The 58,554-nt window shown below is 35.6% G+C and overlaps 11 protein-coding genes and 2 non-coding genes across 19 annotated transcripts in view; 10 read left to right on the forward strand and 3 right to left on the reverse strand.

Moving 5' to 3' along the window:
- Positions 1–5,762: 5,762 nt before the first annotated feature.
- LOC111015737 (cytochrome P450 81Q32) lies at positions 5,763–9,668 on the forward strand. Its single transcript, XM_022290897.2, has 2 exons — positions 5,763–6,723; positions 8,960–9,668. Exons 1-2 carry the CDS (start codon positions 5,779–5,781, stop codon positions 9,602–9,604), a joined length of 1,590 nt encoding a protein of 529 aa, XP_022146589.2. The 5' UTR covers positions 5,763–5,778; the 3' UTR covers positions 9,605–9,668.
- A 405-nt stretch (positions 9,669–10,073) lies between these two features.
- On the forward strand, positions 10,074–15,627 carry LOC111010681 (aspartic proteinase 36). 3 transcript variants are annotated; one of them, XM_022284188.2, is made up of 12 exons: positions 10,076–10,506; positions 10,603–10,723; positions 11,384–11,811; positions 11,908–12,064; positions 13,043–13,125; positions 13,217–13,313; positions 13,437–13,509; positions 13,736–13,930; positions 14,162–14,286; positions 14,385–14,486; positions 14,587–14,684; positions 15,175–15,627. In XM_022284188.2, the coding sequence occupies exons 1-12, from the start codon at positions 10,232–10,234 to the stop codon at positions 15,347–15,349; spliced, it is 1,929 nt and encodes a 642-aa protein (XP_022139880.2). In that variant the 5' UTR covers positions 10,076–10,231; the 3' UTR covers positions 15,350–15,627. The 3 variants fall into 3 exon arrangements, with proteins under 3 accessions (XP_087975747.1, XP_022139880.2, XP_087975746.1); XM_088119620.1 differs by lacking the exons at positions 10,076–10,506; positions 10,603–10,723 and adding an exon at positions 10,768–10,982; XM_088119621.1 differs by lacking the exons at positions 14,587–14,684; positions 15,175–15,627 and having other exon boundaries at positions 10,074–10,506; positions 14,363–14,486.
- A 1,853-nt stretch (positions 15,628–17,480) lies between these two features.
- LOC111010692 (uncharacterized) lies at positions 17,481–21,242 on the forward strand. Its single transcript, XM_022284199.2, has 3 exons — positions 17,481–18,357; positions 18,600–18,947; positions 19,037–21,242. The coding sequence occupies exons 1-3, from the start codon at positions 17,926–17,928 to the stop codon at positions 19,655–19,657; spliced, it is 1,401 nt and encodes a 466-aa protein (XP_022139891.1). The 5' UTR covers positions 17,481–17,925; the 3' UTR covers positions 19,658–21,242.
- VEP1 (NAD(P)-binding Rossmann-fold superfamily protein) lies at positions 21,109–22,653 on the forward strand. The gene is made up of 2 exons (XM_022304111.2): positions 21,109–21,242; positions 21,344–22,653. The coding sequence occupies exons 1-2, from the start codon at positions 21,204–21,206 to the stop codon at positions 22,481–22,483; spliced, it is 1,179 nt and encodes a 392-aa protein (XP_022159803.1). The 5' UTR covers positions 21,109–21,203; the 3' UTR covers positions 22,484–22,653.
- A 142-nt stretch (positions 22,654–22,795) lies between these two features.
- Positions 22,796–27,243, forward strand: LOC111026129 (glycine-rich protein). 3 transcript variants are annotated; one of them, XM_088119624.1, is made up of 6 exons: positions 23,620–23,779; positions 23,885–23,933; positions 24,040–24,084; positions 25,585–25,617; positions 25,712–25,928; positions 26,069–27,243. In XM_088119624.1, the coding sequence occupies exons 2-5, from the start codon at positions 23,894–23,896 to the stop codon at positions 25,885–25,887; spliced, it is 294 nt and encodes a 97-aa protein (XP_087975750.1). In that variant the 5' UTR covers positions 23,620–23,779; positions 23,885–23,893; the 3' UTR covers positions 25,888–25,928; positions 26,069–27,243. The 3 variants fall into 3 exon arrangements, with proteins under 3 accessions (XP_087975749.1, XP_022159834.1, XP_087975750.1); XM_022304142.2 differs by lacking the exon at positions 26,069–27,243 and having other exon boundaries at positions 23,619–23,779; positions 25,585–25,611; positions 25,712–26,048; XM_088119623.1 differs by lacking the exons at positions 25,585–25,617; positions 25,712–25,928; positions 26,069–27,243 and adding an exon at positions 24,226–24,498 and having other exon boundaries at positions 22,796–23,779.
- A 351-nt stretch (positions 27,244–27,594) lies between these two features.
- LOC111013659 (uncharacterized protein At2g23090) lies at positions 27,595–29,003 on the forward strand. Its single transcript, XM_022288265.2, has 3 exons — positions 27,595–28,253; positions 28,460–28,500; positions 28,739–29,003. Exons 1-3 carry the CDS (start codon positions 28,181–28,183, stop codon positions 28,856–28,858), a joined length of 234 nt encoding a protein of 77 aa, XP_022143957.1. The 5' UTR covers positions 27,595–28,180; the 3' UTR covers positions 28,859–29,003.
- Positions 29,004–34,517: 5,514 nt separating this feature from the next.
- LOC111008726 (small ribosomal subunit protein uS14z/uS14y/uS14x) lies at positions 34,518–35,685 on the forward strand. The gene is made up of 3 exons (XM_022281515.2): positions 34,518–34,727; positions 35,030–35,129; positions 35,451–35,685. Exons 1-3 carry the CDS (start codon positions 34,666–34,668, stop codon positions 35,457–35,459), a joined length of 171 nt encoding a protein of 56 aa, XP_022137207.1. The 5' UTR covers positions 34,518–34,665; the 3' UTR covers positions 35,460–35,685.
- An 890-nt stretch (positions 35,686–36,575) lies between these two features.
- Positions 36,576–36,648, reverse strand: TRNAA-CGC (transfer RNA alanine (anticodon CGC)). Its single transcript has one exon. It is a non-coding gene; the product is annotated as a tRNA-Ala (tRNA).
- A 155-nt stretch (positions 36,649–36,803) lies between these two features.
- On the forward strand, positions 36,804–38,393 carry LOC111023285 (uncharacterized). Its single transcript, XM_022301012.2, has 3 exons — positions 36,804–37,149; positions 37,673–37,746; positions 37,835–38,393. Exons 1-3 carry the CDS (start codon positions 37,050–37,052, stop codon positions 38,036–38,038), a joined length of 378 nt encoding a protein of 125 aa, XP_022156704.1. The 5' UTR covers positions 36,804–37,049; the 3' UTR covers positions 38,039–38,393.
- Positions 38,394–39,104: 711 nt separating this feature from the next.
- Positions 39,105–39,177, reverse strand: TRNAA-CGC (transfer RNA alanine (anticodon CGC)). Its single transcript has one exon. It is a non-coding gene; the product is annotated as a tRNA-Ala (tRNA).
- Positions 39,178–39,303: 126 nt separating this feature from the next.
- LOC111021399 (uncharacterized) lies at positions 39,304–40,968 on the forward strand. 2 transcript variants are annotated; one of them, XM_022299375.2, is made up of 3 exons: positions 39,304–39,695; positions 40,313–40,386; positions 40,551–40,968. In XM_022299375.2, the coding sequence occupies exons 1-3, from the start codon at positions 39,599–39,601 to the stop codon at positions 40,752–40,754; spliced, it is 375 nt and encodes a 124-aa protein (XP_022155067.1). In that variant the 5' UTR covers positions 39,304–39,598; the 3' UTR covers positions 40,755–40,968. The 2 variants fall into 2 exon arrangements, with proteins under 2 accessions (XP_022155067.1, XP_022154397.1); XM_022298705.2 differs by having other exon boundaries at positions 39,307–39,695; positions 40,307–40,386.
- A 7,833-nt stretch (positions 40,969–48,801) lies between these two features.
- LOC111012834 (QWRF motif-containing protein 2) lies at positions 48,802–55,101 on the forward strand. 2 transcript variants are annotated; one of them, XR_015788880.1, is made up of 7 exons: positions 48,802–50,699; positions 50,995–51,114; positions 51,608–51,724; positions 51,840–51,929; positions 54,375–54,482; positions 54,720–54,950; positions 55,023–55,101. XR_015788880.1 is itself a non-coding variant. In XM_022287109.2 (6 exons), the coding sequence occupies exons 1-6, from the start codon at positions 49,272–49,274 to the stop codon at positions 54,777–54,779; spliced, it is 1,923 nt and encodes a 640-aa protein (XP_022142801.1). In that variant the 5' UTR covers positions 48,802–49,271; the 3' UTR covers positions 54,780–55,101. The 2 variants fall into 2 exon arrangements, 1 of the variants encoding a protein (XP_022142801.1); XM_022287109.2 differs by having other exon boundaries at positions 54,720–55,101.
- Positions 55,102–58,417: 3,316 nt separating this feature from the next.
- Positions 58,418–58,554, reverse strand: part of LOC111008919 (LOB domain-containing protein 39) — a 1,136-nt gene continuing 999 nt past the window's right edge. Inside the window, exon 2 of the mRNA XM_022281799.2 lies at positions 58,418–58,554. This exon is cut by the window's right edge and continues 579 nt beyond it. The gene's annotated coding sequence lies outside the window, so the exon portion shown is untranslated.

A 58,554-nucleotide genomic window follows, 5' to 3' on the forward strand; every position in this document is an offset into this window, starting at 1 on the left:
AATTTGTCCATGCCCCAACTCCAGTCCCCAAAGTGGGTTACATCATTTCCCACTAATTACTATTATTGTCTGTTTAATGTTACCAACTCCATTATTCTGTTTAATTTTAATTAAAAACTTATGCCACAATTAAAATAGGAAAATACATGAACAAAAACAAAATATTTTAAAAAATAATGGGTTGTGAAATATTTAACGAAGATAACGAGAAAGTTATCATTTACCAAATATTAAAAAAAAGCAACTATAATGAACTTTTATTTTAGTTTAGTTACCTTGATCAAAGGTTTGGATTATTTCCTTTTGATTAGGACAGCTCTTCTTCTGTTATTTTTCTAACATTCAAACAAATAGTTATATGGGAGACATAGCCCAAATAATAATGATTTCTTATTTTATGAAAGCTATTAACTTTTATATATACTAGTTAGTATCACTTGTATTTACACATATTTTTAATATTTTAATATAATCGCTAACAATTCAATATAATAAGTAATAGCATATACCTATAAACTTGAAATAGTATTAATGATTAGTTTTTCAAATAAAATATATTATTATTTGTTAACATTAGTTTTTTTAAGAATAAAAATGAAAATAAGACAATATGAAAAATATCTGAATATGATATAAATTTTAAATAATTAATGTTATTATTAAAATTATTTTCATAAATTTAAAAGTAATTAAATCTAATAATGTAACTAAAAATTCAAATAGTCAAATAATTTATTAGATAGTCAAAATTATAATTAAATATTAAATAAGAGGCAACAAATAAAATTATACTATTGAAAAATCAAAATTTTAATACTTTTAAAAAATAAAGGTAAATGGCGCCACACAATTTAAATATAAAAATAATTATAAAATACAATATATACACATTACTACAATTATTAACTTTCTTTAAAGACTAAAATACAAATCCAACATAATTATAACGACGAAGCTATTAGAAAATTTAAAATTGAAACATATAGTTAAATTTTAAAGATAACGTTTTGTATTTTGTAGTTAAGAAAAACAATAATATTTTAGTTTTAGAGAAAAGAAAGCAAACAAATAAAAAAATAGCAAAAAAAAAAAAAAAAACAGAAACAAAATAGTGAATGAAAAAAGGAAGTAAATAGAATCTTATCTTATGGCTACGTGGAGTTCTTCACCTTCTCTTCCTATTTTATCCTTAACGTTTTTTAACGTCTCTTTTGTCCTTCTCTGTTGTCCTTTACAGTATATTCATTATCAGTTTTAATAATTATTTTCTAAAAAAACATTTTTAAGGTGAGAACATATTAAAATCCTGAATTAAATTTATCCCACCCATAAGCTTAAGTTTTTGGGTCGAAAGGTGGTTTATTTATCCTTAAGAAACCCTCTCATTTCTTCCCTTCAACTTCTACATACACTACAACAAAAAAAGTCTACAGCAACATATTTAGGGACGAAAATAATTTTCGTCGCTGCAGAAGCGACAAAACTTAAATTCGTCGTTGCAGATACGAGGAAACGTAAATTTGTCGCTGTCGGAGCGATGAAAATTAAATTCGTCGCTGCAGAAGCGACGAAATTTAAATTCGTCGCATAAGTTACGCGGGCGCCAAAACACATTTTGGTGCTATTTTGATATGTGACGAAAACCGTTTCATCGCCCAGCCCCCTTAAACACGGCCCCAACCCCTTTTCTCCTCCATTTTGTTTTAATTTGCCTCTTCAATCCTCTTCCATTTTCGTTATCCACCACTGCTGTCGGCCTCCATGGTTGCTTGCCGCTAGTTTCTTCCAATAATCATCGGGTGTTGGTCGATTTCAATAGCTAGGTAAGTGTATTTGCTTTTTGAGTTTTATTTTTGTTGATTTATACTCTATATGTCCTATTTTGTGTGTAGAATCCTTCACGGTTTGGGGCTTCTTTTCATCGGAGTTCTTTCATCGATCATTCTTGTGCAATGAAGGATTTAACACTATTAGGCACAAATTTTTCTCTTTTGATTTTATTTAAAGTAGGTTTATTGTTTCAAATGATTTACAATCGTGTTATGCCTTGTGTAGGGTGTAAAAATTAAATTTGTCTTAAATATATATGTTTGGAATTTACTTTTAATTTTGTTTAGACTTTGATTGGAAATAAGTTTAAGATCGTCATTGTGCATTGAAAATTTAACACTATTTGATACATTATTTTTCTCTTTTGATTTTGTTACAAGTATGCCTATTGTTGAATTGATTTATGTATTATATTTGAAATTTAGTTTAAATTTTATTTAGAATTCGCTTGAAATTAATTTTAAGAAGGTTCTTACTAAGTTATTTTAAACTTAAATTCTTAATGAAATATGTTGGTTTAGAGTTTCTTTTAAAGTTATTATTTGTAGGTTTTCTTAGTCAAAAAATGTTTGGAATTAATTTTGTTGCTTATGATTTGCTTTGAATGATACTTTTAATATATTTACTTTTGGTAATGTGTTATTGGGGGTCTTTATTATGTGTTTGGTATTGAATATGAATTTTGGTGAAGTTATTGATTTTGAGTATAGTCTGGGGGGGGTTTGGATGCCGAATTTTGTTGGCGTTTAAATTTGAAATATATGAATGTGGCTTATGATTGATAAGGGGGAGCTTTTGAATGCGAAATATGTTGGGGTTTAAACTTTTGGATGTGTTTGATGTTTTATTTTTGAAGTTTTAAACATATCAATGTGACTTATATTTATTGTTGGAACTTGAAATTTATAAATATGAAGTTTGTTACTTGGTTGGAGGGGAGCTTTTGAATGCAAAATATGTTGGAGTTTAAATTTTTGGATGTGTTTGATGTTTTATCGTTGGAGTTTGAAACACATGAATGTGACTTATGTTTATTGTCGACGCTTGAAACTTATGAATATGAAGTTTGTTTTATAGTTGTTAGAATGTTGTTTTCTTTGTTGTTGGAGCTTGAATATAATGTTTTCATGAATGTGTTTATGTAGTTTATTATATTACATATTATCATTTTGATTTCGGATATGTATATCTTTAAGGTAAAAAACATTGATCACATGAAATTATTAAGCCTAATAATCGTGTTGTGTTATGCTCGAAGATTCGGTAAACTTGTCACTATTATATTGTATTAGATCAATATGTAAAAGACTTATATTTAGACACATGACATATGTTAGTCTTTTCAAATTTAGATATATTATGTATTTACACTATGTTTAATTTTAAAATTTAATATGATTTATCATTTCTATTATCACTTATTGTATCGTTTAGAATTGCAGGAAACATAGCCATACTCATATATAGTAGCCGGAAGTCTAAAAATGGAATTTCACATTTTTTAGAAAATGTGCCGGTCGATTCAGCTCACGGTGGGCCTGAATAAAGGAACCAGGCTCGAAGCTGCAGGGAAACAAATCATTTTTGTAGACAAATCAAATGTGCATATTGTATATTCTATAAGAGAAACAAATCTCAAATAAGAGATGAAATAATTAAGTTTCGAGAAATAAACCAAATACTCAATACTACTATGGTTTTCTCTTTTTTTAATGTTGGACAAATCACAAGACTAAAAAAAATAAAATAGGGAATTCGAAAGTAGTTAAATCTAGAGAGAACACCAATCAATAGTCATATTCAAATAAATGCAAAAATTAATTTTATTTCAAATCTCGAGAAAGCACTCAAAATATAATCACACAGTACACCGTTTTAAAAATTCAAGTTAATTAATAAAAAAAATACAAAAATAAGTAAGGGATCCAAAACTACTTAAATATCAATGAAAACAACCATTAAAATAGTCGATTAGGATAAATACGAGTATTAAATATAATTTTATATTTGACCTATTCATCGACTAAAATAAGTTTACAAATTCGTAAATTTTCGTTTTCACATAGTTGAATGTTTATTTAACGAATAATGAAAACTTTGAATTTCCCTTCTTTTTGGAAACTTTGATTCTCTATATGAAATAAAAAATCTTTGTAGATATTTAGAAATTGAAAAAAAAAAAAGCCAACCCCAATTTTATGTATCATGAATAACTTAGTTTCGTTTTCTTTTACAAATAGTTTGTAATCACATCTATACGAGAATGGATGCATCACTTCGTCAAATAGTCATAATGCCTCATCAATTTATTTCTCTTAAGAAAATAATCGGTCTCTTGATTTGAATACAAATAGTCATCGATCTTGATCACACCCACTTTACCACTCGACGGTGACACCTAATGGAAATATGAAAGGGTTATTTTGGTGTAATAAAATCAATTAGGTATGTATATGGGGTGTTTGATAAAGTCGAAGAGGTGTTTAGGAGATGATTAATTTAAAGTGTATTGATGTTGAAAGACGAAGCATCTTAGCTCAAACGATTCTGTGTTCCGTTCATTCGGAAAATGACAAAATTCCGGCGTCCCCACGTTTCCATACAATACTCTGCAGTCCTTTTTTCCTCATTTAATATTTTGTCACTCTCAGTATTACTATTACAAACACAAACTACTCTCTCTCTCTCTCTCTTTTTTTTTTTTTAATATCTGCGACTGCAATAAATAGCATTTTCCCTTTTCTTTATCAGGAAAAAAAAAACATTTTCCCTTTCCCCCAGGACGCTCACTGCACCACGTGAACAATATTTTAAAATTACAACTTGCAACCGCATTCGCTTATAAAAGTTTTTTTTTTCTTTTATAAATAATATATTTTGATTTTTTCTTTTATAAATATTATATTTTGAAAAAAATAAGCACAAAATATAGGTAGTTTTGAAATTAATTTAAAGAAGGGGTAGATAAATCGCGTATATTAGACATGATTTCAGCGTAAATGTCGATTTGAAGAACAGGCAGCCAGCTAATTTAGGCTCAGATTTTTCTAAATAATATATTTAAAGTGAGTAATATATACATGGGACAAAATCAATTTACCTACTTTTTTTTTATTTTTATCCAGCCTATTACAAAAATAATATTCGCGTTTTGTGAATTTATAGAGAAGTCAAATTCGTAAAAATAATATTTGCGCTTTGTGAATTTATAGAGAAGTAAAATTCGACATTAAAAGAAAAAAGTTGAAATTCAAAATTGAAAATTATCGAGAGGACTACCCATATCAAAAAGTTGATTTAGATTTGATTTCAAACCTTCCAAAACCCCGTACCAATTGATTTGAAGATCATAGGATTGAAGAAAAATTATACCACACCATGAATGAAGTTTAGAGGGAGTGATCATAGTTTTTGGCTTTTCAGTGTTAATGAAATTACTCGTAGGGAAAGATAAGGAAGTACGTCTAGAAGATGAGATAAGATTCAAATTAAAAGTTATGGAAGATAAAAATGTTCTCCATTTGTTTTCATCCCTACTTTGGAGGAGAGAAAGGATAGGAGGTTGGTTGATATATATATATATATATATATATATTATTTTGATTTATGGAGATTTGTTCCATATTAATCTTATCATGGAAGGATTGCTACTATTTTATTTTTATCAATAGTTTGTATACATATTTTGATTTTATTATATATATTTTAAAATAAAAGCTACTCTATTTTTTATCACGGAAGAAGTTGGTCATTACCAAGTATTTCTCTTTTCTATTTTTTTGGGCTTATTTATAAATAAGAAAAAATTGGAGCTTATTTTAATTACGGCAACCAATTAATTAACATCACACCCTGACAGTCTGACACGCAATTTTCCATTTATTTATTAATTTCTGATTTCACTGTGACTACAAGCAGAATATTTAAGTAGAACCAAAGATTCAAACGATGCATAGCAAAATATTGGCAGCCATGGGAGCAATCTTTTTATACTTCCCACTGTTCTTAGTGTTGTATATATTAACGGAGCACTTCCTCCACAAGATCAGAAACCTGCCGCCGACCCCTTTCCCCTCGCTCCCACTCATCGGCCATCTCTACCTCTTGAACAAACCCATCTACCGGACTCTCGCCGACATCTCGAACCGGCACGGTCCGGTTGTGTTTCTCCGGTTCGGCTCCCGGCCGGTTCTCGTGGTGTCGTCCCCTTCCGTAGCCGAAGAATGCCTGACCAAGAACGACGTCGTGTTCGCCAACCGCCCCCGTCTCCTCATATCCAAGTGCTTCGGGTACAACAACACGAATCTCGTGTGGTCCTCGTATGGGGACCACTGGCGCAGCCTCCGCCGAATCTCCACCGTTGAAGTCCTGTCCACCCACCGGCTCCAGATTCTCTCCACCGTCCGTCTGGAGGAGGTGAGGTCCTTGATTCGGAAGCTCGCAAAAAGTGAAAACCAGGACAAAATTCTCACCATGAGGCATTCGTTTTTCGATCTGACTTTCAACGTGATGCTGAGGATGATCGCCGGAAAGCGATTCTACGGCGATGACGTGGACGACGCCGACGAGGATGCGAAGATATTCAGGGAGTTGCAGGCGGAATCGACTCGATTGACCGGCATATCAAACATTGGAGATTTTGTGCCGATGATGACGTGGCTGGGATTTGGATGGAGCGTGGAGAAGAAGATGATGGATTGCCACTACAAGAGAGACGCGTTTATGCAGACTTTGATCGAGGAGCAACGGAAAAGATCAACGGCTGAAACTGAAAGTGAAATTGATGATTCGTTTCGCGATGGAAGGAGGAAGACGATGATTGAAGTGCTGCTGGAACTGCAAGAATCGGAACCTGACCACTACACCGACGAATCGATTAAAGCCTTGATGCTTGTAATTCTCTCTCTCTCTCACTCTCATTTACTTCATGTTCATTCTCGCATTATAGGTTTAACTTACCAAGTTGTTTCACAAACTTTCAACTGCTCTCTCAATTTAATTTCTATATTTTAACAATATTTGTTTTGGTATTTATTTTTATGATTTTAAAACTTCAATTCAGTCCAATTTGGTCTCTCCGAGTTAGGTTTAGTTTCAAATTTCACTCCATGATTTCTTTGAAGTCTCATAAGTCTTTCATAATTTCTTTCATTCTTTCTTTTTTTTTTTTTTTTATTACAAAGTCTTTCATAAGATTGTTTTCTATTGATCACGTGAAAAAATCCTTTTTGTTTTTTGCTTGTTACTATTTACTTAGTCAATCCTAATACAATAATTGAGTAGACAAATATAAAAAAAAAAAAATTGCTCATTACTGCATAAACACATGTTTTCAATTTGATATAAGCAAATATGATTGGTGTTGAAGTTTGACTCAACTATGAATGCTAAAACTAAAGGACCAAATTTGTAATTTAGTTAAAAGTTTTGATGTATTCCTGGGCTTTGAGGCACCTTGTATTTTAAACCATTTTTTTAAAATAAGTTTTTATTATTAAACTTATCATCTTTTTTAGTACAAAAAATTTAAGGAGGGTGTGGACAGAACTTTATTGAGCTATACTTATTAAATTAGTTATAATTAACACTTACTTTATGTACTGATATAGATTTAGATTATTTAAGAATTATGTTGTAAGTTGATTTTTTATAAGTTTAACTTTTTTTTTTTGGTGTAAGGGTAAATATCTAGAGATAAAAACATTAATATATACCAATTTCATATTTCTTTTAAATAATAGAGATTAAATACAGACCATCCAAAAAATATAGAGAACTATAGAAAACTTTTTTAACTACATATATAAATAGACACTTTTGAAAGTTTATAATGAAACTTAAAATTTAACCGATATAAAAACAAATATAAATTACAAAAAATCAAATAATACGATATTGTGAAGATGTGATCGGTTATATCATATTAATCTTGTCTCGTAGTGGTGGCTTTGGGTTTAAATTATTATATAAGGACCTTCTGGATCGCTTACATTTGTTAATTTTAATTATTGAATTTTTAAAATATAATATTTAGTTGAGTAAACCACCACTCAACACAAAAGTTTAAGCTAATAGGTTGGTAAATTTAACTCATTTATAAGTATCTCTAACACTATTTATTTTTATCTTATTTATTTCTACCATAATTTTAGTATAATAACACTTCACTTAATAAAATTAATTAAAATGTATCAACCACAAATTTGTATTCAAAAGTTTTTATTGTATATAAAATTTACAAATATGTGACAAAATGAGTACTTATAAGTACAAAAACCAGAAGTAATAATACCATGAATACTTATCAATACAAAAATCAAAAATAAAATTTTAAAAGTAAAAAGACTAAAATTAATAAACATTAAATACGAATCATTTCTGAAACAAAGTCAAAATAGATGAGCAAAATATAATTTGCACCTATTATTTTTATACATAATTATTGATTAGCTGTTGTCTTTCAGAAAGAAGACGGACTCATAAAATATATTTTAGGCAATTGAAGTAATTTAGTGGCATACGAGCAACAAACAGTCTTTCGGATTTTCGTAATAAACAATTTGTATTTTGAATAAATAAATATTATAATATTCCTACATTTTTCAATGAATTAATAATGCGGTTGGAAAAAACATTTTTTTTTGCTCCATATTTAATTGTTTGATTAGAATATGGTCCATTATTTTATTAAAAATATAAACTCACAATCCTTTAGATTTGGCCCCAAATCGACTTAATAATTACTCATCCTTTCAAATGTGAAAGCACCATTTTTTAATTTAAAACTCTCCTATGAAAACCTTTTAGAGGTATAGAAGTTCTTCAGGAGAAAACTTTTTAATTTTAAAACTTTAAATTAAATGATAGACTGAAATATATTTACTGTAAATATATCAAAGTATATTTCAAGTATAAAATAAGAAAAACCTTGTTAGACTGTATTACTTTGTCAAATATCTTTTATTATCCTATAGTTAAATAAAAGAACTATTTAAGTATAAATAAAAATAATTATAGATTTTACATTGATAAAAAAAAAAAAGTTAAAAAATTGAATTCTATAGTCAGATGTTATTGATAAGAAAAAAAAATACACACATATTTAACATTTTATTCTGCATATGGATAGGTTCTATTAACGGCAGGTACGGAGACCTCTGTGAACACCATGGAGTGGGCCCTATCTCTTCTACTGAACCATCCAGAAGTTTTAAAGAAGGCGCAGGTCGAAATTGATAATCAAGTTGGCCAGGACCGTCTGATTGACGAATCAGACATGGCCCACCTTCCTTACTTACGTGGCATAATCAGCGAGACCTTCAGAATGTACCCTCCGGCTCCACTAATGGTACCTCACCAATCATCAGAAGACTGCAGTGTCGGAGGGCACCACATCCCACGTGGGACTATGCTATACGTCAATCTATGGGCCATCCACAACGACCCCAAGATTTGGGCCAACCCGACAAAGTTTGATCCCGACAGGTTTGACAGGCTGGAAAGTGACAAGTACGGGTACGGGTTCAATCTGATGCCGTTCGGGTCGGGTAGAAGGGGGTGTCCAGGAGAGGGACTGGGCCTGCGGATCATTGGGCTGGTGTTGGGCTCACTGATCCAGTGCTTTGAATGGGAGCGTCCTGGTGAGAAGTTGGTTGACATGACAGAAGGCATTGCAGTCTCTATGCCCAAGGCCCAACCATTGCAGGCTAAATGCAGGCCTCGGCCCATAATTGCTAACCTTCCATCTCAAACCAAAACCAACCAGGCCCATTGATGTATGGCCCAGGGTTTAGCTTTTTAACGCAATAATAATAATAATACAATGGCGTTTATTTCCAGCATTGTTTTTTTAGTTTTCCATTTTCCTTCTTTCGACAAATCGACCCACCGTCCTTGCAAGCGTTCTCGCAAAAAGGCAGTACGTTGCAAGATAAATGAAAATTCAAGTTATGTAAAATTGGACTATTATTTATAATTAAAATTGGAGAAAATTGGAAATTACAATTTCCTGTAATCTACCAAAATATCTAAAAGGGAATGAAAATTGTGTTTTCGTTGTCAAATCAAATGGCTAGAGGGAGGACGTTGAATTTGGAACTTGCCGTCGGTTACCGTTGACTGTGTCTGCAGATTATGCCGTGCCTCATCGGTGTATAGTCCCATTTTGTCGTTAACGTGGCTTTATCTCATCAGCCAATTGGTTCGCGCCTTCTTGAAGTCATCCGTCATTATTAATATTAGTATTGTTTTTTTAATCTTCTTGAAAATAAAGAAAATTGCGAAGACTTGCTTTCAGTATCAGTAATTTAGGAGCGGGGAGGGCATTTTACCGGGTCCACCCTGCGTCAATCTCCGCCCTCTCTCTTCCGTCTGCTCAGTCGCGTGCGGCCACCGGCGCACCATGTCTCCGTCTGGCGCCAATTCACCTTCTGCTATTGTCATCTATTGCCTAGTCGGTTTCAATCTGTTGCGCACGGTTTTCTCCTCATCTGTGGACTCGAGAGATTTCGATTATCAGCAGCGCCCCGTGATTCTTCCTCTCTACATCTCGACTACGAATTCCACTCATCACCGCGTCTTGAACCGTGATCATCGTTTCCGGCACCTGCAGAAATTGGACCAGCCCCACTCCTCAACTGCTCGAATGAGGCTGCACGATGACCTCCTTACCAACGGGTTCGTCTTTCAGAGTTTTTCGGCTTTTGGTTCTGTTATTAGATCGTTTACATGTTTATCAACAATTTGAGGGTTCTGGGACGTCGATATTTATAGGTATTACACGACGCGTCTATGGATTGGGACTCCTCCGCAAGAATTCGCTCTTATTGTGGACACCGGAAGTACAGTGACCTACGTTCCATGCTCTAACTGCGAAGAGTGCGGGAACCATCAGGTTTCTTTCGGTTGATTGCTGATCTGCGTTGTTTTTCAGTTCTGCTGTCTATAGCTAAATATCTGCAACTCGTTTTCTGGGTTCGAATTTGGGCATACAGATACTGCTATTGTTATGTCTTGAGTTCTGTAACTACTGAACACGATGTAAGCACGGGATCTTAGAACTGGGCATGGTCGGAATTGCTGATGAAGGAAAACCTAGAAATTAAAGATCATCCATTATGGGATCATGGTTTCCCACGTGTTTTTCTTCGGAAGTAATTCTCTGTATATGGATCCACAAAGATAAAACGTAATTGAATTTTTCCTATGAAAATATTTAATCTCAGGGGTAGGAAGCCTTCATAACATTCCTTCATGTGAGAATTCAAATATCATTCCTTCAAGTAACTTTGCATATATGATATATGTTTAGCATGATAGTAGTTGTTAGGTGCTGCATTGGAAGATCATATCGGATTATTCATAGTGAATATGATGGTGAAGATGACTAAAACTCCTAGCAAAGCTTATGCATGTTCCATTAAATAAGGAGCTTTGGATTAATTGTCAAAGGAAGTTCAGATAGTTTGAACTATTGATTACTCTATTTCTGCTCGATCTAAGTTTTTAAAACAAGTTTTCACTTGATTTATTTTTAGAACCATGCTATTTTTAGGATCCAAAGTTCCAACCAGAGTTGTCAAGCACATATCAACCTGTGAAGTGCAATATCAATTGTAACTGTGATGACAAGGGAGTCCAGTGTACATATGAGAGACGGTATGCAGAAATGAGCACTAGCAGTGGTATGCTTGCTGAGGACATCATGTCATTTGGAAAGGAAAGTGAACTTGTACCCCAGCGTGCTGTATTTGGTTGTGAAACTATGGAAACTGGTGACCTTTATACCCAACGTGCTGATGGGATTATGGGTTTGGGCCGTGGTTCACTCAGTGTGATGGACCAGCTTGCCAACAAGGGTGTTGTGAGCGATTCATTTTCGTTATGTTACGGTGGGATGGATGTTGGTGGGGGTGCAATGGTTCTTGGTGGGATCTCTTCACCCCCTGGTATGGTATTTACCCACTCGGACCCATCTCGAAGGTATGGTAGTTTTGAATCTGCCTTTCTAGATTTTTCTTCACTGGATTATATTTGTGTGCATCTCATAGATACAGTCTAGCTTTGGGATGGAAACAGCCCATATTATAATATTGAGTTGAAGGAAATACATGTTGCTGGGAAGCCATTGAAGTTGAATCCGAACACTTTTGATGGGAAGTATGGTACTGTCTTGGATAGTGGAACTACATATGCTTATTTTCCTGAAAAAGCCTACTATGCATTTAAAGATGCTGTAAGTTCTTCAACCTCTACATCTAATCGCAGGTTTTCTAATTTTAAATGGTCTTGCCTTCATCAAAAGCATATCGACATTGCTCTACTTATATTATTCCATCTGCTTAAATAATAATCTTGTGCCACACATCTCCTATTTCATTCGTTCTGCATTATAAAATGGAATTTACTAATACTCCAAAGCCATTGAAATTGTATAAATTCTTGTTCAGAAAGCTACTATATAGGATATAGAGATCTTCAATGTGCAATTCAGATTGATCGAGTATTTGAAAAATATCCAGTTCCCATATTTAATTCATGTGTTATTTTCTCATCTTTTACCTTTCTGAATTGCTTTGTATTTTCTGTACCTTTATATTTGATATTCCAAAGAAGACTTCTTGAATCAGTTCTTCATAATTGCATTTAGCTGATACAACTGTTTTTTAACTTTTACTTCTCAGTTGGACTCGAACTGCAAAACACATTCTGGAGACCTCTTCTATTTATTATTACCAAATATAATCCTCCTGCTTAGAGTTTCCCCATACCCGATGGTTGTTGTGTTCTAGTAGTTGGTTTAATAGATTTGACTCTTATCTTATGCTATTGACTTTAAGTTTAGGGACTGTTTCATGCAGGAACACATGTTTGGAGTTGGGTGTTGTTTTTGTTATTTGGAATGTAATGTTATAAATTTTTTGGATGACAAAATGTGATGCTATAAACTATGACCAGGGCTACAGGTCTTTTCTGAAATCCATGCTAAAATCTTCACAATCTATTCAGCAAAAAATAGAACTGCCCTTTTCATCAGTGCTCGTTTTATGAGGGGTTATTGTTAACTTCTTCAGTCATGTGAACAACAAGTTTTGGTTTCTTGACTGATACATTTTCATGCTAAATTCCATCTCCTGTTTTCCTCCACCGCTCTATTCTACAGCTTTTTACTATAAAACGTGGTGATTATAGTTAAATGATGTTTAATTTTCAGATAATGAAGAAAATTAATTTCCTGAAGCAAATTAGTGGTCCTGACCCGAATTTTAAGGATATTTGTTTTTCTGGTGCTGGAAGGTATTTCTTTATTTCTTGCTATAAGCACTTATATCTTATGTTTACGTTTACCCCTCTAGCTGAATGTTTAGCATGGTTTTTTTTGTGCCAGGGATGTCAATGAACTTCCAAAAGTTTTTCCAGAGGTTGATTTTGTTTTTGCGAATGGTCAAAAAATTTCACTGTCTCCGGAGAATTACTTGTTCCGGGTATGCTTTTTTCTTTTTGCAATGTATTATTATCGTGATATGTTATTATTTGTAATTTTTTTAAAATTTTACATTAATGGTATATACTTCCGTCATTTTTCTTCTGATCAATCACTTCTGCAGCATACTAAGGTTAGTGGTGCCTATTGTCTGGGAATCTTTAAAAATGGGAATGATCAGACTACACTTTTGGGAGGTATGGTGAAGTTTCACTGGATTGTGGATAATTTTCTCTTGTGCTGTACACATTTTTTTTTTCTGTAGCACTTGTCGTGATTGGATATATATATATATATATATATTACAGTTTTATATTGCATGCTTTAAGAAAACTTAGGTGTTTAATAATCACCTTCCTCAGAGTTCATTAAACAAAATAGTAGTTCGTTAGAATAAAGCTGCATGTTTTCTTTTGTTGGCAGGAATTGTTGTTCGTAATACTCTTGTCACTTATGATCGGAAAAACACCTCAATCGGGTTTTGGAAGACTAATTGTTCTGAACTTTGGAAGAATCTGCATTATCTCGCTCCACCTCCAGCACCTTTACCTTCCTATGGTCAGAATACAAGTAAAGAAACTTCCCCACTTGGTTCTCCAACTGGGCTATTTCTTTCTGGTGAGGTTTAACCGTAAATTTGTATGAATTTTTGTGTTGCTTCTTAGTTTTGAATTATTTGTACAGAAGTTAAAAAACTAATTTACCTTCTTTCTTTAGTAAATGAAATTTCTTCTTGTGTAAAGGTTTCAAGATTATATTACCACATGGACTCTTATTTTATGCAGTATTTCCCAACTTTCTCTGCTATATTTCCTTGTGTTTTTATGTATTTCTGTGTACAATGTATAGGTGAATTTCAGGTTGGACTCATAACATTTAATATGATGCTTCATGTCAATGAATCCTCCGTGAAGCTTAACATCACTGAACTTGCTGAATTTATTGCCAATGAGCTTGAAGTTAATATCTCACAGGTACTTTAAAGTTCAAATTTTCACCATTCATTTTCACTCCTGTGATGATCTCCAGTTAGTATGGGATTGTGAGTAGATCGTTTCTATCTGATCTTTAGGTTCACGTGCTGAACTTTACATCAGAGGGAACTGATTTCTTCATTCGATGGGCCATTTTCCCTGCCGATTCTGCTGATTTTATTTCCAACTCCACAGCAATGGTAAAAGTTCTTAGTCTTACAGCGCCTAGGCTATATATATAAGTAAAATAATTGGAGTATCTTCAACCAACTTTTTGTGACTGTAAATGGTGATTCATAGGGCATAATTTCTCGCTTAAAGGAACATCACATGCAGCTTCCTGAAAAGTTCGGAAGTTATCAGCTGGCTGAATTGAATGTTGAACCTCCGTTAAAGCAGTGAGATATCTTCCTGAATGCTTTACTTCTTACTGCATTTAGAGCACATGGGGTTGCACTACCCTACCATATTGCTTGTTTTTGTTTTTGTCGATTCTACCTTAACTGGATCAGAGGCATTTTTAGTTACTAGTTAAAAAGTTTTTCTGATGAAAGAGCAAGGATTTATATGCATGCTACTTACATTTACTGACCAATTTTCGGCAAAGTACCTTCAAAGCTTAGCATTGACTCCTGAATCGCAGTAACTCCTAATATGTGTACCTGTGTTGTGCCTACCTATATAGTGATTTTCCTTTTGCGCAGAAGGTTAGGTAGCTTTAAAATTACTATTGAGCAGTTGTATTGAGATCTTAGTTGTTTGCATGTATATGTTGTGTCTTGTTTACATTCTTATTCGCAACTTGTTTTTGCTACCACTTGGACTAATTTTCCCTCCCATATCGCTGGATCATGTAACTCTTTTCTCTCCGTGTCTGGATTTATACAGGACGTGGATGAAACAGCACATCTGGTCTATAATGACTATTGGATTAGCAGTTACCTTAGTTGTTGGACTGGCTGGCGCAAGTACATGGTTGATTTGGAGATACAGACGGAGGGAGCTGGGTTCTTATGAGCCTGTTGGCACAATTAGTCCCGAGCAAGAGCTTCAGCCACTTTAGATTTCAATTTTTTTTTTTATGGAATAATGATTCTGTTTATCAGGTGTATAGTTTTGATTAAAGAAAAATACGATTTGGTTAGGGAGAGAAGCTGGAATTTGAACTAGCTTTTAAACTGACTGTATATGGTAGTCACAAATACCATGTAACGTTTAGGACCCATAGGGATGAAATCTTGTACACTTATAAAGAGTTGTAGTAAAACCACAGAAAGGAGGCAAAGAAAACCACACTAAACAAAAACACGTGTTTGAAAAATGAAATTTTTATTTGAATGACTTTCTGTATTTGAGAAATTTATCCGTTGCACTGCAGCCCTTACCTGTACCCAGTGCCTGTTTTAGCAGGTTCTGACAATAAACAAGGTTAAATTATAGGGATCTTTTGTAATGGAATTGATCTGCTGACGTGTCATTTTTAATGGTGCACATTCGCAGTCAAAAGTAAGGATTGCTTACTGTTACAGTTTCCAGGTTACAACATTAAATTCTGTAGTTTTCAGCGATGGGAGGAGGAGAGTACTCAGAAGGCAGAATTTGGATGTGCTGGCTCAGATGGCGGGCCCAATTGTATCCACGGTACGAAATAATAATAATAATGTAGTATTCTCTATTCTATTGGATTGTTGTATTTACATATTTACCCCTACTCTATTAGCCTGTAAATATAGCAGGGTACATCACATGTCACATGAGCCCTCCCCATGGCCTATGCCGCGAATAAGTTGACATTACAGAAGTGGTAAGTCATAACCCAACTTGATTTGAATAAGCTAAATGCATTTTTGTGTGTTTTGCTTTTGCATGGGTAGGGAGAGAGAAGGAAGAATCATAAGAGATGGTATTTTTGGGGAGGGGAAGTTGTGTTGTCTCGTCTCCCTCTCCCTCTCCCTCTCCCTCTCACCCCCAATGATAAAGGTGGATTTCTGAGAGGCTTCATCGTCTTTTGAGCAGCAGATGACGAAATCTGACGGCCAGGATCACATGGGCAAAGGAAAACAAAGCCAAAACCAGTTGCAGGCAGCAGATGGATTCGTTTGCGATCTCCTTGTGTTTTCTTTAAAGAAGAATACAGGTCAGGGAGATTCCACAGCTGCTGTAAAGTGCTCTACTTTGACGAAACTGCCCCTGCCCAGTTCCCAATTCCCATTTCCCACCACCCTCCTCTTTACCTACTGCCTGCCCGGCGAGACTTGCGCTGATTTTGGACTTTTGTCATCTCTCTCTCTCTAAGTAGGCCTTAGGGGCAGAAGAAGGATTGTGCAATCCAGGGATAAGTCAAGCGTTGGGTGGCAGCCAAACACTACTAGTGTGATTCCAAAAGAAAACTCCAACCAGAATTTGACAATTTTGTTGTGGAAATGGTGTGGTTCGAGTGGGTGAGAATAAAACGGCCAAACTGGACCGCAAGCCCTTGTCTTTTCCGTGATTGGCGATTTTCTTTTCGTAAACTACTGCTTCTCTCTAAGCATCATCGCCAAACACCTACTTTTCAACACAGATTTGGAACGGACGCCCCCCAAAAAAACCTTTTAGATTAAAAAACCCATCCACTCTCATTAATATGTCACAATTTGGTTTTTAGTTTAAAGTTTGGTATGATTAAGTCCGTAGCCTAAAATGTCCAATTAAAGATACAAGTATACACTATGTGTAGAAAAGTAATATTGTCAGTTTTTGTTAGGAATTAAATCATCATTTCAATAAAGGTATATGACCATGTATTTTTTAACTGATTTAAATCTCTTTCACACTAGGGTAAAAATCACTCATTATTAAAATTATTATGTGTTTATGTTCAAAAAGAAAATTATTATACGGTTTCTACTTTCTTTCTTCAATTACCCAAAAAAACTATGTTTAATCAATTGAAAATGTTAATATCGTTAATGGAAAATTGCGTTGCGCAAGCGCATGGCACGCTGATGTCCGAGGATGGACCCAGCATTAATCTGCACACTGCCCTATGATCCTTTTTTTTTTAATTTTTACTTTTTCATTTTTCCTTCCAAAATTTGGTGTTGACCAGAGGCGACTTCCCAGTGGCTTTACCGTTGCTTATAGCGCTCCTCCAACCCTATCTACGGTTTTGGGTTTTTGCTCCTCATTTCATTTCCCAAGATTCCGCAGTTAGATTTCGCCGCCCGGAGATCGGTTTAGGGCGTTTTTCTTCCTGCAAGTTTCCGACGGAGCTAGATCCTCCCCCATTGTTTCAGGCCCAAAGGCTACAGCAGGACAGAAAACAGCCGAACTGGCACACAATTGAAGAGAAAAGAGTATGACCCAGATCGTAATTATATAAAATACCCTGAATCTGATTGCAGTTTTGTTTGTATCGCGGCGATATAACCCCCAATTGTTTATCATTATTAACCTTTGAATCCCTTGTTTCCTTTTACGAAACGGCACTCTCTCTCTCTCTGTTTCTCTCTCCCCCAGTGGATTCGTAGCTGTTCCAATAGTGAGCTTTGTACTGCTTTTGTTGAACCGTTATAGTGACTTCCATCATATAGTTCTTCTACTCTCCTTGTTTGTGTTTCGTTCTTGTGTATCGGTAGTTTTGAGGAATAGTTTCGAATGGAGAGGAAACAGGGCTTCTTCTCGGCGCTCAAGGGGGAGATTGTGAGAGGACTTTCACCTGGAAGGTCAAGAGCGAAGAGTCCGGCGAGAAGTGCGTCTCCGATGTCGGGTCTACTCCGGCGGAGAAAGAGCCACCAAATGCCGCCACCGGACTTGCTGATTGAGAGATCCGGGAGCTTGAGGCCGGCGGAGGCATTGTCGCCGTTGAAGGAAGGGCCCGACGGGAACGACGGTCGGGATTCGAAGGAGGGGAAATGGGGAAACTGGATGAGAGGGCAGCTCTGCCGGGCACCTTCCGCCGTTTCGTGCTCTGCACAGAAACGATCTGATCTGAGACTGCTGCTTGGGGTTTTGGGTGCTCCGTTAGCTCCTGTTCATGTTAGCTCCGCCGAGCCTCTGCCTCACCTCGCCATTAAAGACATCCCCATTGTTAGTTCTAATTTTTCACTCTCTGAGCTAATTTATGGCATTGTGAAGTCTGGTCTTTCTTTGCGTTGTGCTGATCTCATAATGTTCCCAATTTTACTCTTTAACTCCGATCTCTGTATTTTCTCATCATTCAAGAAAACCTCGTAGATTACTCTGAGAGAGATCTTTACACGGATGTTTCATATTGTTTATACAAGATGAGATGTATGGCTGTAACTAAATGTAAAGGGATTTCCCTGCAGGAGAATTCATCTGCCCAGTATATATTGCAGCAGTACACAGCAGCCTCGGGAGGGCAGAAGCTTCAAAACTCTGTAAGCAATGCCTATGCCATGGGAAAGGTGAAAATGATAGCCTGTGAGTTTGAAACAGCCAACAAGGTCGTGAGAACCCGAAATTCCTCCAAAGATGCAGAGTCGGGTGGGTTCGTTCTGTGGCAGATGAAGCCAGATATGTGGTATGTTGAGCTAGCTCTAGGGGGTAGCAAGGTTCATGCTGGTTGCAATGGGAAGCTGGTGTGGAGGCACACACCTTGGCTCGGTGCTCACGCTGCCAAAGGGCCTGTTAGACCCCTTCGCCGTGCACTTCAGGTGACACAACTGATCTTTATTTATCTCGTTTTGCATTATCAATTTGCTTTCTCATTGAAGATTTGTTTACCAAGTTCCCTTATTCGCAGGGACTTGATCCAAAAACTACAGCAAGCATGTTTGCTAATGCAAGATGCATTGGAGAGAAGAGTGTTAATGGTGAAGATTGTTTCATCCTCAAGCTCTGTACGGATCCTTCGACATTGAAGGCTAGAAGTGAAGGACCTGCAGAGATAATCAGACACACTATGTTTGGATACTTCAGCCAGAAATCGGGGCTCCTGATACATTTAGAAGATTCACATTTGACCCGCATCCAAAACAATGGAGGTGACGCTGTCTATTGGGAAACCACAATCAATTCGTTTCTCGACGATTACCGACCAGTTGAAGGGATTATGATTGCTCACTCAGGTCGTTCTGTAGTAACCCTTTTCAGATTTGGGGAAACAGCCATGAGCCACACAAAAACCAGGATGGAAGAAGCTTGGACCATTGAGGAAGTAGCATTTAATGTCCCTGGCCTGTCTATGGATTGTTTCATTCCCCCTGCTGAACTTAGATATGCATCCATGAGCGAGGCCTGCGATTTCCCTCGAGGTCATGGCTTTAAGAATGCGATGGCAGCAGCAGCTCATCGGGCGAAAGTCGCAGCACTAGAGAAGAATCACGATAGCAAGGTCAAAGTTATCTGGAAACCAGATATCTGAAGCAGCAGCCAGCCAAACTACTCACACTGCTTTGAAAGGTAAGTGCACTATTAATAACAGTACTAACCATCTAGAAGAGGATCCGAATCCATTGTAGTAGAACTTCTGGTCTATTTTACGCGGCAAATTGTAAATAGATCAATAGTCATTTTCTCACACATTTTGTCCGGTGATCGAGTGGCTCGCTCTCCCGAACCCGGTTTCGTTCAGCCTTATTGTTTTCAAACGCAACAGAAAGATCTTGTTTAAGCATCATTCTTGTTGTTCCTGCAGTGTGATGAGTGTCACTGTTACTGAATGTAATTGGTTTTTTGTGCTCCTAGTTTTTGAAGGAGGAATGTACTGAAAGTACACAGCCTTTACTGAGAAGGAGCATTTGATCTCATTAGCAGCAGCTATGTCTTAAGTTTCAACTTGAAATAGTGGTTCGATCGGGTTGGTTCTTCTCAGAACGGTTTTTTTCCCGTCTTGTTATCCTGGTTTATTTTTGGCATGAAGGATGGTGATGTTTCAAAAGAAATCTCATCATATGAAACGTCACCATCTGATTTATATATAAGTCGATACAATACCAAGTTCAGAAAAATGAACATAAGAAAAACGTAGAAAAGTTATATTTGAAATTATAGACTTGTAAAACATAATAATTACGAACGAATTATAATTATCAGGGATGATTATATAAAAAGACGTGTACCTAATGATAAACGCATTTCTAATTCTAAGACTGGATCATTTCAACCAAAAAAAAAGAAAAGAAAATTCTATGACTGGATATTGGGTGTACACGATATCTCTTATTTCTTTTCTGTCTTCTTTTTATAAGGAAAAATAATTCATATCTCATCTCTCTTCACTGATTTGAAAACTACACAATTATTAACATTTAGGGTCTACATTTATTAATTTAAACGTTCGAAAAACAATAAGATAAGAAATTAATCTTCCAACAGTTTTGTATTGACCGAGGGAATTTGTGTTTTTAAAGATGTTGATGCTTGTTGTGTCTGTCTGTGTGTGATGTGTGATGTCTTATCTTTTATTGAAGAAAAATGTAGAACAGTAGAAATGTTGTTCTTTAGAAACTCTTTGGAAACTTTGCATTTTGTTGGAAAAATCCAATCAATAAAAAGAGAGAAAATTCAGATTAGTTAGGCTACCAAACCAAACGAATGCTTAAATTATGCACAATCAATAAAATATCTTTTTCAGAATTTTCTACATTTTGAATAAAAAACAAATAAATTGATTATTTTTTTTTTTAAATTAGAAATACTTTTCTATTGTTAAAAAACAATTTCGAAAACGTTGTAAAAAGAAAATCCTGGGCGGGCAGTGTGGCGGTTCGGGTTCAATGATTGTGCTTCCACGTTTCACCGCTCGCGTCACGGTTTGCGTTTCGTTTTGCAATCGAAAAGTCTGATCTGTAAAATCCGTTCGGTTATAAGCTTTTGAACCACTGATCGAATTCCTCAATTCAGTATTGGTTTCTTATCTTCTCCCTCTTCCCAAATTTCTCAACCTACTTCCAATTCCCCGACGGAAGATGAGCTGGTGGTGGGCCGGAGCAATTGGCGCTGCTAAGGTAATACTGATGATCCCAATTTTTTGCATCCGCGGCCGTGTTTTTGTCTCCGAAACGTCTTCCTGTTTCTCTAATCGATTTCTTTAATCCCATTTTTGCAGAAGAAATTCGAAGAAGATGAACCTCCGAGGAGCTTTGAGAGCGTCGCTTTGGTGATCGGTGTTACTGGTATCGTCGGGAATAGCCTCGCCGAGATTCTTCCTCTCGCCGACACGCCCGGCGGCCCCTGGAAGGTCTACGGCGTCGCTCGGAGGCCCAGGCCAAACTGGAACGCCGACCATCCCATCGAGTACATCCAATGCGACATCTCCGATCCGCAAGACGCAGAAGCCAAACTCTCGCAGCTCGCTGATGTGACTCATGTCTTCTATGTCACCTGGACCAATCGATCCACCGAGATCGAGAACTGCGAGGCCAACGGAAAAATGCTCCGCAATGTTTTGCGATCAGTGATTCCGAACGCAACGAATCTCCGCCATATCTCCCTTCAAACCGGTGCGAAGCACTACATTGGATCGTTCGAGAGCATCTCCGGTAAATCGACGCAGCAGCACGATCCCCCTTTCACAGAGGATTTGCCTCGATTGGAATCCCCAAATTTCTATTACGCACTAGAAGATATACTGTTCGAAGAGGTAGAGGAGAGGAAGAATCTGACATGGGCGGTGATCCGACCCAACACTATCTTCGGATTTTCCCCTTTCAGCTTGATGAACATCGTCGGAACCCTATGCGTCTACGCCGCCATATGCAAGCACGAGGGACGCCCGTTGAAATTCCCCGGCAACAGAGCGGATTGGGAGGGTTTCAGGGTGGCGTCCGACGCAGATCTGATAGCGGAGCAGCATATATGGACGGCGGTGGATCCGTACGCGAAGAACGAGGCGTTCAACTGCAACAACGGCGACGTTTTCAAGTGGAAGCATTTCTGGAAGGTGCTGGCAGAGCAGTTTAACATCGAGGATTATGGGTTCGAAGAAGAGGATGAGAGATTGTCGTTGGAGAAGACGATGAAGGAGAAAGGTTCAGTGTGGGAAGAAATTGTTAAGGAGAATCAGCTGCAGCAAACCAAAGTGGAGGAGGTGGGTACTTGGTGGTTTGCAGATTTTACTTTGAGCGGCTCAGGCATGATAGATAGTATGAACAAGAGCAAGGAGCATGGGTTCTTGGGATTCAGGAACTCCAAGAATTCATTCATTTCTTGGATTGACAAGTTTAAAGCTTACAAGATCGTGCCATGAACATGATCGGCGACTATTCTTTCTCAGCGTTCAAAATGTGAAATCTTCTTCTTTGATTTAATCCTTCCATCTGTTTGCTCTTCATTGGTGCTTCCCTGTTACTCCAACCTCTTTCGTTGGTTTCTCCATTGCTTTTGCAATAAGATTGAGCATAGAAAATGTTGGTTTAATTACACTTCTACTACTAGAGTAGCTTTAATTTTGTATTTAGTAGCTTTAATTTTACCTGTTTCAGTATTGAACCCACCTCACTCGTGACTCGAGAGGAGCAACAGAAATTTAACACTAACAATTAACAAACTATTTGTGGTTAACAAGCATTACCAATTACATTTTTTTTTCCATCATGAACACTGATGGAGTGATTTTCTAATAAAATAAAATAAATAAAAGGAATAAACAGAGAAAGCAGTGGTTGGGGTGACATTCACAACTCTAACCCGCAGAAGATTAGATTTTTTTTTTTTGTTTTCTGTATTGCTTCTCAATTATAATATTGTTTTAAAATGTAACTCAAATACATATATTTTTTTTGCTTCTGCTCCAGAAGCATTACTAATCGCTAGCTTAGTGGAAGCACATGCCTCTTAATAGAATATATGACAGTACGCTATATATTGGACAAACGCTAACTTAAACGTCAAAATACTAACACTATTTTACATGTCTATTTTTCGCTCGTTAGCTAATCGATTCCAACTTTTGCAACTTCGATCGTTTTCCAAATCAAACATAAAAGTTCAAAAAAGACTACTCGTACTACATTTTTGAGTCTTCACCATGTTAATACAATTAGATATGATTAGTGATATCTTACACCACTACTTCTCCTATTAGGCTTACATAAGTAGTGAAGGAGCGAGTGGTTTTATTTTATCGTTATTTGGTGACCTACGAGATAAACCTTCCAATGTCCTCTCTTTTGAAACAAAATTCTGGAATTTTGGATCATCGATTTGATTTTCGATTCATAATCATATTTTCTGATAAAATTTCGATTCCCAATCATATTTAAATTTTAAGATAATGATTGTAGTACTTATCAAAATTTAAGATGTAATAGGATGAAATTTAAAGTTTACGGTAATATTAGTTACCAAGTTTAGGGTAATAATTGATGTGTTTTCCAACTTTCTTTTCAACTATTTGTAAGAAACAAGTGGGCCAAAAGCCTTCGTCTAACAAAAGCCCTTCCTGCTGCCGCCGAATTCAGACTAAACTCGACTCCGTTCGCAAACCAACACAAATTGATTCATCTTCAAGTAACTCGATTCTTAATCTCTCTTTCCGCTCGGGGTAATTTTTGTTCTCTCTTATACCTTGGCTATGAATTTTCGCATCCTTTATTCTGTTCATTCTTGATCTCACTCGTTATCTGTTTCTACATTTCTGGCGCCTCAGCTGCGAGCAATGGTACTCACGAACTTCAATGGAGCTGGTGTCGGATTTGGTACCATAGATTCACTAATTTTGATTTCGTTATAGGATATTTTGTATATTCTTATTTGTTCTTGGTCTTTTTAACTGATTCTTGCTGTTATTTTCTTCCTATGGAGGTTTTGGTGTCGGTTGTGGGTTCGGCGTCGGATGGGGCTTCGGAGGTATGTAACATCGGACCACAGTTATTATTGATCGTTTCTCTCGGGCTTAGTTTAATTAATTTTTCCTGTTTTACATTGTGAGCTTGTTCCTGAATTTCCAAGATGATTTCAAACATTTTCTTCATTTGTTTTTCTAATTAGGTTGGATTTAATATATTAGCTGGTGAAGTCAGCCGAAAGAATTTGCGGGAATACTATGAAATCCATACCACGGGATGTATTGCTAGTGTTCTTTTGAAACACCAAGTATTTCGAGTTATGAATTGAAAAGAGATTTTTGTTAGGAACACAAATAGAGCTTGGTTTGTCTTTTGAAAATAACTTATGTTGTTCTTGTTAAGCAATAATTGTGATGTCTCTGTATCTCCATTATTTTGAAATGACTGCAGAACTGAGGTACATCAGTGATCTGTTTAATAGGTTATTTGCTAGGAATAAATAGAGCTTGTTATTTTGGTGAGTCGTGAATAGTGAAGATGGGGAATCCCTTTGTGATTGGTAGAGGCAGAACAATGAAATGTAAGAGGCTGGGAGGTAAAAACTCTACGAGTACGCTTATATGATTGATGAACTGGGTAGTGCTTATCTATCGCCATCGATCCTTTTGGCTATTAGGCTTACATAACCTGCACCTCAAACAAAAACACAGTTTGTCTACGTGTATTCCCAGCATCAGTTCCACTTCCAGTGGTCTGTGGGAAAAAGATTTTGGACCCATTAGCGGGTAGTTCTTGATCGCCCTATGTAGTATAGATTTGCATTCGTGCGTGTATTAGTGTATAAAATCTGCTAGTTACATTACACTAAAGGAAGTAAATAAACATATTGGTTAATAGTCTCGTTCAATTAGAGCTTTCACATCAGCAAATTTAGAGCTTCTTATCTTGACTAGTGAAAGGATTACCTTACTCGGATGGCATAATAATCTAAAGGGCCTGCTGTAAATCTTGATATTTTTAAAGTCATGGATTCAAACTATATCACCCATCTACTTTGGTTGTTTTGCACCTTACGAGTTTTTTAACAATATATGAAGAGTCAGACCGTTGTTCCACAGGTTAATTGAAAGGGTGTAAGCTCCCTTGATGCCTATAGTATAGCTATTTATAAAATAAAAAAAAAAAAATCTTAGCTAGCTAAAATCTGAGTTATGCGCCTCTTTTGTAATGTAACCATATTTTTTTGTGCTTTGGTATATTATTAGAAGTCTTGAACTCTAGGTTGGTATGAATTTAATGATCTCGCCTCGTTCTTTATAGGAAGATTTGGATTTCATTTCTTTCTAGAGGTAACAGTAATTCTATCTAGATGATCACATTTCTGGTTAGTAGTAATGTAAAAATACATAATTGAACCGAGTACTGATTATAACTCACAGATCGAATTGTATATTCCATTATTTCCCTTTAAATTCTCCAGGCACATAGTATTCATTAACATGGGAGATGTAGCTTTTCTGCCATTACATGCCTCACCTGAATAAAGATGTTTATTCTACAGGAATGCCTTTGAACTTCTTGGGCCTTGGTGCGGGTAATCAACTCAAATATTCTATACACAAATATTTTCCTTCAACACATCCATTTCATTCCGCTGAATTATTTCTTCTGTAATCCTTTTTTGGTAGGTGGGGGCTGCGGTGTTGGATTGGGACTTGGATGGGGCTTTGGTACAGCTTTCGGGAGCAAGTATCGGTCCTCGAGAATGATATTTCAGGGAATAGAATTTGACAAGAAGGATCAAAATCAAAGTTATGATAACAAGGACTCTAATGATTTATCCAGAAGTTCCAAAGAAGTTTGAGCTAGCTCTCCTCTAAATACATTCGCGAGGTTCAAACTTGTGTAAGAATTTTCTTTTTCAAAATAATTTTGAACTATTTTTAGATGGAAATGAAACATCTGTTTGTATAATTGTGCACCCAATTATATCTGATTGTATAAAATTTATCTTTCCTTTGTCAACCAATTTTTGAAAATATTAGTCAAGTTTATAAAACTTCAGAAGGGCCTCTTAACCGTAAGAAGGTCGCTCACAAGCTACGCACCAATCATCATGCCGATAGCTCTTACAACCAGAATCACCTCGCAAGCATATCATGATTTCAGAAGCCTGTCATGCGATCCCTGGTAGTCTCTATGTTTGTTCTACTGTTTTCTTACAAATATATATAGAAAATGTTGTGCTTTTTTTCCCCAGATGTGCAGTTGCATTTAGTTGGCGCAGAGCAATGACAAGAAACAATTTGGTTTCGCGGAGCCTCCTTTTCTGTCTTGTCTTCTTCAGTGATGTTCCTGACGCTGCAAATTCAAGAAAATGGAAGCTTGAAAGTGATTTGAGTACTCATGAAATGGGAAATGGCCTTGTAGAAGATACGAAGGTCAAAAGAGAGGTTCGCCTTTTAGAGCTCATGGTTGGTGGTTATGGGGGAATATCAGCTGGTGGTGGTGGCTCTGGCGCTGGGCCTGTGGGAGGCTTTGGCTCAGGTAACGGTGGTTTTGGATCTGGCGGGGAAGGAGGCGGTGGATTTGGGACGGGCACTGGTTATGGTTCGGGGGGTGGCTTTGGACCTGGCGTTGGATATGGCTCGAGTTCAGGTATTGGCTATGGTAGGCGTGGGATAGGTAGCGGTAATGGTGGCGGTGGTGAAATAGGCAGTTCAGGTGGCATGGGTGGAGGTCGAGGAGGTGGAGTATGTGGTTCAGGATGCGGCGGCGGTGGAATAGGTGGTTCAGGAGGTGGTGGAGGTGGCGGAATTGGTGGTGGTGGCGGTAGCGGAATTGGTGGTTCAGGTGGCATTGGCGGTGGCGGTGGCGGTGGCAGTGGCAGCAGCGGAACTGGTGGTTCAGGTGGCGGCGGCGGTGGAATAGGTGGTTCGGGTGGCATTGGTGGTGGCGGCACCGACGGAATAGGTGGTTCAGGTGGCATTGGTGGTGGTGGTGTGTATGGAGGTAACATGAATGGCCCATGATCGGTAAGTGAAAATGTGTGTGGGCTACGGCAACTTCATATCAAGCTTAATTACATTACGGAGACGAATAAAGATGTTTTCCCCCTTATGTTTTCATAATTGATGCCTTATTCGTAGTCTACATTTTTCATGTTAAACCCTAAATACCATATCAATATGAATTCAAAGAATCCAATCTATTCAAACCATTATCAAGCTGTCCAATGTTAAATTAGTTTTTTTAATCTGTAAAATGGGATAATCTCAAGATATTTATAGGAAAATTGACATATGTATCCTATATGAAAGATTTTTTTTTTACAGAAACTGTGAGATCTGACGAACTTTCGATATCAAAAGAAAGAGTAAAATACTTTAACTATGACTGTGTTATCTCTTGCACAAAATATTTAAATTCAAATAATGAATCGCAGCCGGCCATGAACCTGAAATATGATAAATTATCTTGTACCTTTTGGTTTCATAAAAAAACAACATTTTCCGATTCACTGGACATTGGCTGAGTTGCGAGGCTCCACCATCCATTAATATGCTATCAGCTTCCACGCCCACCAAATATTCCATATTATATTCATTATACCTATTTAACTCCAATGTTTATCCACGTTATTACACAATCAGTGCCTGCTCTGCCTCTGCCTCTCTCCTCGGTCATCACATATTCCCACTTTGCACACCAAGTGTTCGATAAAATGCCTCACTATAATAATCCGCTCTCATAAGCCTTCGATTCTGGCATCGCGCCAGGTGTTGTTGAGAGGTGGCACCGGACGGACAAACTCTACCGCTGACTCCCGACATGTGCTCACTTCAAAGGCTCAAAAGTAGAGGACGAGACAATAATGAATTTCCTTTTCCAACTTCCACGTGTGAACGAGGTGGCCAGTTTTCAAAACCACAACTCTCCCCAACTACTCCATTAATTGATTGCACTTGCACCCACCACACGGCGTCGTTTGTTATTGAATAGAATAATTTTTGTACAGTTTCTTTCCACTGCTATTTGTGCTATCATCACTGGCTCCCATTGTATCCATCGGTGAAGAAACTCCTACATATATCCACGAAGTTCTGCAATTGGGGCTACGTGATTGATTCTGAATCTGAAAACCTTCCACTTGGGAAATGGGCGGAGGCAATGGCCAGAAGGCTAGAATGGCTCGGGAGAGGAACATGGAGAAACAAAAGTCCTCCAGAGGTAATTTGATTTAATTAATTAACCTGCCACTCAAACCTCTCTGTTTGGTTTATGACCCACCAAATTTAGCTCCTAGCTTATTTCCACATCAAGGATTGTAGCTAAAAAGATAATTACTTCAATTTTTATTGTTTTTCTTCATTTGGGGGGGAAGATGATGATTTCCCTTTATAAAGTTTTAGAGTTGATTGGAATAATTTCCACAGGAAGTCAGCTGGAAACAAACAAGAAAGCCATGACAATACAGGTAATCCTGAGTCTAAATCTTAATTATGTTCTGATTTCTTTTGTAATCTTTGTAACTTGAAAGATTCAATCATACTATGCGCTGAAACTATGTTACACCTACACGTCAACTTTTGGTTAACAAATTAAACAGATTTGTATGGACAAATTAAGGACTAACTCAGTATATTTAGTGTAGAATGAGTTAGAAATTGCAGTGTTTTGGATCTTGAAAGTGGGTTTATTGTGAATTGTTGCAGTGCAAGGTATGCATGCAGACGTTTATATGTACAACTACAGAGGTGAAGTGCAGAGAACATGCAGAAGCAAGGCACCCGAAATCTGAATTATATGCCTGTTTTCCCCATCTTAAGAAATGATCCCTAAACTTTATCCCCCCTCTTCTCTTTTTGCACTATTAATACCATAATAGAATCTACTAAAAAAGATTCAATGTTTCCACTCTGTTGGCTATGATTTTAATTTAAATATCAGAAATGGAGTCAATGAGATGTTATTCATGTTTGCTTGGGAGTTTTCTTAGTTCATTGGATGGGATTTAAACCAACCTTGGAAACGCTTCGCGAGTTATAATAATATTACTCCTTAGAAATTAAGAATTTTTCTGTTCTTGGCAGAGAGCGACCTTAGGCTCAAGGGTTAATATAAATTTATGGCTACCTTTTAAAGTAATTGAGATAGAAGTATTATTGTTAGAGTAATTGGGATAAAAATGAAATTGAAAAATTGAAGGGTAAATAATCACTTAATATTTTAAAACTATAAAGCATAAGGATTAAAATGGATATTTACAAATATATATACACTTTAACAATATATATATATAGGAACTAAAATAATATTCATTAAAAAGGATTAAAATGGATGTTTACCTACAGAAAAGTAAAAAATATACAGGAACTAAAATAATATACTAAAAGAATATTCATTAAAACGAAAAAAAAATATAGGAACTAAAGAGTAATATAGAAAAAAAAAATTTGAGCTAAAAATAGTACCTAAATTAAAATAGACGGAAAAAAAAAAGAAAAAAATATAGGAACTACAGAGTAGTATAGAAAAATTTTCTTTAAAGTTAAAAATAGTACATAAATTAAAATATAGACGTTTTAAAACTAAAAAAAAAGTAGTATAGATTCTTTTTATTAGTACATAAATTAAAATAGACTTTTTAAAACTACCCTAATTAAAATGTGATCATAATAAACAAAATTTAAAAGTGTATTAAAATGAGATCATAAATTAAAATAGACTTTTTAAAAATATCCTAATTAAAATGGGATCAAAATAAAAAAATTTAAAAAAATGTATTAAAATGAGATCTTAGTACACGAATGATTAAGGTATAGTGTAGTACCAAAGAAAATCCAAATGATGGGTTTGATTATTCTAAAAGATTTTTTTAGTATAAAAAATGTGAGCATACACACTTGTTAAAGTAAACCATAAAAAGATCACATTAGATAAGGTCCTTTATAAATGACTTTAGATCGTAAAATGTACAATTAGGTCAACCTTCATTTTCATTATTTTAAGCTCACAATTGAGATTCAATGTTAAAATGAATTTTAGGTTAATCCGATATACATCGAAGAAATAAATAATTGCAAATAAAAACAAAATATCCTGAGTGCCACGTAGCTGCATTTTCCTGATTCCACGAGGACCAAGGCGGGCCCACTCTAGAGAGCGTGAAGTTCACGCCAAGGCTTGATTAGCGTCCTGAAAGAGAGCATCATGGCCACGCGCCTCCACTTCTAACTGAACGAAGAGTACGTGTGGTCCACGAATCGATAGAAGTCTGATCAACCAATGAGAAAATCCCACGTGGAGAGAAAAAATGCCCAAAAAGAGGCCGTCGTGATCAACGCAACGGTCGCATTGGAATCGGTGAGAAGCCGATCTCGAGATACGACTTGTGGCACTCGTTGATCGGATCGGCCGGAAAATCGGTTAATTTATCGAATTACGCCCCCACTGTTCCCAAGAAGCTTCTTTAGAGGAGGGAGACGAAGAGAGTACGTTTCGCCAAGTTTCTATCCACGAATCTTTTATGCTCTCTGTTCTCTTTTTCTTCGATTCTGTTTTCGTGTTTTCAAAGTTTGAATCGAACTTATGGCGTTTTTTTTTTCTTTTGTGTGCATTCAGGTGAATTTTCTGGTTGTTCACATCTGAGATCTCAGTGTCTCGTCTCTCTTTTGATCTCTTCTCTCGCTGGAGTTGAAGAAGCAAGAGCACTACAAAATGGAATGGTGGAGCAGGATGACTACTCCGCTGCGAAGCTTTTGCTGCAGCGTCGCCTCTCGTCTCGGATTCCGCAAACGCGGTGAGTGAGTTGTTTCTTATGTAAATTTCTCGTCTATTCCAAACTTTGATGGTTTCGTGTTGATTAAAATGGCTTAATTGCTCATAAATCAATGTTGACGGTTCGAATTTCAAATTGATTGATGATGACTGTAATTAATAATTAGAATTGGTGCCAATGGGAATGTGATGATGGTATGATTTTCACTGAGAAATTCAATTGAATACTGAATTTGTGGAAATGGAGCAGGGCTACTGAAACTTGGGCGAGATGTTAGGGCTTGCGAATACGAGGACGTGCACGTGATGTGGGAGATGCTGAGGAGGAACGAATCAGAGCTCGGTGAATTCCCAGAAATACGTCGAAAGAGGAGATCCTTATGGAACATCTTTGGGTGGGCTCGATCCGCTCCATGTATTGGCACCAGGTTCTGAAGAAGCATATGTCTTAAACTCACTCACAATCGGCATACTGTTCTTGGTAAATCCAACACCATGAATTTGGGTCATATGGAAACCAGGTAATAAAGAGATTTGAAAACAATCATCTACATATATATATAAATCAGCTAAAGACGTCACTTCCATGTTAGAAACTAGCGCTATACGTAGAAAATTCACTGATTACCATGTTTACTCCAATCTTGACCGCTCTCTTCTCTCCTTGTTTCCTTATCTATGAAATAATAATTCAACTAGATTTGGGTGTATGCCTCATATAATTTCATGTTATGCATATATATATATATATATATTTTGTTTACGGATCCTCTGCCTTCCATTTCTTCTTCTTCTTCTTCTTCTCCTTCTTCTTCTCAACTCCTGAGTAGAGCTAGCTGACAGTGACAAACATTGATTGTTTGTTATTCTGGGTTTGTGTAAGTCTACAATTTTATTTCGTGCAAGCATTACTTTGAAGAGAATAATTGTTTATAATTTACCAATTGAAACTGAAACACCCAATTTAGAGTGGCGCATTCTTCTTTCCCAAACAGAATTTGTGTTGGATATTGTATTGGGTCTATATCAAAACATTCTGTGGCTTGATCCAAACTTGTTGTAATTGAAATCTAGAAGGTGAAGGGAATTGTTTTAAAGGAGTAGGACCCTGGCGTTGCGGTGGAGAGACGATAGTACCAGTAGCCATAATTTATTTTCAATCACACGTTTGTATAATGTTTGTGGTGTCGCATCGCAGACTCGTCGACGTTTTCTATGCTGTAGCAGTAGCTGTATGATGGAATCGGGATTCAGTACCACATGCAATTTTCTAAGAAAACTACCATTTTCGGCCCTTCGCAGTTTGGCTAAACTCCGATTACAATAATTATTGATAATAATGCGTTTTGCCCCTGTCATGTGATGTTCTTACAAGCAAAATGTATAATATAATATATTTTACTAATTAATTTCTTAATTCCCGTCCCCACATTTTGAACTTAAAAAAAAAAATGAGTGCACTAAATTAGCAAGTTTGAATTTGGTTTATGTTTTAAAAAAGGTTTAATTTAGTTTTAGTTTCCATGATTTGGATTTAGGCTAAATTTGATTTATATGGCCAGTCTCATAGTTTCAAAAGTTTTGTACCAATTTTTTATTTGGGTTTTCTATTTGGATGTGTGTTAGTGGAGTGTATTAAAATTTATAGGAAAAAGAGTGAGTATTTTTAGATGTTAAAATACAATTTAGGAAAAATTTGTAATATATAATTAAACCATAGGAATCAAATTTATAGGACCGAATTAGAATTAAAACCAAAGTTATATTTAACTAAACCCTAGTGATCAAGTTGATAGGACCGACATTAAAATTAAAATCTAAGTTATAAGGATCAAATTGAAATGAACTAAATTTTAAATTTTAAACTAGGGACCAAAATTAGAAGGATGAAATTTGTGATTTCTAAAAATACTTTGCTATTTTTTTAACCAACTGCCATTTTGAGTTGAAACATATAAAACTAAAATAACGTCCATATGTATAAAAAAAAAGTCCATAAAATTGAAATTAAATCAAAATTTTTATTTATTAAAACATAACAAATTTTGAATTAAAAATAACTTATTTGCTTTTTATAAAATAATCTTTGGACCATTCCTCATTTCATCTAAAGCTCAAATTACCTCGCTGTTTTACCATGGTTAAAATGCAGAGAACATGAGCATAATTAAAAAAAGGTCTTGATCCCTACCTTATAATACCTACATATTTATAAAAAGAAAAAGAAACTGTAAAGATGTTATTCCATTAAAATTTATTACATATGTCATAAAAAAATTATTAATCATAGACAAACTTTTGAAACATGTCATTCCAATAAGTATCTCAGGCATTTAGAATAAGAAAAGTCACCAAGTTTCTAATATCTTTGGAAAATATATATTATATTTATGGCATCTAGTAAAACTAAAAAAATATTGCTTCTATCAGTCACCCCCAGCCCGGGGCAGGGTTGTGCTTTATGGGATAAAACGGTGCGTTGTAGGGGCATTTATTGGATTTTTTTTCTTTATAATATTACTTATTATCTTGAGAAATTTGAATATATGACACCTCCCTACGACATTCTTTTGAAAAAACCTAATTTGTGGCCACACCTCCTCTTCTATTTAACTTCTTCAATTTTCTATCTTTGAAAAATTTCATTTTTGATATATTAAATTTTCACCTATTTATTCTATCAAATTCTAAACTCACGTTTTACCTATGGTTTGAACTCCAAAACAAACAAACTTCATGTTATTTTCACTTTTGAAAAGTTAGGTATGTTACACTTTCAACATTTTTACTTTAAAATTGTTGAAATTATTTGAAATATTTCCCCATCAATATATTAAGCTGGAACGAAGTTCTTAGAAAAAAAACGTGGTTCAGATTGTTGTCTTGGATCAATATCCGGTCCGGAATTGAATAATTCAATCTCGCATTCAATTCCGGTGCAATTTGGTTCGGGACATGATCCGGGACACATTTTGGACTAATCTCGAACCAAGATTGGTCCGAGACATCTCCCGGACCAAGATTGGTCCAGGATGAAGCAAAATTTTTATTTTATTTTATTTTTTTTGTTAACCATTTTTTTATCTCACCTAGTTTTATTCGATTTGCAGGATTGAGTACGAGATTGAATATGGAAAACGATTCTTCTATTTTCGATATCTAGAACCCTACAATCTACCGTAAAACAAATTGGTTGCTTCAGATAGTGTCAAAAATGGAAACCTAACACTAAAAACGAAAATTTTCGAAGATTCGAGCCAATAACCTCGCTTCCTCCGAGATCCAAGACAACGATGATGTTCGTTGGTGATGGTGGATGCAAAACATTGGAATAGATGGAATAGAATGTTCACTGTGGATGGAGGGAGACGAAGGGTCCAAGAATAGGGAGGAAATGGATGAGACGAATGGTCCGAGAATATAGGTTTAAGGTTTTATTTTTGGGAATGTAGGAAGAGGAAAGATTCGAGAATCAAGATGGAAAAATGTGGAATTTGAAACATGAGGATAATAGAGTAATTTCACTCCTACAAAATTTGAAAGGATCCTGAATAAGAGTGACTAGGGTGACTGGAGTCGCAACAATTATGGGAGGAATCGTATATTCAAATTTCGCATAATGCTTATTCTTAAACATATTACTTATTATTAATAAGTAATATTAATAATATTAATAATATTACTTATTATTAATAATAAACAATATTAGAAGGGAAAAATGTCCCAGTCGTATTGGTATCCGCTGCTGTGTATCAACGCTTCAGCCCTCTCTAGGGCTCATTGATTCTTTCAGTTCAGCGAAGCGGCTGTCAGAGCTGCTCCAAACGGTTTCTAGGGCATCGATCGATCAACCAAGAAGACGATGGGACATTCAAACGTGTGGAATTCACATCCAAAGAACTACGGACCCGGTTCTCGGACTTGGTATGTCTTCTCCTCTATCTCAATTTTGCATCTTCACCCGAATATGCCCCTCTTCACATTGGATTTTGATTATGAACCATGTTCAACGGCTGCCCTTTTAACTGTTCATGTAATTGAGATCTTATTGGCTCGGATTTCAGAGGAATTCGTTTAATTACCGTCGCGTTCGGCACAGATTACATGGTTCTCATAAGCAGAAACGAAATCGAAAAAATTAAGCTGATTTTCGAATGTGGCTGTATGCCGGTTTCCAATGAACTATTAATCTCCATCTTAACATCTGTGAGCTTGTTATTTGCCAGCCGAGTCTGCGGGAACCCCCATGGATTGATCCGCAAGTATGGTCTGATGTGCTGTAGGCAGTGCTTCCGTAGTAACGCCAAAGAAATTGGCTTCATTAAGGTAATTTAATTTCTTATATCCACCACCAACTTATTCACAGGGCATAGCTTCATAGAATCATATTGATAATTTCATTATTTGGTGGCCCTGCAGCAATCTACTTTTCTCTTCGCTTTGTTGCAGAGGTTATCCATAAATGTTTATTTTTGAAATCTTTGCATTCGCCATTCTGTGACATATTGGTCATGATTTTCTGATGCTGAATGGCTATAGCAACAAAACAAAATGTTGTATACTCTTTAACGATCAATTCTCTTAGTATCAGGATACAAATATATCAATTCATATGGGTGTGCTTAAATTTATGAACTTGTCTTGCAGTACCGCTGAAAATGGAGGTCTTGTCTCCTGAGGTTGTGGAGATGAGCATGCTAGAGTTATCTGCTTCTTCTTGGTGTGGGCCATTTATTATCCAAGTAAATTATCAAAAGACTTCTGTTGCACTTTACTGCCAATCTGCGTCTGTAGTGGGATTGTTTGAGCCTGATTCAGGCTTACAAATCATGTCTACACTTTTGAGTTAGTGGAATCAAAGAATATGTTTGAAGTTTCTGCAGTGGCTGTAGCAGAATGCAGCTGTGGTTATATTGTTTTATTGGCTCTTTTATGGCTGTAGTTCATCTTATTCAATATTTAAATGTTAATATTTGAAAAGTTGGTTCTGAAAATGGGCTTTTAATAGATTGGTTTATCTAACAACACGTGATGGATTGTTGAGTCGAAGATGGATTATAATAGAAATTCTTTTTATAAGTGAATATTTAGTTCAGCAGTTTGTTTGCTGAAAACGAACTCTGGAATTTCCGAATCAGAGATGTGAAGGGGAAGATGATATTTTTGGTACTAGTTACGGGCAATATGGCGATTAAAATCATATTTTAATTTCCATTCAGATAGCAGAAAAATTTGTATGCAATGCTCAACATAGTCGTCAAACTAAATAATAGGTTAATGGGTTTTGCTTCATAATTAAATTTAACATGCATCATTTTAATTTTAGTTTGATTAGGATTTACTACTTTTTTGAAATTTTAAACAATTTATAATTTCATGTGGACTGTAGCAACGACTAGTTCAGAAGTTAAGAATCATATTTTATTTTGAAGAGATTGTAATATATAGAGGCTCTTTTAAACAATGAATTGATAAAGGTAAAAAACCTGCCATAATTGGTCTCTAACTTTTTTTTTTTGAAAAGAAATTGATCCCTAACTTAATTGTTAGACTTTCATTCTTAAAAAAAAAACCAATGGATGTGCTGAGCAGTGAACTCGAAAACCAGCAGAAATAATTTATGACAACTTAAAACTAGAAAATATGAATTTCGCAAAACGATGAGTTGCTTCCAAAACGCATGAAGAAAATAAATACTGTAGAGCTTTAATTAATTGAGCTCAACACCTAAATCAATACGGAAGAAAACAAAAAGTGTTAATAAAATAAATTTGGAGGTGCGGGGAATCGAACCCCGTGCCTCTCGCATGCGAAGCGAGCGCTCTACCATATGAGCTACACCCCCGATGATTTGTTGATCTTTACATTATTATATATTCGTAAAAAATCATGAGAAGTGGCGCATGGCTCGCATTCCAACGCTTGGTCGTGCATTTAAATTTGTTTTGTTCGACACCGCCGCGACATTAACTCCACACCCTGTAGTCCGACCATCCATGCCAAGTGACATGACACCATAAATTCAATTGCCATTAAAAAACTCTTCTTGTTTCTTCTATTCTTCACTTCCCGACACAAATATTATGTCAAAATATCTCCATTGTTCTTCCCTCAAGCAGTTTTGAAGGGCGAAAAGAGTGTTTGGAAGAGGGTCCTTTTTCCTTTCTTCTGGGTATCTTCTCCTTTGGAGTGTGGCGTCTTGGACTGATCTTCTTGGTCCACATTATTTGTGGGCATTTCGACATTATGAAGCTTTTTAGGTTTTCGTCGGTTATACTTTTTGTGCTCCACACATCTTTATTGGTTCTCTACTTTTCCAGCAATATCAATGCCTCCTCAAATTCGGGTAAATTTGTACAATCACATCCACTTGCTTATTTGTTTGTTTCTACGAAATGTTCGTAGCTCATGCCTCTGTTCTTTACAGTAAAAACCTCAAAATTCCCTGTTCTGTGCTTAGTTTTACCCGATGATGTTGTTGTGTTGACTTCAATCTGACTGCATTTGATCAAAGTTGGTCTCAAATGTATTTGTTTTATTATATTTGCATCCCTACTTTTGATTGTATTTGCATTGTATTTGCATCCCTACTTTTGATACTTCTACTATATTCTTTTTAATGCTTTTAAGCTGATACACTATATTCTCTTCTTGTTTCCATTTCAATAATCTCTTTCATTTGGTTTGCCACTGACCACTACCATTTTTAAGCTCTTTCTATTAGTTCTGAACTTATTAGCCTTTTCTTCCTCAAGCATTGAACTTCTGGGTTGTTTTACATACTTGAACTATTAGTTAAAATATGTTTTCTTTTACTACAAGTGTAACTCTACATATTACTGATATGTCTTTCTTGATTGCAATTGCAGACATGGCTCCGAACCACCGCCATCTCGAGTCGAATGAACGTTTATCCGCATCACCATTAAACAGGAAGCTGAAGGTTCTTGCTTTCTAATGGCTTCAAATCCCAACAACATCTTGAGATTAGATGCAACCTTCTATAACTGATATTTGTTTTTGGTTTTCAGTTGCAGGACAAGCAACATAGTAGCCCAATGAGGAGGAACACACACACGGGTGATGTAAATCTTTACGACTACCGCCCCGTTGATCCAGTTCCAAGCTCAAAGAGATCCATAAAACATGGTCCAATTGAGCATGGCTCTCCTCTGATACCCTACATTCCAAATCCTTCACCTTCCCCTCAACATCAGCCGGGCGGTTATGTGTAGAGAGCAGAAGCCATTCTCTCTTCTACTTATTTTGTATGAGCTTAGATTGTTAGCTACGTTTAACCATTGTTGTCTCTCTACTACAACGTAGATAGTCGTGCCTCGAGAATTTTTCGTGCCCGTCATGTATCTTGTAAACAACTTCCAAAATGAAGTAGGAGAATGGTGTTTAAGAGAAGAATGTATTTGTAGAACATGTCTACTATGAGAGTTGTTTTTGGAGCTTAAGAAATCTATATGGATGACCAGTGAGCCCTTTGTTGGTAGAGAGCTTTCTGCACATATTTCCAATTAAAGGATTGAACTAGTTTCTATTTTTGTAACTTAAAATGTACCATTTGATAAGTATACCTCTTATCTACGAAAGTACTCTAGAATATTACCATTTGTGTTAAAGGTACTAAATATCATTTTAAAAGTTTCAATATTATTATTCACCTTTCCTAAATATTCCAAAAATACCATTTGAGTAAACCTCTCTTAATATTTTGAACGAAAAGTCGATGTTGCAAAATCTGGAATGATGTAGCAATTAATATCTCATGTTTGTCCTAAAAGTTTTCTTTCTAATTGTCAAAGAGAGTTTGCTTCTCCATTGTCTACCGAATTCTGCATTAATCTCTTTTTTATCTAGACAAACTTCCACGTAATTATTTAACTTTTCATCCAAAAAAAATCTATTTTTGAAATGTTTATGAAAGTTCAGAAGTAGTATTGAAACTTTTAAAAAAGATACAAGTATTTGGTGAAATAAGGGGCAAAATTATCTATGGTGAAAATTAGAAAGAAATTTTTAAAATTTCATCTATAATTTTGAAAAAAAAAATATAAAACGAACCAAGAGGTGCAATTGTCCTCTTCTTTTCTTCCTCCAAAATAGATGTTATTTTATAAGTTTAGTCTTGAAATGAACATTAAATTGATTGATTTTTTTTTTGGTAGAAAAATACGTATGAAGTATGAACTACGGCGATATGAGAGAATTTCAGTAATAAATTAATTTGGTTTTGCACACAATTTTGGCCATCCGTCTACGAAGAAAATGAAGAGAAGAAACGACAAAAAGTGGAGGTGCGGGGAATCGAACCCCGTGCCTCTCGCATGCGAAGCGAGCGCTCTACCATATGAGCTACACCCCCGACGTTGTGCGTTATCTTATTTGTTTATATATATAGTTTGTCTTTGTGACTATCTGACAGCTCGCATTCCCATTCTCTGCCATGTTAGATTAGTTAATTTTACGCAGTTTCTGCAAACGCGAAGCGGACATTAACTCCTCCACAGCCTGTAGCCAATGCAGATGATTTGATAGCAATGCATTGTCGTTCTCCTGATTTATCAGCTTCTGATCGAAATAAATGCCAATCCACACTTCCACTGTTGTTCTTGTTTTAAAGGCCTCATGGACGAGCAGTTTTCAAGGGCTTCTCCGGCTAAGAATCCTTGGAAGAGGGTTTTTTTCCTTCCTTTTTTTACTGGATACACTCTCATTTTCGAGTCTGCGAGTTGGACTGATTTTGAGTCTTGTCCGCATTTTTGTCTGCATTTGCACATTGCATTATGAAGCTTTCTGGGTTTTGGGTTTTGTTTTTCTTGCTCCAGATGTCTTTATTGCTGCTTTTCTTTCCAAGCTATATTAATGCCTCTCCCAGCTCGGGTAAATTGGAAATTAATGTTTGCTTAATCACATTTTTAGTTCTTTATTTGCTTATTGATAACGATGGTCCTGCCCCCTGTTCTCTGCTCTGTTTCATCTGATGGCATTGTCATTTTTATTTGAATCTTCTGACTACATTTTAAATTAGTAACTTCCAAACTGTCTTTCTATTTGACCCCTTTGTGTTTGGGGGATCTCAGTGATTACTTCTTGTAATGGGGTCTTTTCATACTACAGTTACTGGGATTCTTTGGTTTTTTTTCATGCTAAAATTAAAGCAACTAAGTCATGTTTAGCCCTTTCACCAGCAACTAAGTCACGTTTCAATAATCAAGCGGCACATCAATTTATCTTTAATAATGTTGGTATGCTTATGTTAATTAAGGAAGTCTGCAGGTTCGATGATACATTTAAGTAGAAGTAGCCTCATCTTCCATCTGGGTTTGCCCCTGGCACAGCCATTGTCAAGTTCTTTTAAGAATCATAAACCTTTTTCTTCCTCATGCATTGAGCAATAAATTACAAATTGAGTAATTTTGCATGTCTGAATTGTGTACATACTGATCTACTGCAATTGCATGTTGATTTTGATGTACTTTTCTTGATTGTAGTTGCAGATATGGCTCTGAACCACCGCCATCTTGAGCCAAATGAATCTTTTTCTGCCATTCCATTAAACAGGAAGCTGAAGGTACTTGTTTTCTCAAGACTTCAATTCCAACCATTAATTTTTTACCTATGTCACCATCGTTAGAAAAGAACATAGTTTCTCCCTAACTAATAGCTTCATGATTAATGAGATTGGTTACAAATGTCCATAATGAATGGAATTGAAATCTGTCTTTTGGTTTCCAGTTTCAGAATGATGAATATGATAGCCCGAGAAGAAACAAGGTTCACCAAGGTGATCTAAATCTTGATGACTACCATCCCATTGATCCAGTTCCAAGTTCAAAGACATCGGTAAAACCCGGGCCGATAGAGCACGGCACTCCTCTCCTGCCTCATATTCCAAATCCTCCACCTCCTGATCAACCTCAGCCGGGGGATTTCGTGTAGGGATCAGAAATCTCTCTCTTCTACATGTCTTAAATAATCTGAGTTTGTTCCTCATGGAAACAAACCCAACTTTTTTTATCCCGTCTCTCTTCTATTATGTAAGAAAGCTGCCTTGAGTATTGGTATTAGTATTATGTATCCTTTAAATGATCTCTCTTCTATTATCTACCAAAACAAGGCAATGAGAACCAATGTATTTGATGATATTTCCTTCTCTCCCCTGTTTTATAATCTAGTCTCAGAAAATTAGAGGCATATTATATATGTGTTTTTTGTCTTGGATATAATTGTAGCCTGATTAATTTGTCCCATGTATTTTATCACCCTTTTGTTGAAATTGGAAGCAGAAGGGTGGAAGTGCTGTGGTAATCAACCAGAGTACCAACTCCATTGAAACAGACAGAATATCAGAGGAGATCATTTTCTTGTTCCTCAAGCTAACATTACATTATAACCACCAAGTTTGGGAGATTAAAATCCCATCAATCAACATCTAAACCAGTGTGCTTTCCTTCCACTTCAGTCTTTTTCCTACATCCTTCAATACAGCATCATGAAGGCCAATCTCAGAAATGGGCAGCCCTTTTATTTGCTCCTACTTTTTCCAGTTCTTTTTTTGCTAGTGGAATGAGTTATCATATTCATGGGCAATAAAGCACTGGGACCTCCAAAACAATCAGTCAATTTTATCCCAAGGCTGGGGGGTCATTCTCTGCCTTTCCTTTTGCAGGTTCAGAAAACGCTTTCTAAATCAAATTTTGCGGTTAATGATTAGGATGGGAAGTGGCTCTCAAACAGTGCTGTCTTGAAACTACTAGCCGGCGTCATTTACTAAGTAATTAATGTTTTAACTAACGAAACATGTGGATTAAGATAATGACCCCTTGGCTGTATATCAAATCAATTCCATGGTTTTCAGGTTTCGCTTTTGCTGTTCGTGTGGATTGTTTGGTGGACTTCTCTTGTTTGGTTGTCGAGAATCAGGGAGAAAAGGAAAAAGAGAGGAGATTTTTAAATTTTGGGTTATGTTATAAGGACGGTGGAGCCAAATCATATTCACCAAAACCAAATTTAGGTGGTGCTTGTTAGGTACTTAGAAGCTGCAGCTTGCTTTGTCATGTTCGTCTCCGTTACACATATGATATGGTACTTCTTGAGATTGAGATCTTTGAATCTAATGAGATAAAGTAAAGGGTACGTTCTTTTTCTTCTTTCAAACCCAAGGGAGGGTTAGTCGTTATTCGTTCCAAAATCGAAAATGTATTCCTGACTCGAGTAACATACAATCCTTCGAACTTACATCCACTATATCTTGAGCTAGCCTATTCATTATGGAGAATCAATGCTTCGAGCTGAATAGAGGTTACTTTCGGCACCTGGCCTTCTACGGCGTCCCAAAATGGGCGTTATGGCAAAGAACACGAAGAAAACAAGAGAAATTTGTCCAATAGTAACGAACGGTGTCGTAGCACCTTTTTCACATAGAGCAAGCAGTATTATAAATCACAGGGGGAAATCTACTCTAGGTAGACATTGTCGTACTACCTTGAAAGTATTGTGGAGCGAGAAAAGCCCATTGTAATTTCACATTATAGTAGAACCTACGATTGCAAAAGACTAGAAGTATCTCAAGTTTGAGACGAACGAGTATAAACTCTAGCGTTAAAATTTCATTACTTATCTGTGATGTACTTCGTTCTCTTTTCCAACGAGACAATGTATGCGAGATGAAATACATTATTTTGGTAGGATTGTATATAGGAAGAAGTAGGACCCTTGTCCTTAACAAAAGAGGGCTAAAGAAAGCAAGTGAAAGAATGGGGCAGGAGGAAGCAGACAACTTGAGACAGAGCATCACAGAAAGTGATGCCTTTTCTACTTTGGCCTCAAAAACCATTGCCAAACTGTGCTGTTGGCCCTCTACCTTTATGCTGAGAATTATGTGGTGGCTGCTGCTACTTAAACTACTATTGCAATTAAACTTTTGTACTTGAACATTAATTTTCAGCCACTTTTAATTAATCAACTGATCAAGAAAAGGAACCGACTTTCCCTTCATGTTAAACAAATTATTCTCTTGCTTTAACTGGGTTGAGTTCATCTGTTCATAGTACAATTCCTTTTTAATATTAAATGAATCATACCCAAATATTTTTAATGTGACTTTATTCTTGGCTGGCAATACGGTTGAAAATCAAGTGTCTCACTCTCACTCTTTGAATTATTGAAAATCTTATGTTATTTGAAATTTTATTATTTACTGTAGTATTTGTTAGGTTCAAAGAGTAATTTAAAAAATAAATCTGATTTATAGAGGGATTATGGAAAAAGAGAATTTATCCTCTGGAGATATTTACAAAGAAAAGAAAAGGCAGAAACTTGTCCTCTATTTTGGGTCTTTAGAAATTGAGTGTGGAAGAAGGAAAGTTTACACCTTTTGAAAGTGGTCCTTTTCTGGGCCTTAAAAAAGTTAAAACATTATGCACAATTGCTGCTTACCCTATATTTACATATTTTCCCTTCTTATAAAATGGCAAATCTCTCCAATTTTCAGCCCAAAATTAGTGTATTAATCGAGATGTTGCCCTTAATTATATACTCAAATCTGATTTGATACTGATGCCATAACTAATAATTAAAAATGTCTCGATTAATTGCATCTCTATAAATGCTATTGTCCTACCTCAAGAACGTTTCTCTCTAAAACTTTTTAGTGGACTTTAGATTTGCATCCTTATTGAACTGACTCTTCATTTCTATTTAATTTATACTGTCACCATTTGAATTTGAGGTTAAGTTTCCATGATATGAAAAAATTATGGGTGTTTATGTTGAATTATGTCAAGGACCGAATGTCGACCACTCCTCACCCGGACGAACTAGGATGGAGCAAGCTATGCAATGAAAAATCTATGCAAAAAGAACCAACAACAACATTCTGAAGTTTAAGTAAGTCTAAACTCGAGCTGGGCAAATCAAACAAAATAGTGTACCTGAAAAAGAGGGCTGGATGTTCTTAGGCAAATGGGGAGGGTCAATCCATTATAATTGTCTCGACAAGCGGTTAGGTGATTACGAGTTGTCAGGCCAAAGTTCAACATTACCAAAGTTCAAAAACATGTCTTTATGTAGATCTTCTTAGTTACACACGAGCTTCAAATGCGCTAAGGTGTAGGTCGGAATGTATTGTTTGAATGAACAAGTTGAGAATAGATCCCCAATCTATATTGGTTGGTCCACGTGGCAGGTCGTATTTTGCCCCCAACACTTAGAAAAGTTAGTTTGCCTTTACTTCCCTTCACTTTATTGTAGGATATTTTTAGACAATACAAATTAAACTTGTGAGCGGGTAAAATTGTATTCTCAATAAAATATTTCAACATATACTAGTTTGTGTAGTATCTTATTGGTCCTATTATAATAATTAAGATATCTTTTATTTTCTCCTATTTTATACCAAGAAATTTACATATCTTTAAAAGAAGCAATCAATTCATGAGCTTCAAACAATTCAATTCAATTGAGATTCAAAATCTTTCATGATCATCATTAATAATTGTAACTTATAAGTTTCCCTAGCTTTCAGCATTGAGACACCTTTAACTTTCATAATATATATAGAAAACACTCTCTTTCCCCTTCCATTTTAATATATAAGTTAGTTAGTAATGGATTTTCTCATTAATAATCACAATTAACCACCAACAGTTCTTTCAGAATAAAGCAAACTTCATAGCGATCATCCAAGTTGGAAGAAGAAGCTATTCATGGAAGTTGGAACAATTAATAAATCTTTATACCTCATCAATAATCACATGTTGCACCCAACCCTTTAGTTAGTCAATAATATATTTATTATAAGTGCGACACCTATGTATATATTTTTGTCAATATCTTCTCGATTAAAAGAGAGAATCTCTTTGTACAAAAAAAAAATCGAAAAAAAGAGTGAATCTCCTTTAATTAAAAAATAAAAACGAAATCTCTAGGGGCCTATTTAGTATCTTTCATGTCTTTTGTTTTCAGTTGTCAGAGAAATACATATGTTGGATAACTGTCCAAGTTTCTTATTTCTTGTTTTTTTCCAAATAAATAAAACGTAACATATTTAATATTTAATTTAAAATTTTAATTTTCATATAAACTTTCATTTAAAAAAAGTTAAATGGTAAAGAACAACAAACAAAAAAATAAAGTGTTATCAAACATATTTATGATATGTTTCTTTTTCAGTTGAAAAGGTAATAAACAATAAATAGTTACCCAATTTTACTTTTCTTTAATAAAAAATAAAAATAAAAAATAAAAAATAAAAAATAAAAACATTACTTTTTTTTTTTAATACAACAAATGTAGCAATAGTTTGAGGGATTGAACCTCGGACTTCTAAGGTAAGATACCTTAATTAACTATTAAGCTGCGTTTATGTTGACACAAAAATGTTACCTAACAAACCATAATTAATTTGATAGTGTGAGATTCATAATTAGATATTAGAGGGTTTGTTACATAAATGTTTGAGTTTGGAAGAAGTTCTTAAATTAGAAATGAAAATAAATGTTCACAGAATTTTCAACCAGAAAGCTTAGGATTATATGAGAGAAATAGAGATTAATTTAAAATTAATAAACTTTTGGTTGATTGCTTTTATGAAAAGGTGGAATGTTTGGTTTAGCATTTTGGTAATTGCTTATAATATAATAATGCTAATTAATATGACTAATTTGCTAAGTAAACCATATATTTAATTAGAAATTAATCAACCCTTTTCTTTAATGACATTCCTTTTGCTTTCCCAATCGTGTGCCTTAATCATTTATAAAAGTAATATTGGGTTAAAAGTAAAGGGGAAAAAAGAAAAGAAAAAAAAAAAAGGCTAAAAGGACTCGCTCCTTCTCAAGCAAACCATATTTTACACTAAGCCATATGTTATTATTATTTATCATCATTATTACGGAAGGAAACCGTTTAAAGATATTATGCTTTTTAATTCGAATAATGGTTCTTTTCAAAATAATTGAATTATGGTTTTTCCTTCAATTTTTTTTAATAATGGTTTTTGAAGTGAAAATGATTATTCATCTATGGTTATTTTTTGATGAATTTAATCAAATTGTTTCTTAGTTTGCACTGCTCAAAGTGCTGAAAATCCTATCTAAATGCTTTGTTTATATGTTCTCCTTCAACTCGACGAATTATAAAGATATTATATTTGTGTGACGTTGTATATCAGTCGTTTGTAGGATATATTTATTTTAGTGCTTAAAATTAATATATCCAAATATCTTGATTATATATTAATAGAGGACATAATTGAAATTTTTGGAAAAAAAAAACCAAATTATGGAGTTTCTATGGTCCTCTCTTTAAATAATTTAATGGATGAAAAAAAGTGCACATATGTCGAAATAAATAAAATTTACTGAAGTTTGACATTTGTGTTAATTTTGCTCTCCATCGTAAAAAATATTCTAAAATTAAAGCCAAAAAGTTGAGTTTGTACCATACCATCATCTATTTTAACCCTAGACATTTAATTCTATCCATTTAAATCGTACCATTTATTAAAATAATTGGTAAAATTTAAGATATTGTAGTTAGGTAGAGTTTATTTGATATCATTTCAAATTTTAATTCTTACTTTTTTAGATTCACTCAATCAAATCTGTGACATCTATATTTAATTTTTTTTAATTATGTAATTTAGTTGAAATTTTAAAATAGTATTTTTAATATTTTCATTTTTTAATTAGAAAATATAAAATTAATATTTTAAGTCATTGGACTAATTCTTTAATACTAATAAGTTTTTCTTTTTAATCTGAGATTAGTTAGATTTCTAATTAGTTGGTTAATATTCTGTATTGGAGTTGTTACTCTTGTTTGACATCTATTAATCATTTTTTTCTATTTGTGATATTTATTAACCGTTTTTCTCTTATTTGTGACATTTGTTAGTCATTTTTCTATGATGTGTGACACGTGTATAAATAGGTGTACGGTACATAATCATAAGTTATTTTACCACATTTTATCTTTTCTGTTTTGATATTTTCTAATAAAAAATTATTTAACTTTTATTAGTTGATGTGATTTTATTATAAAATATTATAATATTATTTTTTGTTAATATTAAATTAATTATTACGATAAACAAAGGTTAAGATACTATTTTAATCTATATTCTTTTAACTTTGGTTCATTTGATCCTGGATCTATTTTCAAAATGATCATTTTGGTTCTTGTAACTTTTATCCACTTTAGTCTTATATACTTTAAAACAACATTTACGAGTAACAGAATCAGTTAAAATTTATTATTATTTTAGTAAAAAAAAATAATATTAGCACACCATTATAGCTAATACATTTATAATTAGTTAGAAATAAGAAAATAATAGTTTAGTAATGGTAATGTATCCCATTTCTATTTCTATTTCAAATAGTTTTAACAAACAACATCAAATTTCTGATTCTGATTTCTGAGTTCGAAATTTAAGTGTTTTATTATTTAAATTTTGTATGATCTATTAATTTTGAGAAGATATTAATTGTTGAGATACGATTCAAGATTAGGGTTTAATTTAATGAAAACAAAAGTTGAAAGTTAAAATTAGCATCCATAGAAATTGTATTTTTCCACAACTAAATTACACTAAATACATAATTTAGTCCAGGGCTTACTGTTTTATAATTTATTAGGAAAAAAAAGCTATTAGTTTTTAATAAAGACAATGTAATAATTTAATAGTAGGAATCGACAAATATTTTTATAAAAGTTTAGGATCAAAATACTGGATTAACACATCAAGTAATTTATCGAAGCATTAGCAATCTCAAATATCGAAGTCAGTACTTTAACCTAAAGAAAATATAGATGGACTTTCATCCAAACTACACTACTCTCATTTTTCTCTCTTGTTATATTCTAAATCTTGAGATTTTTGTATAATTAATTTCGATTTTCGTCAAGGCATTGTCACATCGGGAGAATGAAATCACTTGCAATAAAAAAAAATTTCTTTTTTATTTTGTGGATGGGAATTAATTTTGATGATTTGACCACCGCACCACCCCATATAAAAGTCGTTACATGCTTGGTACTATATAGCGTTTTATCTTGGAACATCTCAACAATCTAAACCTTATTATGCCCTATCACCAACTAGACAATGATGTTGTGGAAATTTTTAGATTCTATAAATGTTTCTTTCCCTACCAAATGTAATTTTAAGTATATTTATATAAAAATAATATCCCTCTTTCTTTAATTATTTTTATCTATAGTTTCGTTAAATGAACTCCAAACTTGATATTAAAATATAATTTTAGAAGTTGATATTAGCTGAAAAATGAGCCATGGACATGGAGTGCGCAGGCTATATACACGTGGCAGTGGAGACCAACTCCACTGCGAACATATGACCAACGGAAGAAGTAACGTCAAAATGGCAGTGGTGTATAGGCGGCCTCGCAACGCTTGCAACAAGATCAAGGTGGTACGTAATGGCGACAACACAACGCACTAAGAATGTTCCTTAACAACTCGCCAATGGCCGTATACGAATGGGGCTCACCATACCCCACCTAACCAAATAAGTAAAAAATTTGTCACTCACTCAATATGCTAAGTGTTTTTCATTACTTCGTCTCTTTCGATTTATTAATTTGATCATCTGAAGACCTTAGGTAGGGCACTACAAGATTTGCAGAATGACTTGTTCGATAGTCTCATGGAAGGACATGCACTAGTCTGAAAATTTTGAATTAAATTAAATTTATATCGATAAAATATTAATTTCAGTAATCTATTTTTTTTTTTTTAGAGAATGAATTATTTTTGTCTCCCCAAGTTTGAGGATGAAAATGAGAATTTATACCGTTGGTTTACTTTTTTTGGCTAGGAATTAGCATAAGTTTACTTGAAAAACAAACACGGGATATTTGTGAATGGATTTTATTGTACATTTGTCAGAATTTTGTGTAACGTCTCTTCCAAGGTTCAATGACCTCACCTTCACTTTAGTCTCTATTTTTCCAGCCCCCCAAAGACGCGCCTCGCGTGGGCACCACGACCCAACCAAATCATCCGTTGATTCCCATAAATACCCCTGGTCTGAATACGTTGCTGTAGTTTAACGCGAGTACTGGGAATCCAAACGAACTCCGCGAGTACAGGATTCTCTGTTAACGAATTGATAGAAGCTGCAAACAGGGTGCTAAGGGAAACGGTTATGCTCCTAAATCTCGCCTACACCAACTCCCATTCTCCGTCGCCGGCCAACTGTTACGATCACCGTCCCCGTTCCTTAAATTCTCTCCTAATTACATTTACCCGCCATTAATTCTCCTAAACCCACTCTCACTGCGCATCTCTCTCCTCTAATTCTCCCCCGGAGTCCTTTTTTTTTCTTCCTTTCCTCTTATAGCTGGCCTTGAAGATCCTTCGCTCTTGTTTATGGCGGAATCTTTGAAACATAGTTAGGGTTTGTGGAATGGGAGGTGGATTTGTTTCTGAATGCGAGCAATGGTAGCTGCCGTATCAACGACGCTAAACCCCAAGGATGCCGCCCAGAAAGGGCCTCATCTTCATCCTACGCGACAGAATTCGACGAGAATTCCTCTATTTCCGTCCGAGTCCGACAATGCAATCGATCCGCGCAAGCCGAAAGCTCGGGAAGTCACTTCTCGATTCATGCCCTCCTCGAACTCCTCTTCCTCGGTCTCGGTTACGAAACGGTCTCCTTCTCCTTCAGTCTCTAGAACTTCCGGTTTAGCCGCTACGCCGGCTCAGAGTGGTCCGTCGCTCAACAAGCGTTCGGTATCGGTGGACCGAAGAAGAGTTGCGGCTCCTAGTCCTAGGCCTCATTCTCTGGATTTCAGGACTGGGAATGATAATTGTGGCCTGGGCGATGTGCCTGTCTCTCAGAAGTTATTGCTTACTTCTACGAGGAGTTTATCTGTTTCATTCCAGGGCGAGTCCTTCTCTCTGCAAGTTTGTAAGGCGAAGGCGGCTCCTTCACCAGGTGTGAGAAAGGGTACGCCTGAACGGAGGAAGTCGACGACGCCAGCGAGAGGCGGCGGTGTTGGGGACAAAACAGAGAACTCGAAGCTTGTTATGGATCAGCATAGATGGCCCAGTAGGTTGAGGCAGGCTAATTTTATGAGCAGGAGTTTGGATTGTGAGGACATAGCCGAGAGGAAGAGGATTAGTGGTGGATCTGCGAATGTGGTTAGGCAGTTGCAGAATTCGATGGCTCAGGGGAGAGCTTCCTTTGATGGAGTTTTGAGCTCAGATTCTGTAAATGGAGGACTGGAGAAGGCGGCCGAACATGTTGTCGACGGAAATTCAGCAATTGTATCTGATAATTCCAATACAGTGTCCTCTGATTCTGATAGCGTCTCTTCAGGTAGCAATTCTGGAGCTCAAGAGTATAGTCCTGGCGAAGGACAGGGGCAGCGGGGACCTCGCGGGATTGTAGTGCCGGCCAGATTTTGGCAGGAGACAAACAACCGGTTGCGGCGCGAAAATGGTTCGCCACTGTCCAAAAATGTCGGGGTAAGAACGTTAGCTCCTTCCAAGGTTACCGCGCCAAAGAAGTTTGCAATTGATAGTCCCACATCATCTCCACGCGAAGTTGCCAATAGCAGAGGACAATTATCTCCCATTTGCGGTTCCCTTATGCCTGTGTCACCAAGTAGGCTTTTAGCATCATCCACAGCACCCCGGGTGAGGAATGCTGTGGGAAGTACACCTCTTAACAGTTTGAGCAACATGCCATTATCAATGACAAGTTTTGTTGCTGATGCTCGGAGGGGGAAGATTGCGGAGAACCGGATAGTAGATGCACATTTATTGAGGCTCTTACATAACCGGCTCTTGCAATGGCGTTTTGTAAACGCCCGAGCAGATGCTGCCCAATCCGGCCTCAGGTTGAACGCAGAGGTAGGCTTCGCTTCTTCTCCCTCGTGCGATAAGTTGCTCCTTTGAGCTAAAAACCCTGTTATCTTTTTTTATTTTGAGTTTTGGGGGAGGGGTTGTTGGCCTTTTCTTTGGGGTTTTCTTTTTAAAGGATTTTTTTTTAAAATTATATTCTGTTCCATGTTCTTTTGGTCGCAAATCTATGGATGCTGGTAAGTTGACCGTTCAACAATGGTTGGGTTTTATTGTCTCTTTATTTTTTCCATGGTTGAATAATTCAAGGAATATTACTTAGAGTTACATTGGTATATTTGCACAGAGAAGCCTGTATAACGCATGGCTGAGTAGCTCAAAGCTTCGTGAATCTGTTAGAACAAAGAGATCGGAGTTGCAGTCATTGAAGCAAAAACTAATTTTAACGTCCATCCTCAGCTGGCAAGTAAGACTAATATTCTATTTTTCCTTCTTCATTTTTTGCCAGCGTCATCTAATGTATTCTGTAGTTTTTAAAGAAATTTGCTCTCCCTCTCTCATCTTCTTCTTCTTCTTCTTCTTCTTCTTCTTCTTTTTTATGGAAGTTGCTTTTGGACGTTCATATTATGCTATTTTAGCTATTTTTTATTGCTTTGTCAATTCTGAAGCTATGGAAGCATCCCCACCTACATTTATAGTATTTATTGGAACTGGGTTGTTAGGAAATGGCTCTAAAGTGTTTTTGTAAGATTATCCGCCAAAGTTACTATTATTACTTCATTTCCTAAACTAGACCCAAACTTTACCCTTTACCGGTTCTTTGCTTGAATTTCTTTTCAACAGTGGCTAATACTGTTAGGATTATGTGAGGCAAGACTTGGGATTTCAGTTCTGCAAATGTTGTTTTTTCTGCTTTCTGTCTTGCTCTTGTCTGATTTACCACTGTTTCGTGAGAATAGATGTCGCATTTGGAAGAGTGGGATCGACTGGATCAAGACTTCTTCAACTCTCTATCAGGTGTTACTGAAGCTTTGAGGGCGAGTACCCTTCGCCTACCAGTTGTTGGAGCAGCAAAGGTGAAGTTTGTGTTATTGTCTGTGAGGGGGGGTTAGTTGGCTATGTGGTTGGCCATTCCATTGATTTGACTGTCTTAATTAGTTTTCTTGATATTCCTTTTCCTTTATACTACAGGCGGAAGTCCAAGGTATTAAGGATGCAATTTCTTCAGCCGTTGATGTGCTGCAGACAATGGCATCATCAATTTGCTTTCTATTATCAAAGGTGATGATCGTCATTTTTTAATGTTTCCATTTTCTTATTATAGATTTTGGAGCTGTAAAATTTTGCTAGTTTATATGTTAAATTTGTTCCCATAGCTTCTTGGGATAAGCATGGTTCAAGGGATTCTACATGATGCTTGCACATTTGATACTTTGAAATCATATGATAGTCATGTTTGATGAGAATAAGATTTCAGGGAAAAAACCAGAGAATTGTAGATCGTTCTTTTAAAATTTATCCATATAAATAGGATATGAACGACCTTACTTGAACCTAATCTGTTCGTTGTACTACTATGTCCTTGAATTCTATGATAGGATAGGATCTTTTTTCTCTTTTTCTTTTGATGAATAATTCATTAAACAAGAAAAGGTTACACTAGAAGGAAAGAGGAAGATAAGAAACCTACCCAAGTATTTGGCCAAGGAGCTGCAAAAAGAAGCTAAAAACAAGCCAGCCCCAAAATTTCCTAAGCATATCTGTACTTCAATTTTTTAGTTCATAGTAATAGCTTGACTATCATTAAACCAAAGGATCCTTGCTTTTTCCCCAATGGAAAACCAGTCAGCAGTTAAGTAAGGAGGTTAGAGAATGCATCGGTTATTGCATCAAGATATCCCAAAAGTGATGAACAACAGCCTCCATAGGACTCTAGAAAATGGGCTTCATAATTAGATGCTCCATTTAAGAATGCTAATATTAGATCAACTGGGCAGATCTTTATCAGATAGGGAGTTGGAGGATATGGCTTCTCTTGTGGGATATCCTGCGACATGTGGTTTGCCAACAAAAACATGCAGGATAACAGTTGGTGAAAGCTCAACCACTTGGGGATTTTTTATTGAAGATCTAAAGGAAACCTTTTGATAAAATGCAAGAATATTATGGAGGGGTCAGTTCTTCAATATCCGAAGATTCATAATTTTCAAGAAAGTGAGGCACTGAGGTTCTTCATTTGGTCACTTTACCTTGGGAAAGTCAATTTTGGTGATTTTATCCAAAAGGAAAACCCTAATCTGGCAAATTCTCCCTGCTACTGCAGCCTATGTAGGAAGATATGAAAGCTTAGAATCTTTTGTTTTTCAGCTGCAAGTGGCCCAGTGCGCCCCCCCCCCCCCCCCCCCCCCCCCCAATAATAAATAAATAAGTGATCTGCTCGATGAATATTTAGTATGTTATGTAGTGGTGTATTTAGTTGATAATTTCTGAGCAAAGTATCTAGAGTGGTGGACAGACGGTAGAGGGCTTTTCTCCTCTCCCTTTTTGCTTCAATTGCAGTTTCTTACACTAAGATTTTCTTAACTACTCTTCTTTTGAATTACATACTAATAATTATAGAGCCTTTTGTAATCCCCTCTTGGAAGGGTACGAGAGTCTGTACTTTAGGAACATTTTGCTGCTATCGGACCAGGGTAGTAAGCCTTTTAGGAAGGATTTCTATATTGGGAGTAAGGTGATGTTTCAGGATAGATTTACCAGAAAGTTTCTCCAATTTTATCGAGGCTCCAAAATTCTGTTCTTGATGGCCCTATTTTGTCCTGAAACCATGCACCACTTAACAGCTTCTCATTTTTTAACGAGAAAAGGTGTTCCAACTAATCAAATATTCTTTCTTAGATCTTGTATGGCTTCAACTGCATGTCAGGTTTGATCATAGAACACAAACTATAAAATACAACTTCATTAGGAAACTTAAGAATGATACAGCCCTAATTCAAACTTTCAAGAGGTCTGATCCCTCCATGTAGTTTTCCATCTTTTTCTTTATAAAGCTACGTAACCATAAGCTTACTAAAGAAACCACAGTAAACCACCACCCTTACTAATTACATGGAAAATAACTAACTGTAATAAAGCATAAATCCAACTCAAATAAAATATAAAACACAGTAGAATTCTAAGTTTTGCAGTTCTGTATCTCATAAGTGAAACGCACAGGAGGCCTATCATTTAGCTTTATGATATTGTGCCAATTGACATCAACAAACCAGCATTGTATTGTATAGCTAGAACTAACTCAGCTGTTGAAAAGTCGATTGGTCCCAGCTCCTAGATGTGGTTTGTGGTTCTTTCTTTTGGTGCACAGAAGGAATTTTCTTGTTCTAGTCTGACTAAATTATTGACTATGGTTCCTGGCGCTGGAAAAACGTTCAATTTCCGTTTTTACAAACATATCTATAGCATAGAACTTGTCGAGAACGATTTATTTTCCTCTTTCATTTTCTCATATGTGTGGAACAGGGATTTCTGAAATATTAACTGTTTTGGAAAATAAACCAGACATTGATGGAATTCTCATTACCACGTGTAATTTAATTTTATGTCGGCAGTAAGCTTTTTTAATGCTTGTGATGAAAATAGATTGGGAGACTTGGATTTAGGTAGTATAGATATTGCAACTCGGTTTGTATTTTTCTGTGTTTCTAAGCATATTTCATTTGATAGGTTGGGAAAGTAAACTCTCTTGTTAGCGAGCTGTCAAATGTGAGTGCAAAGGAGTGTGCTTTGCTTGAGCGGGTCAAATATCTCTTGTCTTCAATTGCTGTACTACAGGTAAATGCTTCTGTTTTGCTACTTTGTTTACACATATTTGCTGGGAAACAATGTGTCTGCACTTGCCTATTTCTTCACATTATTGTTTCTCTTTTCTCCTTAATCCCGCTCAAGACATATGTTTATATCCACGTCCATCCACACCCATACACGCACAAAATTTGGACAAGTTATTTCTTATGTACGTATTTTATGTCTGTATGTCTGCAGCTAACTATTTAATTTTTGGGAAATCAGGTGAAAGAGTGTAGCTTGCGAACTCAAATTTTACAGCAGAGATACGTACCTTCAATCTGACAACTTACATGTACAAGCTGTTGACTGTTGACTATCTGAAAGCTAACATTATAGCAGAAGATCAAAATCTTTCTTTTTTTCCGGAGGCAATAAGGACATTCTGGATGGTTGTGGCTTTCTGAAGCGGAAGAGTGTCCAAATATTTGGCTTTTGTTTATTTACAGGAAGATTGTAAGTATTGTGTTTTTGCGTGTATAGGTAGCAGCAGGGATTGTCCTTGATGTCAAATTAGTTTGTGTACAGGTCCATTCATTACAGACCAGAGGTTTTCATTTATAAAATATGGCATTGGTGTGTTTTTCCGTGCCGTCTGGTTTCTTCATATGGTTATCTGCTCACTTTGTCTACACACTGCAAACTTCAAATCAATGTGGTAATCGAATTTTGATTGAAATTCTTTCAGAAACTAAATGCCATCTCTTTCCTTGCCTAAACTCTGTCTCTACCTCTCTCTCTCTCTCTCTCTCTCTCTCTCTCACTCTCTCTCTCACTCCATCAAAGAAATGTGATTGAGTGAGAATCAAGAATCGAATTTGATGATGATAAGATTTGCAAAGTTGGTCAAAAAAGAGGATCTGACCTCGTGCAATGCTATGAGTAGAGGGTGAAATGTCTGGGGTTGTACTTAACCTCAAATTTGGAAAACGACATCACATTTCGCCACAAAAATTAAGAAGGATTTAGCTTCAGAGTGGAAGTCTCATAATTCTGAAGAGGACACAACAATCAGCATAATAATTCATCATTCTGATTAGATTGGAATCTTAAGATTGTGACTGGGGGTAGATGGGGCATCATTTTATCTCTTGCTCTCTTTTCCTATGCTTGTTCTGTGTAACTTGTGTATCTGTGTAAGATAAGACCCCCACAGAGCACGGCAGCTCCTATTAAGATGGAAAACACTACACATTACACAACACTCACATACTCTGCTTTTATATACATTTTAATGCCAATATGAACTGTTCAGGAAAGAGAAGGGAGAAGAAAAAGGAAGATCTAAACAAAGATCGTGTGGTGGGGTGTGAGAAAGTCAAAGAGATCGGCTTGCTGGGAGGCCCCATGATCTGGAGGAGATTCCATTGATTCAATTCAAGTACATTGATGAGTCAGGTACAGTTTCCTTTTCCCTCTGCCTTCGATTTTTGCAAAAGAAAACCTCATATGCCTCATGGGGCCAATTTCCCAGAGGGCGGGTGCATTCATGAATTTGTCTGTTGCATACATAGAGAATTGAAGGGAGTTGAAGAGAGGGGTGGGTCTGGTCTGTTGTGGGATCCACGTAAACAATTTTGGTATTTTAGTAAAGACGCGGCGAAGCGAATGGATCAGAATTGGAGAATGATTGTGTGTGTTTTACTTGATATTATATTTATTAATACAGCCTACAGGTACGTGATCAGTGATGGTATTGTATTTTGGCTTAGCTTTTGTCAAAAGAAAAAAACAAGAACAATAGGAATCGCCGAATAGGTGTTGGTTTGGTGGTGATAATGCCGTGGAACCCACTTCCATTGTCTGGTGGGTCCTGCTGACGTGCAACGCACCACCAAATTTCATTGTTAAATTTGGATACTTGTATTATAGAAAGAATGGGACCCCCTCCTTTATTTATTTCTTGTGTTTGTTTAAGAGTTAAGACTTAAGTGGGATTAAAATAAATTAGAATTTGAAAACTCCCAAAAGAGAGAGAGAGTTGCAGGTTTTGTATTTGGAGTTGAGTCGGCATGCAACATGCTTGCCTTCCGCTCGACCATCACCTCCACACACACCTCATCAACTCACTTCATCGCTCTTCAATAATATATTTGCCCTGCCCGTCGCGTCCCGGTCCCCTTAATATATCATAATTCTTTTTTTTTTTCCTTTTTTTTCAGTTCAATATCATGTGAAGTCTGAGGCGAGAGTTTGAACTTCTAATGTTATATTATATTTTAATGGATGATATATGATTTAACTAGTTGAGGTATGTTCAGGTTGACAAATTTAGTTATAATTTAAATACAATATCAACGTGGTAAGATACCGATATGTTTTTTAGTTTAATGATAGTTGAATGGTGTTTGATATAGTACCTATCTTTTTCTAGGAAACAAATAATTAATTGATGGAAGGTCAAATGGAGAAATAATGGTAGTTTTAGTGACGTAGATGAGAATGTAAAATTGAAGTGATCTGTAGGGAGAGGTTGCTCTAATTGGAGTAAATACTTTGTATTTGGAGATACGTTTGAAATTTATCCAACTTCCATTAGGAAACTTAATTAATCATGTAATAATTATCAGAGCACAGCATCCCGCTTGTAATATGAGACGCCAGATTCTCCACTTGGCATAATCGTAGTGGATTGATAGGCTCTGTCAAATCAAATGCACATGTTTCAATTTTATGCCATGAACAGACAATTTCCATCAAACTTATGCTTTATGCCAGTCGTATAATTAGCTACTTCTATTCATTTTACTTTTTGTTTAAATTATTATCGATCTACAAAAATCCACACTGACAGAAACAAAAAATTATTTGTTTTCCAATCCAAACACACACAAAAAGCAAAAAACAATAAAGCAAGCAATATCGAACGAAAGCTAATATTTGGTGGGTTTTGTGTGAATATGCAATTAGTTACTTTTCTGAAAATAAAAATTATAAGCAGAGAGTTTATAACAATTGTGAAAAGTATGGTAATTTTGTGAAGTGTTGAATTGAGAATGAACGAATTTTAGTCAAGTATTGTAATTATTTACGCACACTTTAATTAATCGTTTAATGAATCTGTTTTCGATAAATCTTTTTGATTTATCATCGATAAACCAACTTGTGATGATTTATCTCTACTATTTATTTACTTGAAATAGTTGGTTCAACCAATCATTTTAAACCAACCTTTTCATGTTTATTTCTGTATGGGTTACCTACTAAGTAGAAAATTTAAATTTATTTTCCTCTTTTATTGGATTGGTAGTTTTACTGGAAAAGGATTACCAAAATTAAAAAAATGGAGAAGTAGAATATTGTTTAGAATATCATAAAAATGTGTAATATATATTTTTAAAAAGGCCCCACATTTTATTTGATTATAGTATTCTGAAAATGGACTCCAAAAGATTTTCTTGTAGCGTATAGAGTATACAAACCGACTTCAATCTATTTGTTTTTATTCGTCTCGTAGTTATACTCCCAATGCCTTCATATTATCTTACACAATGATGGAAATAAAATACAAGATAAATAATAGTTCTTAAAATAGAACTTCATTTATTTATCTATTATTTTAACACTGCAATATTGTATTATATAGGTTAAAATTCGAATCTTCGAAAATTCATATTAGTAAGTCTTAACCATTAAAAATTATCGTGAAGATCATTAATCACGTCCCTTGTATCAAGAATAAGTTCTCTTTTAAATATTCTCACATTGTTATAATTCATCCAAATTTTACGTATACGAATTTAGACCAAGAAAAAGAATACAAAATCAAATTTCAAAAATTTTAGAGTAAAATAAATCTCTAATAAAAAAGAATTAGTTAAATAAAAGAAGAGGAGAAGGCGGTGAGTTTTGGGATGAAAATTAAGAAAAAAAATAAATAAAAAAAAATAAAAGTCGGCGAAGCGAGGAGCAGTTTTAGGGTGTACGGTACGGCGAGGACATTATCCATGTAACCTCTCACTCTCCACAATTACACGTCATCATTACATTACCACAATTACCGTAAAGCCCCCCCAAAGAAACAACCTTATTTTAAAACACAGGGATAAATTTGTCCCCA

The sequence above is a fragment of the Momordica charantia genome (assembly GCF_013281855.1).
Source record: "Momordica charantia cultivar OHB3-1 chromosome 11 unlocalized genomic scaffold, Mcharantia_2.0 BLBB01000011.1, whole genome shotgun sequence".
Taxonomy (NCBI): Eukaryota; Viridiplantae; Streptophyta; class Magnoliopsida; order Cucurbitales; family Cucurbitaceae; genus Momordica; species Momordica charantia.

Bases quoted from the DNA above. Each gene is read 5' to 3' on its own strand.
- LOC111015737 (XM_022290897.2), top strand. From the start codon at position 5,779: ATGCATAGCAAAATATTGGCAGCCATGGGAGCAATCTTTTTATACTTC. The intron at 6,724-8,959 runs GTAATTCTCTCT...GCATATGGATAG, and splicing joins CGATTAAAGCCTTGATGCTT to GTTCTATTAACGGCAGGTAC.
- LOC111010681 (XM_022284188.2), top strand. From the start codon at position 10,232: ATGTCTCCGTCTGGCGCCAATTCACCTTCTGCTATTGTCATCTATTGC. The intron at 13,126-13,216 runs GTATTTCTTTAT...TTTTTGTGCCAG, and splicing joins TGTTTTTCTGGTGCTGGAAG to GGATGTCAATGAACTTCCAA. The intron at 14,685-15,174 runs GTGAGATATCTT...GGATTTATACAG, and splicing joins GTTGAACCTCCGTTAAAGCA to GACGTGGATGAAACAGCACA.
- LOC111010692 (XM_022284199.2), top strand. From the start codon at position 17,926: ATGGAGAGGAAACAGGGCTTCTTCTCGGCGCTCAAGGGGGAGATTGTG. The intron at 18,358-18,599 runs GTTAGTTCTAAT...ATTTCCCTGCAG, and splicing joins CCATTAAAGACATCCCCATT to GAGAATTCATCTGCCCAGTA. The intron at 18,948-19,036 runs GTGACACAACTG...CCTTATTCGCAG, and splicing joins CCCTTCGCCGTGCACTTCAG to GGACTTGATCCAAAAACTAC.
- VEP1 (XM_022304111.2), top strand. From the start codon at position 21,204: ATGAGCTGGTGGTGGGCCGGAGCAATTGGCGCTGCTAAG. The intron at 21,243-21,343 runs GTAATACTGATG...CCATTTTTGCAG, and splicing joins GAGCAATTGGCGCTGCTAAG to AAGAAATTCGAAGAAGATGA.
- LOC111026129 (XM_088119623.1), top strand. From the start codon at position 23,601: ATGTGTTTTCCAACTTTCTTTTCAACTATTTGTAAGAAACAAGTGGGC. The intron at 23,780-23,884 runs GTAATTTTTGTT...CTGGCGCCTCAG, and splicing joins AATCTCTCTTTCCGCTCGGG to CTGCGAGCAATGGTACTCAC. The intron at 23,934-24,039 runs GTACCATAGATT...CTTCCTATGGAG, and splicing joins TGGAGCTGGTGTCGGATTTG to GTTTTGGTGTCGGTTGTGGG.
- LOC111013659 (XM_022288265.2), top strand. From the start codon at position 28,181: ATGGGCGGAGGCAATGGCCAGAAGGCTAGAATGGCTCGGGAGAGGAAC. The intron at 28,254-28,459 runs GTAATTTGATTT...TAATTTCCACAG, and splicing joins GAAACAAAAGTCCTCCAGAG to GAAGTCAGCTGGAAACAAAC. The intron at 28,501-28,738 runs GTAATCCTGAGT...GAATTGTTGCAG, and splicing joins AGAAAGCCATGACAATACAG to TGCAAGGTATGCATGCAGAC.
- LOC111008726 (XM_022281515.2), top strand. From the start codon at position 34,666: ATGGGACATTCAAACGTGTGGAATTCACATCCAAAGAACTACGGACCC. The intron at 34,728-35,029 runs GTATGTCTTCTC...GTTATTTGCCAG, and splicing joins GGACCCGGTTCTCGGACTTG to CCGAGTCTGCGGGAACCCCC.
- LOC111023285 (XM_022301012.2), top strand. From the start codon at position 37,050: ATGAAGCTTTTTAGGTTTTCGTCGGTTATACTTTTTGTGCTCCACACA. The intron at 37,150-37,672 runs GTAAATTTGTAC...TTGCAATTGCAG, and splicing joins CAATGCCTCCTCAAATTCGG to ACATGGCTCCGAACCACCGC. The intron at 37,747-37,834 runs GTTCTTGCTTTC...TTTGGTTTTCAG, and splicing joins CATTAAACAGGAAGCTGAAG to TTGCAGGACAAGCAACATAG.
- LOC111021399 (XM_022298705.2), top strand. From the start codon at position 39,599: ATGAAGCTTTCTGGGTTTTGGGTTTTGTTTTTCTTGCTCCAGATGTCT. The intron at 39,696-40,306 runs GTAAATTGGAAA...TCTTGATTGTAG, and splicing joins TAATGCCTCTCCCAGCTCGG to TTGCAGATATGGCTCTGAAC. The intron at 40,387-40,550 runs GTACTTGTTTTC...TTTGGTTTCCAG, and splicing joins CATTAAACAGGAAGCTGAAG to TTTCAGAATGATGAATATGA.
- LOC111012834 (XM_022287109.2), top strand. From the start codon at position 49,272: ATGCGAGCAATGGTAGCTGCCGTATCAACGACGCTAAACCCCAAGGAT. The intron at 50,700-50,994 runs GTAGGCTTCGCT...ATATTTGCACAG, and splicing joins GCCTCAGGTTGAACGCAGAG to AGAAGCCTGTATAACGCATG. The intron at 51,115-51,607 runs GTAAGACTAATA...TCGTGAGAATAG, and splicing joins CGTCCATCCTCAGCTGGCAA to ATGTCGCATTTGGAAGAGTG.